Consider the following 72,089-nt stretch of genomic DNA (forward strand, 5'->3'; position numbering starts at 1 on the left):
ATATTGTAGCAGAATGATGGCATTTCTTTACACAGTTTCCTTAATAAAATAATGATTTAGTGAAATATTTTCAAGCTATATTTTTAATATTATGTAATTTAATATTATATTATGTATTACTAATTGTTTTATAAAAGCAATAAGGCACTGGAGACTGTACTCATCTTCTTTTACTGTAAAGGACAAATAAAAAAAAATAGCAAATGAGTGCTCAGGTATAAAGTAATACACTTTTGCATTTTTAAGTGTTGAATGAATGGGGCCTCCTAAAATTCCTATGTACACAAACACACACTCACACTTCCACATGCAAATAGGAGGATTATAATACAGTGTATGTGTGTTCTGCTTGACTATTTGAATATTGTATCCATCTTGTGGATTATTCTCTCTTCAGCAGAGAGACCAGTGCTTGAGTGGTGCAGTACTCACAGTATACCCTGCTGCTCTCAACAAGATTAGAGACCCTGCACTTTGACTCCCAATCCTGCTCTCTTCATGGTGTCTAACCACTCAGTGCCCCAATGCTTACAGTCATAGCATACAGGTAAAAATTAAGTCCCCACGACTTATTTATTTGTGGGGCAAGCTTTCTGCACATCTAACACGTGTAGGGAATTAATGGGTCGCAAATACTGTAGGTTGTGTATATGAGTCAATTAAAGTGAAGATAAAATGCAACAATTGTTATTGTTAAATAGTTTTTTTATAATGGATAAAAAAAATTAATTAAAAAAAACAACAGAGCCACCTGTAAACATTTGGCAAAAGACGACCACTGTGATTAGTATAAGGGATTTATACTGTAGAGAGGAACAACAGATCTGCATTCTATAGAAACCTAAGGTACATCAGGATAGCTGTTGGATGTACTGTTGTGGCATTTGCTTTAACTGAAAGTGGTGATTACTATGTTCTATTTGGAGATTGCATTGAATGACTGTAGTTACGTACAGTATTTACGGTTACAAAACTCAGAGGTAAAGCTACTAAACCCTGTTACAACCAACACATTCTTCATAGTCCCTCATAAAGAAACATTAACTTATTTTATTCTCTAAGAGCATGTCATTGTGCTTCAAGTTGACATAAGCTTTTCTTACATGCCACAAACAGACAAATCTATATCATCATCATGCCATATAGGGTCTTGCATTTATGAGTTCATCTGTTCCAGGTCCATAAAACTAAAGCAGCATGTAGGTTTTCTTTCACCTTTTTTCGGCTAAAATGACTATGAGCCTGAGGGAAGAGGAGAAAAACTCTGTAGCTCATACTCAAAAGAGACAACCTGTGTCTAATGCCAACAATGGGCAACATAACTATTAAGAAGCACCCTACTTAAGCCAAGTGCACACTATAAACACTGAAGCTCATTGCCCTTTGATGTTTTAAGACTATGACAGAAAAAAGCCCCAGACTGTAGCCAACTTGCAACGTCAACCCTTCAACAACGATCTTCTAGTGTGCGCACTTGTGAGACACGCTGCGACAAATTACAGATGCTACAACAAATTTCTCATTGGTTTTTGGAAATTTGGAAGAACAGTCGTCAGGTGTACCGACTAACGAGAGAGCAGCAATTAACAACAGCCAAAGAAATTGTGAGAAATTGAAAGCGCGTAAGAGAAGGAATTGGCAATGGGAAGTAAACCAAAAAGCAAAAAACAAAAAACTCATCAAACTGCTTCCCATGTCTCACTAAGCACTGTCTCATCTATCTTTTTTGGCTCTTTATTTATTTTTTCCCAATCTGTGCAAAAACGACCACAAGCCCTTCCTTCAAGTTATTTGTTGACTTATTGTGATACTATCACATCTGCGTCACAATGCGTAGTTTTTGTGATAATGAATTTCGGGATAATATCTACAATCAGGGAGAATGACCTTGTAATTGACACACCTAATCTGTGAACATAAGAGACTGTGAGTCATTAAATGTGTGCAGGGCGACAAGCTTCAGTAGTTTGCGCTTGGCATAAAGAGACTAAAAATGCTCATAATGTCTTCTCACCTATTTGCCAAATACAATTTCACATTTTCACATGAGTGGAGAGAATACAGTTATACTTCTTTACTACTTCCAGCAGGCCCATCACACCCCAGTGGACCCCTGGAAAAGCATTCCTCTCCTTTGGCACTTGATGCGACCATTCAACCAGTCTCAACACTGAGGTCTAGCTGTTTAACCCGGAAGCTAGAGGCTGGATTGATGGAACGGTGGATGGAAGCGATGGAGGAGCGTGGGGATGAGCTTTCGCGCCTGCTTGAGTTGGATGCTGCAGCGACTGCTTCTACTGGTGATGTTTTGAGGCAGGGTCCCGAGATGGAAGAGGCCTTACTGTAGCTCTTTTTGCTTGGCTGAGCAGGGGGTTTGTTACCTGTGTGGGACTGCGGTATATAAGACACTCAAATTCCTCTCACAAAAGTGCAACACACTACAACACTGCATGCTCTTTGACAGCTGTTGAAGCAGGGTTATCATGGCACCATCTAGTGGCGGTTTAAAGAACAGGTAGATTGCTTGTCTAAAATTCTGACCATGTCATATATAGCCAGGATTTCCTTTCCAGGTTATTTTTTTCTTAGAGTCAAAATAACCATCTTTAACTGATCAAAAATATATCAGAAAATCAAATGCAAAGCAATAAGTCTGAAAGCTCAATGAAACTAGGAGTGAATGACTAACCTGTGCAGTGGATGCATTGAGGGTGCTGCAGGACTTTGATTCACTCTTTTTTACACCATTAGAGGATGGGAGTGATAATTTCTTTTTCAGAGGCTATGGGAATGAAAACACATGCAACACTAGATGGGTTTGAGAGACCCCCAAAGGGCCCTTTTTAAAGCAAGTCAGTCCACATGGTGGTCATCCTGTGTTGGTAACACCCCTGGGCATTTCTAGTCATGCAAGTGTAGCTTCTGTGTACTTCACTGGAGGAAGAACTGTCCAAAACTGTTTGCCAAGCTTAAGTTTCAATGAAATATGTCAAATCACCAATAAAATCAATGGTTTCATAAATGTTGCTTCTTAAGCTCAAATCAGGCAAAAACAAAACAAAAAACAGCATGCTCATAACGCACATGTGTAATCAGGTGATGTTGGGATCTCTATCCAGGACTCGGACTCGAGTCCGACTCGAGTCACGATATTCATGACTCGTGACTCATCTCGGACTTGAACACTAATGATTCGGACTTGGACTCAAGCATTGAGTGCATTGTGACTTGGAGGAGAGGACTCATTACAACTATTAACTTGTTGTGCATTCTACCCAAGTTCACAAATAAAAGCTCATTCAGCAAGTTACTGTTTACAAACAAGCACTCTATTCCGCCACTTCTGGGTTCTTTTGGCAGCCGAGAAAAGAACTGCGTTCAATGGGCTTTCTTCACTGTATACCATAGATGTCCCTTTATAATAATTTTTATATTTAAAAGATTATTTTATGACAAAGACAATGACTCGTAACTCAGACTTGCACGTAGTTAATGGAGACTCGACTTGGACTCCACTCGGACACGATATTGGTGACTTGGACTTGAACTCGTACTTGAGCAGTAAGGACTTACATTTACATTTACATTTATGCATTTGGCAGATGCTTTTATCCAAAGCGACTTACAGTGCACTTATCACAGGGACAATCCCCCCGGAGCAACCTGGAGTTAAGTGTCTTGCTCAAGGACACAATGGTGGTGGCTGTGGGGATCAAACCAGCAATCTGAGTACCAGTTATGTGTTTTAGCCCACTACGCCACCACCACACACTTGAGAATCTACTTGGACTTGAGATCTAGTGACTTGACTACAACACTGGTGTCTGTTAACGCTCTGTCTGTTAAATTTTCATGCACACACATTAGCTGCTATCAAAAGCCTTCAAAACTTTGCATCTCTTAAAGATTTTAAAGTATATCATTAACAGCATATGAAGGACAAACAATCAAAGGCAAGGGGCTCAAAATACCAGGGTCCACAGAGAGACTTTTAAGTTTGTATATGTTTGAGACCTCTGTGGGACTGCTCTATGTTCAACACTTCTTACTGCAAGATATTGAAAGTCATGTTTTTTATGTGAAGGACAGCTGGTTCTGGACCTTCTTGTTTGGGGTGGAGGGTTTGCTGCAGTTGTGGTCTATGTCTTCCTCCAGATGAGGTGCTGGGATTACTGGGAGTTCTAGAGATCCTCTGTCCTGAGAGGGGATGAGAGAGAGGTTGTGCAGCCCCTCACTCACCTCCATGCACTCTTCATCCTCTGGAGCACTCCGGAACTGATGTATCATCTCCAAGACATTAGTGCGTGTGGCGGTGGTGGAGGTGTCTCCCTTTACAACACAGATGCAATGGTTTCTTTCATTTTACTTACTTTCTTTCTGCCTCTTTGACAGGTTACACATTTGGTCATTCATCAAACTGAAGTGAGCTAGTTAACTGTTTCCTAAATCCATAAATCACGGCCTCATTTTAATAAGGGGAGGGAGTACTTGAGTGCTCTTACAGCGATCCAAGTGTTATCTAGCAACTCGCTGGCTGTGATGCGGTGAGCTGGGTCAACTTTCAACAGAGATCACAATACATTTTTGGCTATAAGAGAGAACACAAAAAGTTACCACAATGACTTATCATCAGGCATCATGGAACTGTGTCGATATCAAAGACAGTTGTAACCTGCGTCACTAATGGTGTGCCACACAGGTCCAGTGAAAATTAGCTCAATCATCTTAATCATCTCAGAAAGTCTCTTATCAGAGCTGGATATGAAAGGAGGCTCTCCACACAACCTGCAAAAGAGTAACAGTGACACTACTTACCAAATTACAAACAACAGAACGACTATACAGTGGCCAAAAAAGTATTTGGACACTGAAACAACACCTAAAAATGTATGAATGTCTTTGCATACACAGAATAACAAAATATTAAATCAAGTGGCATTTATTTTAAAGAAATAAAAATACATTTAAAAAAAAATTATGTTTAAATAACAAAACAATATATATAATGTTATAATATATAAAATAAAGACAAAAAGAATTTGGACACTTTCTGGTGGTCAAAAGTTAGAATTACACCAACACACGTGCTTACTTAGCAGGTACTCTTTTCTGCATGAACTTGAGGGGAAGCTGGCTTTATTCATCCAATAAAAATAACCTTGACACCAATTGGTTAAGTCATTGCAAAACTGGCTAAGAAGTAAAATTAGTTCAGAGAAAAGATCTACAGTAGCTTAATTTGTTTGCAGATGCCATTCGGTTTGATATTTCCTGTCTAATGCAATGACATTCATATGTGTCATATGCAAAGTGTGAGCCAGTGGAATCACAACAGAATGGCTATGAGTGTCTGATTGCATGCAAGTCTGTGTGTGTGCATGAGAATCTTACAGCATGTACATGATGATGCCGATGCTCCACACATCACACTGTTTACTATACTGGTGACCATTAATCACATCAGGTGCTGAAAGGGCAAGTCCACGTTTCAATAATGAAAGATGTTTGAAGCTTGTGTAATGTCTGATATCTAACAGCTTTCAGCCTCTACTCCTTCTCAAATGTTATCAGCTTCACATCACTTAAATTAGGTAATCTCTTCTCTACTTCTCTTTTTAATCAACCCCCCACCAGTAATTTATAAAATCACAAGTAAAAGTAACACACTTTGAATGTATGCGATTGTGAGTATGTGCATGTGGATTATCCATGTTGATGGGCATCCCGCAGGTGGCCTGCAGCATGTTCTCAATGCCCACACCACCCTTCAGCACAGAGAGTCCGAAATCTGTGACCTGAGGCAAGAGAGGACAGGCTGTCATAACGACACAATTTGAGACAGTCAAAAATCAAACCTACACACACACTCAAAATCTTTCCTTGCACTTCCTTGTTCCAAATCCGAATGACTTTCTTTCTTCTGTGGAACACCAAAGGAACTCAAATCATATGGGTTTGGAAACACATGAGGCTGAGTAAATGAAGGCTAATTTTTATTTTTATATTTGTCTAATTATCAAATATGTGGTGATAAGATGTTTACTGATTGTATTGTGACTCAATAGTTGCAATAAAATGGATTGTATGTTCATATCTGATGTCTACATTAATGTATGCTTTGTCTTATTTGATTAACTTTTTGTCAGTTGAGGTGGTGGTGTGGATGCAGGAAAGTTGTTTACTAGTCACTTGACACATTGGATCACTCTGGTTCAATTAACGAGCTTGTGAAAACAACTAATGAAAGAATTATGCTTGTTATGTGTTCCAAGTACTCATGATTAGCAGTTTAAAAGAACTCTATGCAGTTGTATAATGAAGTCACACACTGAAGAAGGCAGTATAGCCGAAAAGTTTGTGTTCTCCTGTGTTAAAATATGTGAATAAATGAATATAAGAATTTGAGAAAAGGAGTGCCGATCATCTTATTTTTATTTTTTATTTATTTTTTTTTTTTATTTTATTTTTTTTTTTTGAGTAAATGAAGACAGAATTTATTTTTTTGAGTGAAATATGACTTTAAAATAGGCCATGATGTTTTGCTCTAGAGACAGTCATGCACTGAAACATTCATCCTTTTGACGTCACAAATTTTCCGAAATAGAAAATGAGCCATTTTTCCAGCTTTGTTTCAATAAATGCACTTTTTGGACTGAGGACGAAGTTTGGGGCTCTGAAACGTACAGTAATTTTTATTTAGGACAAATGAACTACAGTATGTTAAAAGATCAAGAAAAAATATATTCTTCATGTCATGATCTCTTTTATAAATGTTCATTCATCAGTAGAGCTGGCAGTACCCACAAAATCACACAAAGACTAGCCTATGTGCTGTTGTGCCAATGGAATAATATATATAAGCAGTGTATATACTGTAGGTATATTTTCATTGGTGCGTCAGGGGCAGGCAGGATTAATATCCAGGAGAGATGACCACCTTCTGCTAGATGAAAGCTTTTTAATACAGTGCCAGGACAGCGCTGTCTTTGGGACCTCGCTCTACTCCGATTTATACCCCAGCTCTGCCCTGATTCAACCCTCCACTCCAGGTAGCGGCTTCAGTTGGCTCCCATCAACGCTCTTTTCTGCTGCACGCTGTAGCCTAGTTGGTCATTTGTCTCCTAAAAGCCACTTGTGATTCATTTTCTTTGAGAATGTGATATGAAAGAAGTCAGGCAGGAGGTCTGGTGTAATGAGACAGTATTTAAAAAGCAGTTAAAAGATTCAGGCAAAGAGGACGGTGGGAGAACTAAACAACAGAGGAGAATGTCCAAAGGTCCTGCCGTGTTTGAATGACGCACCACATGCATCCGCTGAAGTTTTTACCATCTCTCTTACCTTGATATTGACCAAATAATTATCGTTGCCTTGGTGACAACTCTTCACAAGAATGTTTTCCAGTTTGATATCATGAACAATGTCTGAAAGAGAGAGGAAAAGAGATGGCGAGCAGGGGAAAGATGGATTAGTATTACTAAAAGAAATGAGAAAATGATGAAAGTTCATTGCATTGGAAAGGTAGCGTTGTTCAAATATGCTTTCATGACCAGTGTAAACTTCTATCAACCTTATTTTTCAACGCAGAAGTAAGCAAGCGGCTGCATTTCCAGGAAGCGTGACAAAGTTACGCTGTCATTAACCACAATGATAATTAGACTGGAATTTAGTAATATGGGTTTATAAACTATCACATAACCACAGGATGTACAGCAGAATAATATACTAATATGATACATTTCTAACGTCAGCATTTATTGTAAAAGAATAAGTAGATCATTCACTTGTTGCTGTGTGTTGCATTAAAGAGACAGTAATAAAATCTGCTTCTAACTTTACAGAGAGCGTGACGATGCAGTGTTTTTTGTCTCCATGTAAACCTCCATTTATATGTATCTGGATAACCTCCGATGTTGCCTTTATTTATTTATTTACAGAGGCAATGTTTCAGTTTCACCTGCCATGAAGAATGCTGATCTGCATGTCTATTTACTATACACCATAAAGAAAGTGAGAATGTTTTCTGACAAGAAAGCAGAGAATAATGTGTTTATCATTTTGCCAAGATGAAACAATACGCAGTTTGTGTGCAATGAAAGTTGAAGATGCAATAAAAATGCAGCTGTATTTCTGCTCTCTATTTCCCTCTTTCTCATGGTTGTGTAAAGTTTGTGGTAGCCATGACAGACGGAGCTGAGGACTGTCCATTTCAGCACCTGATATTTCATTCATTCCCTCGTTTTAGCAGTCTTCCGCCTATGCAACAGTGTGTGATAAAAATGTGATAAATGGAAACTATATGCGCAACAAACCAAGATATTTATGAAAATAATAATTTATGATAATAATATGATGACATACAGTATATTGCTAGCCTGCAATATAAAGCAGCATAATGTATCACTTTTATTTTTTTTAATCGCTAAAATAGCTGGAAGTGGCTTATAGCAGAAGACGTCCACACGTGGATAATGGCAAAGCCCTGGTAACGTTGAAAAAATAAGTTGGATATGGGTTAATGGGAGACCACAACAAATATTATTTGTGGGTCCACATTTTCACCAAAAACAAAAGAAAAAATCAACTATTAACTTTCCAAAAGAGGAAATAATGAAAGGGAAGTGGATTACAGCAGTAAGAAAGAGAAAGATGCCCAATTTACTCTAACCCCCAATTTACTGTATTTGAAACCCCACTGCAGCTGCCTGCTTTTTTTATTATTATTATTAATGCCAGGGTAATACAGTATTACACAAAGAATAATGTTATAAATTTACACACACAAAAAAAAAAGTTTGCAACATTTTCACTGCTAAATAAGGCAAAAACACATCATTACAGTCTGTGTCCTTTAAAAGTGTCCTTTAATTTTTTTGCACTGCATAGTTTACAGCAACTTATAACACTTAAGGCGCACAAGGCCAATATTTTCTTACCGTTTCCAATCTATGTATCAGTCATGGATCTTCATTATTGCTTCACACATTTACTGCATGTTCTTAATAATGAAATTATAACCAGTGTGTGTGGCTAATACGCTGCAATCTCATAAAACACTCACTAGTTCTGTATACACATTGCAAGTGGTATCATTAGCTCTTCTAGATGTGAGACACACAGCCACACAGGGACTGTGTGTTTTTCAACACACCTATTAATCAGTATTCCTCGCCTGATCGTTGTTAATGACTCATTAGCCCCATGTAATGGTGTCTCATTGCCAAGGAACGTCCTAAATTACCTAAATTATTCAACTGCAGATTTCACAAGAAGGCAAGAGAAACAGAAAAAACACAGAGCATCTTTGAATAAACCCCTCAGACTCAATTAAAATGGGCGGATATATTTTATGACAGTTGTTCATTACTATCTCATTATTAAAATAAGGCCAATCCTCCTTAATGAAAGAGGAACCTAATTTGGATGCAATTATCATAGTGATTATTGGATATCGATGGGAACAAAGCAATCCAGGCCATTGCATATGACTTAACTAAGATTATTATAAAATTTTTCTAAAGGTAATACTACTGAAAATATTCAATAGTAATAACCAAATTATACAGTATGTCTGCAGGGAAAGGAACCATGAACAAGTTTTAATGTATAACTTGCCAGGAAAATCTCCCAAACAAGCTAATCTCTTTAACTGATTTTTTGCTTAAATCAAGTGTTAAACACTACTCATGAGAAATATTCACTGATAAATATAAGGGGAAGTGTGGTGGGTTTTGTTCACCTTTTTTGTGCAGATATACAATAGCTTCAGATAAGCTTCTGATGATGTGTCTGGTCTCCTCCTCAGTAAAGTGCTTGTTCTTCTGCAGGAGATTCTTCAGATCACCTCCTTCACAAAGCTCAGTCACAAGGTACATCCTCTGAGTAATAACACAAATACACATAAACATGTTCATAATGAAAATTATTAAAGGAAGTGAGTCACTATCAGCTGCCATTGTCTTGATTAGACAAACCAGCATATTCATTAAAAAAAAGAAAGAAAGAATATCATACAGGTTTGGAATAACATTAAAGTGAGTAAAGTATAACATAATGTTTTGGGGGAACCATTCATTTTATTTCTCACATCAAATGACTCACACACTGGCCACTGTTGTCAAACACAGTGCAGCAGCATACACTTAAAAAAAATAAAATAATTACATACTACACAACTGATATGATTCAGTTCACAATAGCACACCAATACCTGAGTATGCCAGGTATACTGCGAGAATACAAGCAATGTTTCATGTTTTTACTCTAACCTTTGGTATCTCAAAGACTTCCTCCAGATGTATAATATGTTCATGTTTCACTTGTTTCATTATGCTCACTTCTCTTTCCAGATGTTTCACACCAAAAGTGCCTGCATGCATGGACACAAAGCACTGAATAAGGGCACTTAACCCATCCTTTGCAACTATGACAATGACTTTCCATCCTTCTCCTCAGTCAACAGGTGAAACATAATGACCAAACACTTACCTTCTCTTTGTTCACCTTCTTAATTGCCCATTTCCTCTGCGTCTCAATGTGAGTGGCTTCACAGACAACGCCAAAGTTGCCTTGACCTAATTTCCTCCCAAAGGAATAGATTTTCTGGGGATCCACATAGAAAGAGTAACATTAGGTGAAGTATTACACACACCTCCTTTTCCTACAGTGACAATAAACAATGCTCCAGCTCTGACTAATGGGGACAGAATGAGTGTGGGTTTGTTTTTCAGCTTCTCCATACTCCATTAAGTTGAGACCTGAATCCTTAAAGTGGAACTTAATTTTCAAGTTTGCCAGTCTCCGGAGTTTGGGAGAATATAGTATTTCTAATCAAGTTACAAATGATTAAGTTGCTGCCGCAGTTCATTCAATCTCAGGTCTAATTAACTTGATCATTATCTCTGCGCATGCAAGGCTGAGCACTGCCTGCTGCAGATTTGGCAAAGACAGCAGTCAGAAACCTCCAGAGAGGGCGAGGGCAATCAACAGCATAAAGAGGTGTAACTTCCCTCCAGGCCTGGTGGGGGCGCGACTAAATTGGAGGGAAGTCAGACATTGGAGAGCAAGGCCCTGAGTCATGACTAGTGTAAACAGAGCCCTTCTACCAACTGCACAGTAGCCTACAAGGTTAACAAAGCAATGCATAATGCAGCGTTCCCATAGACATTCTATGCACAGTACATTGGCTTTTCTTTTTAAAGGATGTCTATAGAGGAGATGCTTGAGTGTGCTGAATAAACTGCTTTCATGAGGAAACAGCTTATCACTTAATGAATTTGTTGTGTTTTGCACTGATTTATTCTGAACTACACCCTGTTCCTGAGATGCCTCTATATGTCAGTATAATGTAATGTGTATGGTGGAAGAGTGTGTTCTGGTACTAGGTGAAGAAATTTTATGTGTTTCACGCTGTTGCATCTGAGAGCAAATGAAAACAGTAAAGTAAACATTCATCTACCCTGGTGTAGTGTCCTTTAATGGCTCCATAACAAATTGGCGAGTAGTTGACCTACGTATGTGCTGCGAAGACGGCTGTTGCTCTGCCATTTCTGAGCATTTTCTTGTCATCACCGGGGGGAGCCGGCCATCCCGTTTAAGACATGGGAGCACATGTTCAAGAACTACCTCCTAGTGATCGACGTAGAGGGACAAGAATTGTCCAAGGCCAGGAAAAGAGCCCTTATTTTGCATTGCTTTGGGACAGAAGGCCAGAGGATATTCTACACGCTGCCGGGGACAGGGACTACAATAGAGGCGGCTATAGTGGCCCTGGATGGTATTTTATGCCCAAAGTCAACGTTGTGGTAGAGCATACACACAATCAGAAAACGAGTACAGCATGCAGACGAGCCCATAGCCCAGTACATTGTTGCTTTCAGAGAACTGTCTGCTACATGTGAGTTTGAGAAGTGCGATGACATGATACGTGACCAGTTAGTAGAACATGTTGTTAATCCTTGTATTCGAGAAAGACTGTTACTGAAAGAAAAGTTAACACTGGATGAAGCTATTACAATAACTGTTCAAGTAGAGTCTGTCAATGTCTGGAGAGCAAGTCAATGTCAAACAGTCACTTACCTGTGTAAGTGAAAAAAGGAAAAAAGGCTGCAGACACAGAGTGCCACGCCGGATCTCGGGATCTGCCTAGGGTCCCGCACCGCAACCCATTGCTCTTGCTGGAAGCACAGCATGCATTTGCTTTCACTGTGGTTCAGACAAGCACCTGGCAAATGCACCAGAATGTCAGGTGACTAAAGCTACATGCAGGAATTTGAATAAAAAGGGGCACTTTGCACATGTCTGTCAATCTGCCCAGGCGCACACAGTATGGGAAATAGACATTCCTGAATACACATCGCTTTTGATTCACAAACCTGACTCACCTTCAAAGATGAAGGGCACTGTGGACATTACAGCGGGGAATGCACAAAAGACTATGACACTTATAGTGGATACCGGTTCATTGGCTTCAGTGCTACCTAAATGTACTGTATGTATGATAAACTTTTCAATGAGGAGCCTTTACAACTGCCTGCTGCGCACCTTGTGTCATACTTGCGCACTCCAATTAAAGTGCTGGGTTGCATGCCAGCTGTTGTTCAGAGAGACAATACCACTTGCAGAGTGAACTTTTATATTGTTGGAGGCAACCCGTTGCTGGGCATGGATTTAATATCTGCTCTTAAACTTCATATCGAAGGAAATACAGTGTTACCTGCTTCGAGTGCCTGCGTATCATCCTTCGCTTCCACCCGGCTCTGCATCAGTAGGGAAACCTCCTCCAGTGGACTCTGTCAAAGGGTTCATGCACGAGGTAAAGGTGTCCGAGACCACCACACTTGTCCATCAAAAGTTGTTTAACCTTCTCGGTGAGATCCGCGGTGTCAGAGGAACTAAACCGGTTGCTGTCCGCTGGTGTCATTGAACGTGTTGACGCCTCTCCCTGGGTCTCACCAATAGTAGAATTGCAAAAGAAAATGGGTGGCATATGTATATGTGTGGACCTTAGTGAGCCTAATAAGGCCAAAGCTGTTGACAGTTATCCTCTCCCGCACATGGAGGAATTGCTCGCCATGCTAGTGGGATCTACAGTCTTTTCAACAATCGACCTAGAGAGTGCTTACCACCAATTACCACTGCACCTAGATAGCTGCGACTTAAACGGTTTCATAACCCATGAGGGGTTATTCAGATTCTGCCAGGTTCCATATGGCCTAGCGTCGGCGCCATTGGCGTTCCAAAAGAGGATACCGCTGATTCTTTAGGGCATGCCAAATGTACAAAATGATCTCGGCTACATCATCTGCTTGGGGCACACACTGGCAGAGCATGATACAACCCTTGACAAGGTGCTGAAGTGACTTGACACAGGTGGCTTGCATGTCAATGTGAAAAAGTGCCAATCCAGACAACCCAGTTTGTGCTTCTTGGGTCTTCTAGTTACAGCGCAAGGCACTGAACCCAATTAAGAGCATGTACAAGCCATCATGCAAGCTCCTCCACCAAAAGATGCAGCCAGTCTTCTGTCTTTTCTTGGGATGTTGTCATGGTATAATAAATTCATATCCAATTATGCAACGGTGGTGGAGCCACTCCGCGCTCACCTTTGTCAGGACTGTGAATTTAAGTGGACAGAGGATGCAGATAAATACTTTGTTGCAGTGAATCAAATGTTGGTGGACAGCCCTGCGTTAGCCCTTTACATCCCTGCCCTGCCATGCATCATTTCTACCGACACATCCGATCACGGCAGCTGCGTGGTCTTCACGCAGATTCATCCAAACAATGTGTAATGCACAGTCGTATTTGCATCAAGAACATTAATTTGTTTTGAGAGGATATATGTGACAGTTGAAAAAGAGGCTCTCACTTGTGTGTGGGCAGTCGAAAAATTGAGAACCTACCTGTGGAGACGCATATTTACATTGTGTACAGACCATCAGGCCCTCACCACATTGCTGTGCACTAAAGGAACAGATAGAGTCGGCATGCATATTGTGCGGTGGTCACTGCGTCTACTGTGCTTCAATTAAGATGTAGTGTACCGAGCTGGCTCGCAAAATCAAACTGCAGATTGCCTCTCCTGTTTGCCATTACCTACTGCTGCTGCCCTCGAATCAGACTCGGAGCCCGAGCTGGTTGCACTGCTTTCCACAGCACAGGTGGCCGTTTCCCCTGATGAGTTTAAGTGTGCCTCTGCATCTTGCCCTGAAATGTCTTCATTACACAAACAGATTCAATGCTGTTGGCCTGTTTCACCAAAATCAGTGAGTCCATACTTGCTACCTTACTTTAAAATGTGCAACTAACTAAGTGTACAAGACAACTTGGTTTTTCGTAGGTCTTGTCTGGTGGTGCCCGTAGCTCTGTGCAAAACAGTAGTCAGGTTGGCACACAAAAATCACCAGGGCATAGTCAGGACTAAACAAAGGTTGCGTGAATTGTACTGGAATGGATGCTTTAGTCCAGTCCTACATCTCAGCCTGCACTCTGTGCCTGAACTCTGATTGTACAGCGAAGATGGCGAACATGCCATTACAGCCCATACCCCTGTCGCTTGCTCTTTGGACTAAAGTAGCCCTAGATATAGTGGGTCCTTTCGAAACAGCTAAATGAGACTGTAGGTATGCAATCACCCTTACTGACTACTATTCGAAGTGGCCTGAAGTAGTTTTCATGCCCTCAGTCAAAACCAATACCATAAAAGAATTTCTCAGTAGCGTATTCAGTCGCTATGGAAACCCAGAATGTCTCGTCACTGACCATGGGCCGCAACTAACTGCCTGTGCACTCGCTGCATTCTTGAAAGAACCGGACATCACTCACGTCAAAGCCTCAGTGTATCACCCTGATTAAAATGGGTGCTCAAAGGGTGTGTGCAAACTGGCATCCTACAATCTACAACGTGGAAGGAAATGGTGAGGGAGTTTCTTCAAACATAATGTGTGACCCCACACACCATAATGGGGGTTTTGTCGTATGATGCATGGCTGAAAAATGAGAACAAAACTAACAATCTTCCCAGCACCTGCCAGCTCAACGCGTGATGCTGACGAGCAAAAGCGCGTTTCTAAACGACAGTCGAAGATGAAAGAATATTTCGATGCAAAAAGGGGAACATCTTCATTTCTACATCCGTTAACTGCAGGGCGTTCCAATTTCTCCCATTCATTTTAATAGAAGTGGCCCATCTAAACTAAATCTGTCTCAGTACCAGTGTTTATCTCAGCAAACTAAATACTGACAAAACACTATTTTACTGTGTTTTATAGTTGTTATGGTCAACATAAACAACAAAATGGCTACCTGCATGTTGGTTACACCTAAAGATTTTGATTTGGAGGACAAAAAGTGTTTTAAAATATGAATAATATTTTTAAATAATTGTTTCACTGTTTATTTTTTTAAGAAATAACAATAAAATATTATTCTACACTAGTCATGCCAACATTTCTATTTTCAGGAATTTCAGATTTTAATGAGACTTAAACTCAGCAATTGAAACATTTTCATCATAGAAGAGGTGTATTCAAGTAATTAAGTTTGTGTGAATTGCATTTTTTATGTGTTTTTAATTTAATAGATCAGGACAAAAATGAGTGTCACTTCACTGACCCTTAGGACACATGGCCATAATATGCACCTGTTACCCTCTGTAATTGTATTTTATGATTAATTTTGTGAAAAGAATCCAGTTTATGATCATGAAAATGTTTTTTTTCTAGATCGCTCACCCACTGCAGACATGCATTTTTTCTACTCCAATCTAATACTTGACCATATCTGAAAGTGCATGAAACATTTGAAAACTTGTGGTGTAAGTTTCATGTGAACACTAGGAAGGACAAGTCAACCCATCGCAAACTCCGACATACCTGTTTGCCAGTATTTTCAGAAAACTGGCATCTTTTTCGCAGTGGAGAGAGAGCTTGCGCGCTCAAGGCTGCCAGATTGCAGGACTAAAGCGTCACCCTGGCAGAATATATCCAAACTGTTTAAGTGTCCAGATCTGATTGGGGGATTTCACCTATAGAAATTTGGCAACCTCACACATCGAAATCTAATTCTGACCGGCTAATCGCCCTAATTTAAAGTTTGTTATTTATCAAATTTATTAAAGTTAAATAATAAATATGATTAAAAATTGCATGATTAGTTCTAAGTAATATGTGACACGATTGATCTAAAGGGGATGGTAAGGGGGGATGGTGGTTTTACAAGGGGGATGCTTTTTGGTATTTCTTGCAACAAGGGGGATGGCACATCCCCCCTCAACTCGAGCATTGTCTGTTGGTACTCCTGGGAATTAACCTTCCATCGAATGACTTCAGTTGCCTATAAAAGAGATGTCGATGTGAAACGGTAATTTTAAAATATGATTTTGACGCTAAATTTATAGTTGTGCTTGAGAAAAGTTGAAATGATACATCAGAAGATACAAATTATATATTTTGGTTAAAACACTGACATTAACTGCATGAAATGCAGATCTTCTTAGCATTAATGTAGTGCTAACATGCTTTATGGCTTATATTTCTGTAAAAGGAATAAAAGAGAATGGAAGCACACCAAAGAGATCCAACTTACCAACGTGTGAACAACTGAAATTCTCTGTAAACAAGTCCTGATGTATGTGTGAAAAACAGGGATTACCTTGGTGAGTTAATTTGATTAATTCATTACTTATTACAATTAAAGGCCATAATAAGTGCGTAATTTTAGAAGAATTGATGTTTATTGATCTATCACTGGAACATTACTGTGTATAGACAATGATGAAAAAAGAAGATGAAATGGTAAGAAGACAGTAATATTTTGCTAGTAATACTAACCACAAGGTCGGCCATGTGCGATGGCAATGTGTTAATGTTCGCGTGTGTTCTAGCTGATAAAATAAATGAAAGAGCGTTTAATGATAAGATGTAATTTATTCAGTGAACAACAAAGAAATTGAAGCAATGCGATGTACAAAAGAACAATGTATTCTTGATTGTTATTGAAATTGAATTGATATACTGTAAATGTTGAGTTCTGATGATTCCCTTTTGGCCTTGTGTGTACAAGGTCAGGTTTTTTTGTTGTTATTGTTGTTGTTGTGTGTGTTTGTTTGTGGCCATTGAGTCATTCCAATCTGTATAAAGATGTTCAGCTGCATTAAAATGTTCCTGGATTGTGGATTGTCCCAGCTCTTGTTGCTTTGAGTGGGGTTTGTCTGGCGAGCTACCCGAAGAATTCATTGCATTCTCTGTATTGGATGAGACAGAGACTCACACTGATTTTTGTCCTGCAACTAGTAGGATCAAACTGAAAGACATTCTCAACTCTTTGCTCTTGAACTGAAGTGGTTTCAATTCAAGTGAAACTGAATTGCAAACACTCATAATATTATATGAGGACCAAATTTGGAGTGATCTCGTGCTTTTGAAAAGAAGAGGAATCAGAATCAGAATGAGCTTTATTGCCACACATGCTTACACATACAAGGAATTTGTCTTGGTGACAGGAGCTTCCAGTACACAACAATACAAAACAGCAACAAGACTTTTAAAAAATAATAAAATATTGAATAAAAAATAAATATTGAAAATAAAATAATGTATATATAGAATAGACAACAGACAATACACACACACACACACACACACACACACACACATACATATATTTATGTAGGATATATATAGAGGTTGGATGTGTTGGATAATATAAAAAGACTAAGCTGTGTATTGCACATTAATTATTGCTCAATGGGGCAGTTTTAACTGTTCATGAGAAGGACAGCCTGAGGGAAAAAAACTGTTCCTGTGCCTGACGGTTCTGGTGCTCAGAGCTCTGAAGCGTCGGCCACAGGCAACAGTTCAAAAAGGTAGTGGGCTGGGTGAGTGGGGTCCAGAGTGATTTTTCCAGCCTTTTTCCTCACTCTGGAAGTGTATAGTTCTTGAAGGGAGGGCAGGGGGCAACCAGTAATCTTCTCAGCAGTCCGAACTGTCCTTTGTAGTCTTCTGAAATCCGATTTCATAGCTGAACCAAACCAGACAGATATTGAAGTGCAGAGGACAGACTCGATGACTGCTGAGTAGAACTGTATCAGCAGCACCTGTGGCAGGTTGAACTTCCTCAACTGGCGAAGGAAGTACAACCTCTGCTGGGTCTCCCACTTCAGGTCCTGTGAGATGGTAGTGCCCAGGAACAGTTGTTGGTCCACCACAGGGTTGGGGGTAGGAGTCCTGTAATTTGTAAGTTGTTTTATGCCACTCCACACTGATTTAGGGTCGTTAGCTGAAAACTTGTTTTTCAGCTTCTCAGAATATCTTCTTTTAGCCACTCTGATTTCCCTATTCAGTGTGTTCCTGGCCTGATTGTACAAGATTTTATCCCCACCTCTGTAAGCATCCTCTTTGGCCTGACGAAGCTGCCTGAGCTCTGCTGTAAACCATGGTTTGTCGTTGTTAAATGTTAAATAAGTCCTAGTACGGATGCACATATTCTCACAGAAACTGATATATGATGTAACAGTATCTGTGAGCTCGTCCAGATTGGCGTCTGCAGCCTCAAAAACACTCCAATCAGTGCAGTCAAAGCAGGCTTGTAGTTCCAGCTCTGCTTCATTGGTCCATCTCTTTACAGTCCTTAATACTGGCTTAGCATATTTTAGTTTCTGTCTGTAGTTTGGAAGAAGATGAACCAGACAGTGATCAGATTGTCCCAAAGCTGCTCTAGGGACAGAGCTTTGAGGTTTGCTTTGTTAAAATCCCCAAGAATAATAATAACTGAGTCCGGGTATTGTTGTTCCGTGTTTGTGATCTGATCAGTCAGCTGTTGCAGCACGGCATTCAAACACGCATTTGGCGCGATGTAAACACTCACTAGAATAAACGAGGAAAACTCCCACGGCGAGTAGAAAGGCTTCCAAATTAGGACAGCACATCTTCTTTAATGTTGTTACATCTGTACACCAACTTTCACTGATGTAAAAGCATGTTCCACCGCCTCTCGTTTTCCCCGTTAACTCCGCGATGCGATCCGCTCTGAACAGCTGAAAGCCCGGCAGATGTAATGCGCTGTCCGGAATGGCTTCACTCAGCCAGGTTTCTGTGAAGCACAAGGCAGCAGAGGTTGAAAAGTCCTTGTTTGTGCGGGTGAGGAGATGTAGTTCGTCTGTTTTGTTAGGAAGAGAGCAGAGATTCGCTAAGTGAATACTCGGCAGCGCTGTTCGAAATCCACGCCGACGTAGCCTGACCAGCGCGCCTGCTCGTCTCCCTCGCCTGCATCTCTTGAACAACACAGCCACGCATCCAACTAAAATGTCCAGCAAAACGTCTGAATATTCAAAAACTGGGAAAAGATTGTCTGGTATATGCTGTCGAATGTTCAGCAGATCGTCTCTAGTAAAACTGACTGGAAAAAGATTACTAAACACAGGACAAACAAACAAAAAGGAGCGCTCCACACCGAGGCAGCCATCCGCGGCACCATCATGATGCGTCTCAAAACATCTTTTGAGTATTTGAACATGTGACGTAACATTGTGAAATTGAAATACTTTGGTGTTACTTCAGTGAGGTTTCACTGAACTCATTAACATTTAGTTTGTTTTCAGAGTGAGTTTATTTGTATGTATTTTGTTTGTTTTGTTTTGAGTTTGCAAGACCCAACTGAATGTTCATCCTATGCAAAGAGTTTATGGGGTTAAGAAAATGTTTTTTGTGTGTAATTGCAGGGAATGAAATTTCTTAAATAAGATCAAACCATGACAGTTATCCTCTAAAAAGATAGTCAAAAGATTTGGTAACTAATATTTACTTTTGAAAAAAACAGAAAGAGTCAACAACTTGCCTTACTAAGAGCTAAAAGATCTAAATAACCTGTTAAGAAACAAAAACAGTGAAACTGAATATAGAAAATCTCTCTCTCTATATACACTATATTGCCAAAAGTATTCGCTCATCTGCCTTTAGACGCATATGAACTTAAGTGACATCCCATTCTTAATCCATAGGGTTTAATATGACGTCGGCCCACCCTTTGCAGCTATAACAGCTTCAACTCTTCTGGGAAGGCTTTCTACAAGGTTTAGGAGTGTGTTTATGGGAATTTTTGACCATTCTTCCAGAAGCGCATTTGTGAGGTCAGACACTGATGTTGGACGAGAAGGCCTGGCTCGCAGCCTTCGCTCTAATTCATCCCAAAGGTGCTCTATTGGGTTGAGGTCAGGACTCTGTGCAGGCCAGTCAAGATCTTCCACACCAAACTCGCTCATCCATGTCTTTATGGACCTTGCTTTGTGCACTGGTGCGCAGTCATGTTGGAACAGGAAGGGGCCATCCCTAAACTGTTCCCACAAAGTTGGGAGCATGGAATTGTCCAAAATCTCTTGGTATGCTGAAGTATTCAGAGTTCCTTTCACTGGAACTAAGGGGCCAAGCCCAGCTCCTGAAAAACAACCCCACACCATAATCCCCCCTCCACCAAACTTCACAGTTGGCACAATGCAGTCAGACAAGTACCGTTCTCCTGGCAACCGCCAAACCCAGACTCGTCCATCAGATTGCCAGATGGACAAGCGTGATTCGTCACTCCAGAGAACGCGTCTCCACTGCTCTAGAGTCCAGTGGCGGCGTGCTTTACACCACTGCATCCGACGCTTTGCATTGCACTTGGTGATGTATGGCTTGGATGCAGCTGCTCGGCCATGGAAACCCATTCCATGAAGCTCTCTACGCACTGTTCTTGAGCTAATCTGAAGGCCACATGAACTTTGGAGGTCTGTAGCGATTGACTCTGCAGAAAGTTGGCGACCTCTGCGCACTATGCGCCTCAGCATCCGCTGACCCCGCTCTGTCATTTTACGTGTCCTTTTACTGGCTGAGTTGCTGTCATTCCCAATCGCTTCCACTTTGTTATAATACCACTGACAGTTGACCTTGGAATATTTAGTAGCGAGGAAATTTCACGACTGGACTTGTTGCACAGGTGGCATCCTATCACAGTGTCACGCTGGAATTCACTGAGCTCCTGAGAGCGGCCCATTCTTTCACAAATGTTTGTAGAAGCAGTCTGCATGCCTAGGTGCTTCATTTTATACACCTGTGGCCATGGAAGTGATTGGAACACCTGAATTCAATTATTTGGATGGGTGAGCGAATACTTTTGGCAATATATTGTATATATATATATATATATATATATGGCATATTTCTTTTTATTTCATTTTTGATAGCGGTTGATATCCAGATTGCATGGTGGCTGATGCCAATATATCACAATTTAATAAAGTAAATAACAAACATAAAATTGCTAAAAATGAATACAATTTTATTTAGCACTATATTTACTCAATTTCACACTAAACTTTAACTTTGTAAAAAATAATCTAAAAATAATATTGTATTTTAAATGGTAGATAGCAGTTTCTTCTGATTTCTGTTTAGTCATCAAATTTAATAATTTATTTGCACATGAAGAAATTGTTAATATATTAGGAAGAAGGAAATAACAGTACACACAGTAGTCCAGCAACCATGGATGGCATGTCCACATTAGCAATCGCATTTTCTCAAAACATACCGAATCAAACCAATTGTACATACGGTTTATAGTGAATAAGACATTTACTTATAGCACACATAAAGCACTTTTCTTTGAAGTTGCACTCAGGTGCTCTGATGCAATCTCCTGACAGTTTAAACAGCATGGATTACCTACTTGGATTGTCATGGACTGCATCCGAAACCAGGAAAATGCTGCCTTTGGAGGCTGTATACGGAGGCAGGATGAAAATAAGGTGCTTTTCAAACTGTTCAGAGACCAGTTTCCAAAAGAGTTCCATTCATTCAAAAAAGCTGTCAGTTAAGCCATTAACTGATTAAGCTGCAAGTCAGCTGCCTATGTTTTCAGATGCAGTCTTGGAGTGACCGTCATGATTTGTGAATAAGAGGAACTTTTGATCCTGATCCTGAAGTTTAGATTCTGTCTAATAGAATATTAGATGAGCGTTCAACGGGAATAAAATGCTGGATTTTCGTGAGGTTCATGAATTATATCTGTTTAAATGAGATATCTACATATTTGCAGATGGTATATAACAGAAGTTTTATTGATATTTGCCTTTTATCATTATAAAAGTTACAGGGAACTGTTGAGGAGAGACTGTTAGAATACGTGCTTCAGAGGAAGATTTATGAGTTGGAACGCTGGATATTAGTTTTATTGATATTTGCATTTTTATCATTAGACAAGACAATTAAAAGTTACAGGGAACTGTTGAGGAGAGAGAGGGAGAATGAATCAGGTGAGCATTTTAACATAATGAGCTCAAACGTGTCTGCCACAGCTCTGATATGCGTTTAAATGAGACTGTGTTGCGCACCGGTCTATTATTGTAGTAACATGATGGCACGTAACAATAAAACGATCCGTGACTGGTCGTTTACATGTCTCAGTCGCTTCACATGCAAGCAGCCAATTTTCCGCACCCTCAAGAAACAAAACGGCCAAAGGGGAAAATGTATCGGCAGATGCCGATAATTAAAAAATTCTGTATATCGGTCGACCACAAAGTTTTGATAATATACCTGTTTTTTCTTCAACCAAAGTCTCTGTTTGAGTTTGTTCACTGTTGTTGCTGGCTTCCTTCTCCAAAATTTAATCTGATCTTCTGAGAGCACTGGTCCATAAGATACAAGTTTTATTAAACCAGTAGTTCCTACGCCATAGTAAGTAAGTGGTGTAAGTGCTACATCTAGCAGATGAAAAGCTCTGGTATTCATCTCACCGCACTGATTTCGCAAAAGTTGACATCTTCACATTGGGGGACATTTGTAACAACAGCTGAACCGGGGGTAGCACAAGACAATCAAATGCGTCCTGACAGAAACTGCAAACCACCAAACTGGTTGAAGGATTAACAGACTTAAAGGGTTAGTTCACCCAAAAATGGAAATTCGCTCATCATTTACTCACCCTCATGACATCCCAGATGTGAATGACTTTCTTTCTTCTGCTGAACACAAAGGAAGATTTTTAGAATAACTCAGCTCTGTAGCTCCATACAAAGTAAATGGGTGCCAAAAATGTTAAGCTCCAAAATCCTCATCAGGGCAACACAAAAGTACTCCAGATGACTCTTGTGGTTAAATCCATATCTTCTGAAGTGATATGATAGGTGTGAGTGAAAAATGTGAGTCCTTTTTCCTTCACTTTCTCTTTCTTCTGTTTTAGTTGATTCACATTCTTCGTGCATATCACCCTCTACTGGGCAGGGAGGAGAATTTATGATAAAAAATGACTTGATTGATCTGTTATCTAATGAAATATTGATCTGTTTCTCACCCACACCTATCATTTTGTGTCTGAACACAGGGATTTAACCACTGGAGTCACATGGCTTACTTTTATGCTCCTTTTATGTGGAGTTTGGAGCTTCAAAATTTTAACACACATTCACTTGAATTGTGAGGGCCTACATAGTTTAGATATTCTACTAAAAATCTTCATTTGTGTTCTGCAGAAAAAAGAAAGTCATACACATCTGGGATGCCATGAGGGTGAGTAAACCATGAGAGAATTTTAATTTTTGGGTGAACTATCTCTTTAATTTGAGTAACATTTGACATGAGCATGCTCAAGTTCCGCTGTTACCTTGTTCATATGTTTACTTCAAGGGGTTTATGTGCTTAACGCATCTACATATTCCAAGTTATGTTTTATGTATAAGAATGTTATGGTAAGCCATTCAACAATGAAGTCTTTTCATTACTAGATGTAGTTCTATATTAATGCTCAGTGTAAATGAGCGTTCTTTCTGTACTGTCAGTTACCTTGTAGATGGTCTGTATTGCTTATTGCTTTACTTAACAGAGAGGTATTTGTCTACGTCCTGGGGGTATGTTGGTGTTCTGCACTGATTTATTCTGAACTACACACTATTCTTGAGCTGCCACTAGATGTCAGTATAACGTAATGTGTATGGTGGAAGAGTGCGTTCCGGTAAGTTGTGAAGAAGTGTTGTGGGATTCATGCTGCTGCGTCTGAGAGACAGTAATCATTCATCTACCCTGTGTAGCGTCCTTTAATTATTCCATAATAAAATTGACCATCAGTCCGCTAATTATCATCATGTTTTACACTAAACAATGCTTTTTAAGTGAACTATCTGTGGAGTTTACTACGATAAATTTGCTGTTTTATAAGAGAACACACAGACAATTTTGCGTCAGGAAGGTTTCAGTTTACGGCTCTACCCATTCATTTGTATGGTATCCCCAAACGGTGACTTACTGTCGTAACACGCTGTAGACCGTTACACTCTTACCTATGGTAAAAATGCAGAGGTTGATAATTCAGTATCCACCTTTTTCATTTTTTTTTTTTTTTTTTTTTTTTATTACAGAACAAGAACACTTACAACAAAATATACATACAATGATCACAATGAACTCTGATACAATTATAGTAGCAACAAAAAGTAAAATTATAAAGAAAGAATAAACAATAACAAATAATAATAATTAATCAAATAAAACCAGGGGATAACTTAAAATGAATTAACAAGAGAAAAGGTTTCAAGTATTCTATACATTCGTTTTGCCTTTTTATTTCTTATATCTTTTAGAGTCTCAATATAATGCATCAGTTCAGTTTTAAATGGTATGATGTTAGGTTTATTGTTTGCCCATTTTTGTTTGTGTATATGGTATTTTCCATATATAATTAACAGATTTATCACCAAATTTTGTTCCAAACTCTTATTCTTAAATAATAAAAATATATCTTTACCAGTTAGTCGAATCTTTAATTTTGTGTGTTTAAGTATTAAATATTCAATATCAATCCAAAAAAGTTGGGTAAACACACATTCAAAGAATAAGTGTTTTATGGATTCTTCCTCTAAGTCACAAAAAACACATGTAGTCTTCGTGTCCCTAAAAAATCTTGAGACTACTTGTCTCACTGGGTAAATTAAGTGAATAATTTTATACGTGACTTCTTTAACTTTATTGGTGAGACAGTATTTACTAGGTAACTTCCAGACCTTTTTCCATTCAATCTGATTATACAATGAATTCCAATATGGTTTGCTTTTAGGTAACGATGTATTTCTGCATATTGTTTTTATAAATAAGTTGTTAAATTTTTTATCTAAAATCTCCACACCATTAATACTTATCTGAGTATTATATACAGAAATACACTCAGAGGATATATTACCCGATAAGAGTTGAATAAGGCCACCAGGAATGGCATCAAAAACTATTGCAAACTCTTTAGCAGTCACCGGAATCTTATAGTAATTAAGGAATTCACAATAATTAAAAAGTTGTCCATTACTCTTAAATAACTGTCTCACCAGTACAATACCGTTATCATACCAGTTTCTAAAAAATAAAGATTTGTTTTTAAACACAATATTCTTGTTATTCCATATTACACATTTGTGTGGAGAGAAGTTATGTTTATAAATGAGCATCCATAACAAAAAAGCCTGTCTATGAAAACAAGATAACTTTATCGGAACCTTATTTACATCAAAATTACATCTCAAAAAAAATTCCAAACCTCCCAACTTTCCAAAAATCAGGTCAGGTATAATGTTCCATATTTTGTCTTTAAAGCATAAATAATTCTTTATCCATTTATTCTTAAATACGCAATTAGCAGTATTAAAATCAAGTACATTCAGACCACCTTCTTCAATTGGACTGCACAGAATTGTCTTTTTTAAATAGTGCGGTCTGTTCTTCCAGATGAAATTAAAAAAAACAGTATCTACTTCTTTTATAACTGATTGTGGAACGTCTAATGCAAGAGCTGTATAAACTAAGCGCGATAACCCTTCAGTTTTAGATAATAATATTCTACCTTTCAATGATAGATCTCTCATTAACCATGAATTTAATTTTTGTTTAATTTTCCCAATAATTGGTGTAAAATTCAAATTATTTCTCTCCTTCTGATCTTTACAGATCTTGATACCTAAATAATCTACCACCTCCTTCACTGGTATACCATGTATGTTATCAACGTTACAAGTTCTCAAAGGAAACAAAACACTTTTTTTGATGTTTAAAAATAAACCAGATACAGATGAGAAAGTATGAAGACAATCAATAGCTTTTTTTATTTCAATTTCATTTTGCAAAAAAAGGGTAGTATCGTCCGCTAATTGGGAGCATTTTATTTCTTTCTTCAAAAGTGTAATACCGCAAAATTTATCTCTTTTAATATGTATGGCCATAGTTTGTGTTACAAGTAAAAAAAGAAAGGGTGAGATTGGGCAGCCCTGTCGTATGCCTCTATTGATTTTAAACCTTGATGTTGTTCCATATGTCAACTTAATTGAACTGTTACAGTCATTATATAATGTTCGAATAGCTCGTTTAAAGAATTCTCCAAAACCAAAAAAATTTAAGGTCTCCAACATGAAATTATGATCAATAGTATCAAATGCTTTAAAAAAATCAACAAACAAAATAAAACTATTATCTGTAATAAAATCGTTGTAATCAATTAAATCCAAAATGAGCCTTATATTATTACAAATGTGTCGACCTTTCATAAATCCCGACTGACAATCATCAATAATGGGATCAATACAATCCTTTAGTCTTTCAGCAAATATACTTGTGAAAATTTTTGCATCATTATTAATCAATGTAATCGGGCGCCAATTTTCTAAAAGTAATAAATTTTTATTGGGCTTTGGTAATAAAGTTATCAAACCTTGTCTCAGTGAACTTGGTAAATAACTGTATTGTATAGCCTCTCTAAATACAGCTAACAAAAAAGGTGACAACTCGTTTTGGAAATATTTATAAAATTCGCTAATTAAACCATCATTCCCGGGTGACTTATTGTCTTTAAGTTTGTTAATACAATGAAGTACTTCATTTAGAGATATCTCTTGGTCACACATTTTCATAGAAGACTCACTTATCCTTTTAGCATCCTCTTTAATAGAATCCAAGAATGACTGTGCATTACTCAATTTGTCGTCATAAGAATACAATTTCTCATAAAATTTTGCCACATATCTTGATATTTCCATAACATTTTCTGTTAACTGTCCATTAATATTCAGTTTGACCATAGATGTGAGTTCTACATTTCTTTTTTCCATGTTAAAAAAATATTTTGTACTTTTTTCTCCTTCCTCTAACCATTTCTTCCTTGATCTAATAAAGGCACCCTTTGCTTTATATTCATATATTTTATCTAAATCTAATTGTAATTGTAATAATTTATTTTTCCCTTCTTGATCTAAATTGCAATTTCCAGAGAGATTTATTATTTCACATATAATTTTTTCTTCATTTTTTTTCCTCTGTTTTGCCATTTCTTTTCCTCTCCTTATGGCTAAAGCTCTTATTTTATATTTCATTAATTCCCAATTTAAACCGAAAGTATTTGTTGAATGTGCCTCATTCCAACAATCTATAATAATATTTTTAACATCCTCTCTGAACTGCTCATTTCAATATGTTTTGGTTCATTTTCCAGTACGTAATTATTTTTACGTCACTGGATTTTGTTGTATCTAGTGAGAGAAAAATGCCTTTGTGATCTGTAAGAACAGACGGCTCTATAGAGACCTCTTTAACAAAATTCACTAAATGCCTTGAAATTAACCAATAATCTATACGTGACTGCTGAGTAAGGTTCCTTTTACACCATGTAAATTGAATTTTATCTGGATACTTATGTCTCCATATATCAATTAAGTCAAAAGTAGAACATAAATTATTCAATTCTGGAAGAACAGACCTGACATTTGGACGAGGAGGAAAACAATCCTTTTCAGAATCCCATATTGTATTAAAATCTCCTCCAATTATTATTTTTGCATTGCTAAACTTTTCTATTATTTTTTGAATCTGATCTTCGAAATGTAAAAAAAAAGCTTTATTTTGCGTGGTAAAGTTTGTTGCATAGACATTTCCCAAAATAAAAATTTCAGCATTCTTTTCTATTACCAATATCACCCATCGACCTGAGTCATGCAATTTAGTTTGAATTATTTTCCCTTTAAATGTACCTTTTAAAACTGCAACACCGGCTGATCGATTATTCCCATATGACATCCATAAATCATCCCCCCATTGACTCTTCCAAAAATTATAATCTGACAAAGAAGCATGTGTTTCTTGAATATAATAAAAGTCACATTTAAATTTCTTGCAAAATAAAAATACTGCTTTCCTTTTCAGCAAATCACGGATTCCCCTGACATTTATAGAACAAACTGACAAAGATACCAATGTGCTGTATTAAAAATACCTTACCAAAAGTGAAACAAAATATGTTCCCATCACCTCAATAATGTAACTACAACCCATATTGACCTTAATAATACTTAACTTAAGATCTTTAAGAACTCTGATGTACAGCATATGAACATTTTGGATATATTTCAATAATATCTGTATGAGCATTTCTGTCCTCAACGTAGTCCATTCCACGTAATGACTGTACTTGTGAAAGACACATAGTCCACTAAAGTTGTGACCACATGCATTTCTTTTTCAAGATACTGTATTTGCACACAATCGTATTCAGTATTTAGGCATATATCTCTTTTCCATCAACGAAGGCTCGTACGCCGACGAAGTAAGCCTTCTTTCCTACCTGCCGAGCAGCCTCCACTTTTGGCCACAGTTGTTTACGTACGGCTTTGTCCATAGTTGTTAAATCCTCTCCAAATCGTATCTCCTTTGTCTTCAGATAGGAACTCGTTTTCGCAGCTTTCCAAAGCATATCACGTGAGGATCTGGACACAAACTGGATGATGACGGTTCTCGCTTTCACAGCATTTCCTTCAAGTTTTCTTCCAAGCCGGTGTACGATATCTACATCTTGTTGAAGTTTGCTGGTAAGTTCTGGAAGAACTGCACAACAAATATCTACCACTCGTGCCTTTATGTCTTCGCCTGCCTGTTCCACTAGTCCATACATTCTCAGATTCCATCTTCTTTTGTAACGTTCTACCTCGTTAAGCCTGGCTTCAATCTCCGATATTTTCTTACCATGTGCACCGCTGACCTCATGATTTATCTTCATCTCCTTCTTAACATTTTTCATGTCTTCTTTGACGTCTTTTACTTCATTGAAGAGGAATTCTGTCGTTTTCTTCAGAGCTTCAATGCTCACCGTATTTGCCCTTAAGAGTTCCTCTAATCCGTTGACTCTCTCATTTATGCATCGCACGATGTTTTCTTGAATTTCAGACAAGGAAGGTTCATGTTTACCTTTCTTCGGATCAGGAGTGCTGGGGGTCGAATCCGGTAATGTAGCAAATGAAGTGTTATGCACCGAATATGAGTGCAATGCTTGAATGTCAGTACCGCAAATGTGTACTTCATCATCTTTGCTTTTCATCTTTGTTAGCGACTTTGTTAGGCTTTTTTCTTTGGTTTTACTTTCTCTCTCTTTCCGTTTTTCCGCCATGGAAGCTTATTGGGTTACACATCGGCGAGTTGCAAAGTTGAAGAAAAATTTACAGTACCTGATTAACTTTATAATTAGTTATAAGACCTTACATCTGGATGTCCGTGACTGGCCAATTTATTAAACAAAAAGAACAATTTAAAGTGAAGGAACAAACTTTTATCCTCAGCTTCTCAAAACAACCTCCTCACCGGTCGCCATCTTGCGCGCCCTCTGTATCCACCTTTTTCATGAACGTGGAAGTGTTCCACGGTTTTCAATTTCCGGTCTCCAGTGTTTTCGCTCGCATCGGCGTATATTCTTAGTAGGTAATGTGATGTTTAAAGTATTACAATTGTAAACATTTTCAAAACCATGTGGCTTTAAAGTGCCGATACTTAGAGTCAAGATGACTGTTTTTTTTTTTTGTTTTTTTTTTGACAGTGCCTCACCTGAGTATGTAGATGTCATGAAGCAATGGTCCGAGGTTTGTTTTGTTGATATCATTAACTACTTTGAGTTGTTATGACAGCCAACAACTGCACAAGTTGAGCCTGAAATTAATTTTTACTCCAAATAACACTTGAGTCATTTTTACATTTTGTCTCGAGGCCAGAAACACAAAACAGGCAATTAGAATCATCATGGTTTCGCCCAGTGGTTTGTTCAGGAAAACTGTGGATCGTTATCGTTATTGAAAGCTAAGACAAAAACTAAATAAAAACACTTTTATTAACTGAAATAAAAATGAAAACTGAAACTATACTAAAATAATTATTCATAACTCCAAAACTAACTAATATACTGTCAAATAAAAATGATCTTCAATTAATTTGAGTTTTTATACACAGGGTGAATATGGGCAAAGTGGGACAATTTTGGACAATTTTATTTTCTTGGCACTTTTAAAGGTATAGTCCACCCAAAAATAAACATTCTCACATAATTTACTCACCCTCATGCCATCCAAGGTGTGTATGACTGTCTTTCTTCAGCAGAACACAAATGAAGATTTTTAGAAGAATATTTCAGCTCTGTAGGTCCATAAAATGCAAGTGAATGGGTGCCAACTTTTTGAAGCTCCAAAAAGTACTTATAGCCATCATAAAAATAATCCATACGCTTCCAGTGGTCTAATTAATGTCTTCTGAAGCGAAACTCAAGGTGTGTGTAAGAAATAGATCAATATTTAAAACTTTGTTTTACTAAAAATATTCTCTTACGACCAGCTTGTGGTTTGCATGTTGACAAGGGTGAAGTTCAAACTGCCTCTCGCGTGACGTAAGCCTCTTCTGCACAGATATTCATATGTAGATCCCTTGTTAGCAGCTGTTTCTAAGCTGAGTAAGGAGCTTGGTCTGAGGCATCTCCTCTATTCACTCACATTAAAACCAATTCAAACAGCTCTCCTTGTTCACCGTTCCAAGATGGCGCCGCAGTTCATGTATTCAAACCAGCCGAATGAGGCATTTATGTATGATTCTCTATGCTCCTCTGTTGTAAACAATACTGCGCTTTTTTTTTTCAGTTCCCGTGTGAACTTGCCAATGCGCTTGACCTTGACCCTCGTGAATTTTTAGTAAAAAAAAGTTTTAAATATTGATCCATTTCTTACACACACCTAGCGGTTTGCTTCAGAAGGCATTATAATTAATTTATAATAATTAATTAATTATAATTTTCTTTATTCATCACACATTATACACATATACAGTGAAATTCTTCTTTTTCACATATCCCAGCTAGGCTGGGGTCAGAGTGCAGGGTCAGCCATGATACAGCACCCCTGGAGCAGATAGGGTCAAGGGCCTTGCTCAAGGGCCCAACAGTGGCATCTTGGTGGTGCTGGGGCTTGAACCCCTGACCTTCTGATCAGTAACCCAGAGCCTTAACCGCTGAGCTACCACTGCCATTAATTAATCCATTGGAGTCAAACGAATTACTTTTATGATAGCAATATGTGCTTTTTGGAGCTTCAAAAATCTGCCACCCGTTCACTTGCATTTGATGAACCTACAGAGCTGAAATATTCCTCTAAAAATCTTCATGACATTATACATTTATAGAAAGCTTAGGATGTCTCCTACCCTAGTCAAAAGCAGAAATTAAGAAATACTCAATACTGGGCAGAAGAACCTTTGAAGATGCTCTTTGACCAAATCCCAGATTTGTTTTTTTAGGCAGTATTGGTAAAGTGGGACAGAGGAAAAATGACTGTATAGAGAATATCAACAAATTATTTGAAAAAAACTTTTTTATATTTTCTTATTTCATTTCATAAGTCGTCATATGTAACCAAAATAACCATTTTATTTTACTATTTTAACCATTTTTTCCACCGGTGGTCAAGAAATGAGCTCTCCCACACATCCTGATGTAAAATCATCAATTTAAAACCCAACTAAGTTAATTGTTTACTTTTCAAAGATTAGTTTAATAATGATTTAATGAAAAACATATGGATACAATGGGATTCAAGCTTAACTGTCCCACTTTACCCATCTTTACCCTATATTATAAAATTTGAAACATTTACAATCTACCTTAACTTAATATAAACTGCCAATAGATAGAGGTGACACAAGACTGCTCTTAGAAATGTAATGACATTAGACATTTTAAATGATACCAGTAAACGCTTTGGCAGCCATAAAATACTAAAACTGAAATAAAAACTAACTAAACTGAAAAAAAAAAATAAGAAAATGAAAAATAAACGAAACCTAACAAAGTGTGAAAACTAATGAAAACTAAACTGAATGGAAATGACAAATTGAACATAAAATAAAAATAAAAACTAAATTAAAAATCCAAAACTATAAAAACCCTGATGTAAACTGCCCACTGTACAAAGGTGCCTGAAACTGTTCCTGGAAGACAGCAGATGCCCTAACCCCACCCCCCAGGGCCGGCCAGTGTCTTAGGCGAGATAGGAGGGTGCCTAGGGTGCAAAATGAAAAAGGGGCGCCACACGAGAGGATTTTTATTTTTTTGTCAGAAGTGCACCCTCTCATGATGACTGTGCTGCCCTCTACCCCTGCGTTGAGCAGAATGTTCCATTAACATCATTTCAGTACTGATAAATGGTTAAATAGGGTGATCATATGTCCTTTTTCCAGGACATGTCCTCTTCTCGGACCTTAAAAAGCATCCATCCGGGATTTCAAAATTTGCTAAAAATGTCCGGGATTAGGCTTTGTCTTCATATTGATGTGCTCTCTATAGTTAGGACTATCACACATTCAGTGTATTTGATACTGCACGTCAGTTTTCAAGTGTTTACGTGTCCTTATCATGTGATTCTGGCTGGGAGAGGCTGGCAGAGTGCACACTCTTTCAAAGTACTTTTTTTGGGATCGCTTGCTCCACTCTGTTTCTGCTGAAGCTGTTAAAGGGTTTGCCCAAAAAATAATAGGTTTTGCTCAGAAAGAACAAAAATTAGAGGGAGCTTTGGTTGGGAGTGTTTGTGTGCCAATAACATAGTTAGTGCAGGGATGTACACTACATGCACTGCATCTAGATTAGACAGGGTTATACCTGTATGCTGGATTCATCTTCTATTCGAGTGTGGGGCACCTTCTCTGCACTGCTTGCCCGAGTCCACTGGGAAGCCATTATCTTCTCTGCTCCAGACATACTTGTATGTGCTATCTGAGAGTGAGATCAATCAATTTTTGGTCATTTGCACACATATAGAGCAACAACATAATCTCAAACATGGAAACATACTGTAGATTCAGACACATTCTCTATTTATATATTAAAACAATGAATTGTCAAGTTTCAAATAAAATATCTCATTAAATATTCAGGCAGGAGTAAGAGTCGTCATGGTTACTTGTGTAACCTCCGTTCCCTGATGGAGGGAACGAGACGTTGTGTCAATGTAGTGACACTAGGGGTCACTCTTGGGAGCCCGAGACACCTCTGGTCTTTGATAAAAGGCCAATGAAAATTGGCGAGTGGTATTTGCATGCCACTCCCCCGGACAAACGGGTATAAAAGGAGCTGGTATGCAACCACTCATTCAGGTTTTATGCTGAGGAGCCGATATAAGGTCCGGCCATTTCAGTGGGTAGTTCAGCATTGTGGCAGGAGAAACACAACGTCTCGTTCCCTCCATCAGGGAACGGAGGTTACACAAGTAACCATGACGTTCCCTATCTGTCACTCACTCGACGTTGTGTCGATGTAGTGACATTAGGGGTCCCTATACGAAATGCCACAATTGGCTGAAATGTGTTACGTGAACTGGCGGTGTGTGGTGGGCAGACTACTGTGTGCCTCATAGCCAGCACAACAGGTCGACATGTAACCTCCCCCAACATAGCTATGAGTGTCAAATGGCCCTGTGAGGACAAGTCGACTACCCAAGAGATAGAGACAGGCTTAACCCAGTCGTGGCCTCTTTTCCCCTTCTCTTTTTTCCACTCCCTAAAAAAGAATGAGGATTATCTGACTGGGCCACCAGGTCTAGTCAGGGGTGTCCCTCCCAAGGGGAAGACGCCACGGAGACCACACCTTGCCCAAAGAGAGGGGGGGATATTTAAGTGGAAAAATATGTCACATGGTCTTTCCAACCATGTGGAGAGTCTTCAAGGTAGATCCTATCCAACGGGGGAGGAGTTTTTACAAACATGGAGACTGGGGCAGAGGGGCTCTGCCCAAGGAAGACGCAGTTTGCCAACAGGGAAATGAATTAGTGGAAGATATATATCACATGGGGTTAGCCTTACAGGGAACCGCCACATGCGGAGCACCTACCCCAGAACAGGACTCTTAGTTAGCACGTGTAATGGGCCGGCAGCGAGTCTCTCCGAAAACTCAACTGCCACAGGGCTCGGAGGAAGTCAACCAGGGAACAAAGCTTGTGAACACTACTGGGAATTAATGGCACAGGTCTTCAGCTCAAAAGGAGGTGGAAGGTGCTATGTGCAAGCGATACACCAAGCTGGCTATCACGGGCTTATCCGCTTGTATTGTGTGCCACTACCTGGGACGAAACCAGTTCCACCTGGAGGTTGTAGAACCTTGCACAGGTGTTGGGTGTTGCCCAGCCTGCTGCTCTGCAAATGTCTGTTAGAGAGGCACCCCTGGCCAGGGCCCAGGAAGCTGCTACACCCCTGGTAGAATGGGCTCGTACATGCTGGGGTGGCATGTCTTGGGCGTAATATGCCATAGTTATGGCATCAATGAGCCAGTAGGCGATCCTCTGCTTGGAGACAGCACTTCCTTTCCGCTGTGCACCAAAGCAGACAAAGAGCTGCTCAGAGAACCTAAAGCTCTGCGTGCAATCCAAATAGATGCGTAAAGCGCGCACCAGACACAGCAATGACAGGGCTGGGTCTGCCTCCTCCTGGGGCAGCACTTGTAGGTTCACCACTTGCAGTTTCACCACCTGGTCCCTAAAAGGGGTGGTGGGAACCTTGGGCACATAGCCCGGTCGGGGTCTCAGGATCACGTGAGAGTATCCCGGACCGAACTCCAGGCACGTTTCGCTGACAGAGAAGGCTTGCAGGTCTCCTACCCTCTTGATGGAAGTGAGCGCAGTCAGGAGGGCAGTCTTCAAGGAGAGTGCCTTAAGCTTGGCTGACTGCAAAGGCTCAAAGGGGGCTCTCTGTAGACCGTGAAGAACTACAGAGAGGTCCCATGAGGGAACGAGGCGTAGTCTGGAGGGATTCAGCCGCCTGGTGCCTCTTAGGAACCTGATGATCAGGTCGTGCTTCCCTAAGGACTTACCGTCGACTGCATCGTGGTGTGCTGCTATGGCGGCAATGTACACCTTCAAGGTAGAAGGGGACAGCCTCCCTTCCAACCTCTCCTGCAGGAAGGAAAGCACTGATCCGACTGTGCATCTCTGGGGGTCTTCCCATCGGGAAGAACACCACTTAGCGAACAGACGCCATTTAAAGGCATACAGGCGCCTCGTAGAGGGGGACCTAGCCTGAGTGATCGTGTCCGCCTAGGTCTTCCACGTCCCATCCAGGGGCCAGACATGGAGATTCCAGAGGTCTGGTCGCGGGTGCCAGAGGGTGTCTGAGAACCATGTCTGGGTGGGCCAGTAGGGTGCTACCAGGACGACCTGCTCCTCGTCCTCCCTGACCTTGCACAGGGTCTGTGCAAGTAGGCTCACTGGGGGAAACGCTTACTTGCATAGGCCAGGGGGCCAGCTGTGTGCCAGCGTGTCTATGCCGAGGGGAGCCTCGGTGAGGGCGTACCAGAGCGGGCAGTGGGAGGATTCTTGGGAGGCGAACAGGTCCACTTGTGCCCATCCGAATCGACTCCAAATCAGCTGGACCACCTGAGGGTGGAGTCTCCACTCTCCCCTGAGAGTAACCTGCTGTGACAGCGCATCCGCTGTAGTGTTGAGGTTGCCCGGGATGTGAGTGGCTCACAGCAACTTGAAGTGCTGCTGACTCCAGAGGAGGAGACGGCGGGCGAGTTGTGACATACAACGAGAGCGCAGACCGCCTTGGCGGTTGACATATGCTGACATTGTCTGTCCGAACTAACACGTGCTTGCCCTGGATCAACGGCCGAAACCTCCGCAGGGCAAGCAGAATTGCCAACAACTCGAGGGAGTTGATGTGCCAATGCAGCCGCGGGCCTGTCCACAGGCTGGCAGCTGCGTGCCCATTGCAAACAGCACCCCAGCCCATTTTGGAGGCATCTGTCGTGACCACGACGCACCTGGAGACCAGTTCTAGAGGAACACCTGCCCATAGAAACGAGAGGTTGGTCCAAGGGCTGAAAAGACGGTGACGGACTGGCGTGATGACCATGCGATGTGTCCCATGGCGCCATGCCCATCTCGGGACTCGAGTCTGGAGCCAGTGCTGAAGCGGTCACATATGCATCAACCCGAGCGAGGTGGCTACCGCTGAGGATGCCATATGCCCCAGGAGCCTCTGAAAAAGTTTCAGTGGAACCGTTCTCTTCTGTCTGAAAGCCTTCAGACAGTTCAGCACAGACTGTGTGTGCTCGTTCATGAGGCGCGCCGTCATCGAGACTGAGTCCAACTACAAGCCGAGAAAAGAGATGCTCTGAACCGGGCAGAGCTTGCTCTTTTCCCAGTTGACCCGAAGCCCCAGTCGGCTGAGGTGCGTGAGCACCAAGTCCCTGTGCGCACACAACACATCCCGAGAGTGAGTTAGGATTAGCCAGCCATCGAGATAATTCCCTTAGCGGGGCAAGGGCTGCCTCTGCGACCTTCGTGAAGACGCGAGGGGACAAGGACAGGCCGAAGGGGAGGACCTTGTACTGGTAGGCCCGGCCCTCGAGAGCAAACCGCAGGAAGGGTCTGTATCGAAGTAAGACCGAGACGTGGAAGTATGCGTCCTTCAGGTCTACCGCCGGGAACCAATCTTGATGCTGGATGCTTGCTAAAATGCATTTTTGCGTCAGCATCTTGAACGAGAGTCTGTGCAAGGCCCGGTTCAGTACTCACAGGTCCAAGATTGGCCGCAACCCACCGCCTTTCTTCGGTACGATGAAGTAGGGGCTGTAAAACCCCTTCTTCATCACAGCCAGAGGGACAGTCTCTATCGCACCATTCCGTAGAAGGGTAGCGATCTCCGCACGCTAGGTGGTGGCATTCTCGTCCTTCACCGAGGTGAAGCGGACGCTGCTGAACCTGGGCGGGCACCTGGCGAACTGAATCGCATAGCCGAGTCGGACGGTCCGGGTCAGCCATCGCGATGGGTTGAAAAGCGTGAGCCATGCGTCCAAACTCTGGGCGAGGGGAACCAAGGGGACAATCACATTGGACATACCGGCGGGTGGGGCCTCGCGGCGGGGCGGAGCCTGAGGCGCCACATCGAGGGGGCTCGAACCCCGTGGCCGTGCTGAGTCCAGAAACATCGAAGCACTTACCTGGCTCCTGGCACCCACCATAAGATTGGTCGAGGAGGGGGGAGGAGGAATATCGTCCCCGCAATCCATCGGAACCAACCCAGTGTGGGCATATTCGTGCCACAGCTTGGCGCACTGGGGGGGAGGGGGTCCGCCGCTGAAGCGCCAAACCTGTCAAAATGGTACGGCAGACGGTGGTCGTGACGACGGCCGTGCGCACCTGACATGTGACCTAGGGAACAAGAAAACGACTCTTTTGTTGAAGTTTTGGGTACCGCAGCCTCTTGGGCATGCAGCGAAAAATGAAACAAAAGATTCTCCTCCCGGCCCTCGACCGGGGGATGGAGTGGTCTGTCCACCAGCTCCATAGAAGCGGGTCTCCTCGTCCCTGGGTCGCCCGTCTCAGGGGCGCTTCAAAGTCTTCCTTGGGTTCTTGGCGGCTGGCCGTGAGACGGGTGGCGTCTGCTTCCTGCGATGGGCTGCACGCCAGGGCCGGGCCACGGGGGCGGGCTGCGGTGCAGAGATTGATGCATAATTCTGTATCTTAGCATCAGTGAATGTGAGCGAAGCGGAGTGGTGTGACACTCCGCTCAATAATCCGCTCCATGTACATGCGCTCTGCTCAACCGCTCAAGGCCCAAGACAACACTCCGTTCAAGTATCACTCATGCTCACCGGTAAAACAAAGTTCACTCAAATCCCGCTCCGACATGAAATTTATACTTGTTTCTGTTTGTAACAGATTGCTTGAATAAATGCATCAATGACAGAAGTAGAGAATATTAATAACGTGATATTTGTAGATGACAATCTGTTGCAGTCTGTGCCTTTTATTAATTTAATTTATTTATTAATGTAATAGATGTCTAGCCCATTGGTAAACAAAGAATATTTGACATTCGTTTTTTTATTAGTATTTCCGTCAACACAACTGAGCAACAGACCATTCAAAACAGGATAAAGACCAAACACATGATGAAATGCATTAGAACTTTTAGAATAAAACACAGCTGGATTATTTACCATTTACTGACATTTTATAGGACGATGATAACATGAAATACACTTTCTAAAATTAAATTAGACCAAACTGGGAAATGCAGGCTTTTGAAATGCCTAAATCTTTACAGCACTTTGGAATTTACTTTTAGAAATATTAGCTTGGACAAAGTATTAGGCTTCAGGCTCATGTGGTGTGCCCGAGACAGTAATCCAGCTGCAGAGAACACACACTCAGCACTGGAAGAGCCACTGGGGATGCTGAAGATTTTGCGGGCAAGCCTGGCGAGTCGAGGGAGGGATCCAGCGTTGGTTTTCCAAAATCCTAGGACGTCATCCTGCGGGCCCTTTCTCATTGCGCCCAGATACTCCTCCATCTCACCTCTGGCATTGTTGACTACACTCAAGCTGCTCTCGTATGAGCCAAATATGTGGGCCTTCTTTGGACTCGGAGCGCTGCTTGGCTCAGCCACGGTGCTCACACCTGTTCCAAGGGCACTGCATTCCACCTCCTCCAACAACAGTTCACGAATCTCTGTGAGTTAATTGCGCACTGTATCATCCCTAATGATCCATTCAGTTTTAAAACATGGATCTAACACAGCCGCCAACACAAGATGTTTGTCAGAATAGAATCTGTTAAAATGAGTAGAGACATTAGCTGACAGTGTCTCCGCAAATGCACGAATGGAGAGAGAGCAGGTCTCACGCACATTGGACAAAAGCTGTTTAATTGCCATAACAGCGGGAAGAATAATGCCCAGGTTTCCAAGCTCTTTTTGCAAATCATTGGTAAGTTCTGCCAGTGGCGATAGCACTTCAGTCAGGGTTTGGAAACCCGCTTCAGCATGCCAACCCCCCCCCCCCCCCAACAAAAGATATTGACACTCTGCCATTCATGTGAGAATTTTGTCAACATCAGCATGGCTGTTTATTGCATCCTTTATGGCGAGTTGCAGTAAATGGATGGGGCATCGCATATAGAGGTTAGCTTCGGTGATATAAGCGCTCATGTTCTCCATATCTGTGCAACATGATCCGACTGGAATAGCGAAAATGAACCTTCCTCTGTGTCATCTTCATTACTGCCCTCTTCCTCACCCTCCTCCTCTGAAGCTCCCTCCTCAAACCCCGGGAGGTCGAAGGCCTTTACTATATTGCTGGCATTGTCGGTCACCACCCTCACAACCTGTCTTTGAATATTCCACTGTTGCAAGACAATATTTCTGGAAAATATTCTCTGCTCTGTGGTGCCCTTTAAGATGTTTGAAGCCCAGCAGCACTGTGTGACCATTAAACACTTCATCAAGGAGTGGCCAGAAAGACGTGTCCTCTTCTGTTTGTCCAAATGTCTATAGCAAGTGCAAAGACATCTCCTAATTGCAACAGCTCTCTAAGTCTGCCTTCCATCTCGCTGAGGGCATTTGGCATCAGAGTATCACGTACTGTGTTGTAACAAGGTGTGGTATAGCCTGGCTGGGCAACGCTGACAAAATGATGCATACCCTCTAGTTCACCTGTTGTAAGAGGTTCATGATCCATGTACACCATCTTAAAAATGCATCATCTAATTCTTTCTACCATGCATTTGACACAGAGAACTGGGGGTTCCGGAGAGGAAAGAAATTCTTTATCTCCTTTTGATAGGATGCATTTTTTACTGTAAAGGTCAAATTTGCGTACATTAGTGTAGGCGTACCATTTACTGGACACGATCTAAATTCTAATCACTCGGGTCAGTTTTTTAAACAATTTTAAAATATTTTTTATTTGTTAAAATTAGAACAATGAGCAAATAGGATGTTTAAATATGAACTATAGAGCAGAGTTTCTCAAACTGGGGTCCGTTTTAAATAGTCAGGGAGTCCGTAGAAAATCCATGAATTGTAAACATTGCGAATGTTGTAATCAAATAAGCAACAAAAAAATAACTATTATAAAGCTATTGACTAGTATAAAAATATGACATAATATAAGTTTAGAAAAATATCTTCAAAGTTGTATACTGCAAATTTAAGTATGGGGAAATCCATTCTCATTTAGTCTCAGCCAGCTCAGTTACACCCAGCGCAGTGCATGAACCAATTTAATTACTTTTCACATGCGTTATTTACAGGAGTTTCTGCAGATGACAAGATGATACAGAGGCAATATCTATTGAACATTTAAACATGCACAGAACTGTTGCTTCATCCAGTAAAAAGAAGTGGTTTAACATCATGTATTTCAAGTTATATCGACCACAATGATTCTGAAAATTAACAAGCCTGACCATCACAAGATTAGCAAATTCTCAGTTTTATGTAATTATTTTGATTGATCTTGCTTGATAAAGTATGCCACTGATATTATAAAATATAACAATTGACGATCCCCCTTCACGCCAGATTCGATAATATTATTAAAGCAGTGACATTTATTTTAACCATGCATGCCATCTGTCTGATAGTGACCAATATTAGTTATTTTCATTGTATTTATGCAGCATTTATAATTGTCGCTTCAGTTTAGTTTGAAAATAAATAGTGTCTTGTTTGTTGCCTAATGGAAGAGAGAACTCTGATGATGGAAGAATAGGCAACTTATGAAAACTTTTTTTATATCCTTCTATAATTTTAATTGCAGAAAAGTTGCTGTTAACAATGACATGATCATTTGACATATGGTCAAAAATATGGTACTTTGCCCATGTGAAATCTCATGCTTTGACTATGGGGGGGAATAATAATAATTTATATTTGGTTCAAAAAAGTTTGAGAACCCCTTTCATAGAGGTTATGCACTGATATCACTTTGCAGACGGTAGGCTGTTCTATGGTCAGACTGAGTGGCAAAAAGTGAGTGGCTTTCAAAAGGCTATTAATATTAAAGTTGAGTGTTGGCTATTGCTTACAGCTGCACGGACATGACAGCATAAAACAAGTTACCTTACTTCCTATTAATGTATTATCTTATAGTAGTGTAGCCTGCTACTAGCTCACCTTTTGCTGCACTACCAAGTTTGCGTAGCACATCCTCGTGCTTTCTAGCAATATGCCGCTTAACATGATGGAATGTTATGAAGGAATCTTTGCTTACTTTCACAGTCTCTCCACACTCCTTTTCGATTGCTTCTCCTTCCTCGTTCTTAACTTAGATTTTTACTTTGCATTTATGTACAAGGTTTGCAACTTCAATAAAACAGTGTTTGAACTCCATAAACTTAGGCCTGTTGCTTATTACGCACTTTTCCAAACCAGCATATCACGAAGTGCGTTCTGGGTTGAGTGAGTGGTTCTGAGTGCCAGAGCAAAATGTTCAAAAAGGCACTCTCCGCTCAGGTGAAATTATCACCACTCTGCTTCACTCATATGCTCTGCTCAGCATTGCACTCCAGGGGATTTGTGGAGGCAAACTGAGGTAAACATCGGAGCATACTAAACCGTATGCTTCTTTCTTCTACCCCCTGCCACGGGGGAGGGCCTGCTGCCGCCTGAGCAAAAGACTTTCGCTGCCAGGAAGAAGGTTGTTTTCCCTGATGATGAGGAACCCTTTCCCGAGAGGACACGTTAACCCTTCTCAGTCCTGCCATGAAGTTTGTCCTCTCACCGGCCCCCCCCGGGTAAAGGCGGGATGGCGCTTTACCTGTTGCTGCATCGGCATGGGAACTCTGCGATGCACAAATATTCTGAAAGCCTCTTGTTCCCTTCTTTTCACTTTGAACCACTGTTGCATCACTGCCACAGCCGGTCTGAACAGGCCCTTGGGGTTCACTGGCTGATCAAGAAAATGTCCTTTTATATTTTTTGGCCATTGTGGACAAATTCAGCCACAGACTTCTCTGGCCCACCACCTCCAAACCCAGAGTTGTTCCTGTGGACTGAGCCAGGCAGTGTGAAGAAAGCAAAATAAGGTCCGTTACTGTGCAAATTTCTGTCCAGAGCTTGGTGACGTCTTTTCCCTGCAACAAAGCTATAGACATATCCTCCTCTAACTCCGCGATGTAGGCCAAGAGCAGTGTGATCGCGTTGGTAGAACACCCCGTCTGAGCTGCAGATTTGTAAGTCTTCTCAAAAATTAGCGTCACATCTTTGAGGCAGCTTAGGGGCGATCATGGATAAACTGAACACTGATCGAGGATCAAGATGGCCCGCCAAAGACACCTCCATTGGCGGCATGTGAGACCAGCCCCTCTCCTCCATGCCTGCCAGGTCAAGTGAGGAGAAGCCATACACTGGGACTCTAGGTGAAAGTGGTCTCTCCAAATACTTCATCAGATCCTCCATGCAGTCCTGGAAAGGTGGGAATGTCTGATGAGCTACTGGGGTGGTGGGGAGGAGGAATTTCCATTCTAGTCTTGAGTGTTTTGCGGTGGGGAGAGCCGCTGGCAAGTCGACACCCAATCTACTCGCTGCCACATTATGCAGAATTGCATACCGAAGAGTTCAGTACAACTCTTGTTTTACTTGGTTTGATGTCCTACAAGTGGTAGCTCATTGGACAGTTAAATCTAGCCAAAAGTTTCCAACACTAGATGCACTGAAAAAGGGCTCGTAGCGGATGCCGCTAGTGAAGAGATATATGATACCATTTTGTGATAGTGCAGTGGATTATTTAGGGAAGGAGCAGTGCTTTACAGTTGCACTAGCCAATAGCCTTTAAGGCGTGGATGACCACACAAGAGGCGTATCCCATAGTGAGATGTAAAACAAGTCGACCGAAAGAGAACTGTGATACTTAGATTAGCTGAATAACAACAGCTGAGTGGGCCAACCCCAAGATTGAGCCATAAAAGACAAAACAGTCACATTTAAAAAGCCCTAAGTTTAGAGGGCTGAACAATATACTAACAACTCTCTCTGTATTCTTAACTATGAACATGGGTCAACATTACACATCAGTTTAGCTTGTGCTGTCGAATCAGAAGGTGCCATTATGCTGAATGGAATGAAAGGATATGTGCTTACCAAGTTGCTGATTTCTAAATTGAGAACAAATATTACAGGGATAGTTCACCCAAAAATGAAAATTCTTTCATGATTTACTCAACCTCATGCCATCCCAGATGTTTATGACTTTCTTTCTTCTGCAGAACACAAATAGATATTTAGAAGAATATTTCAGCTCTGTAGGTCCTCACAATGCAAGTGAACGGGTGCCAAAATTGTGAAACTCCAAAATCCACATAAAGGGAGCATAAAAGTAATCCATATGACTCCAGTAGTTAAATCCATGTGTTCAGACACGATATGATAGGTGTGGGTGAGAAACAGATCAGTATTTAAGTAATTTTTTGTCATAAATTCTCCTCCCTGCCCATTAGGTGGTGATATGCACGAAGGATGTGAATCAGCAAAAACAGAAGGAGGAGAATAAGAAAGTGAAAGTAAAGTGGAAATTGACTGAGCAGGGAGGAGAATTTATAGTAAAAAAAGGACTTAAAAATGTATCTGTTTCGCACTCCCACCTATCAAATAGCTTCAGAATATATGGATTTAACCACCAAGTCGTCTGAAGTAATTTTATTATGTCCTTATGTGGATTTTAGAACTTTAAGATTTTGGAACCCATTCATTTACATTGTTTGGACCTACAGAGCTGAGATGTACTTCTAAAAATCTTCAATTGTGTTCAGCAGAAGAAAGAAAGTCATACACATCTGGGATGGCATGAGGGTGAGTAAATGATGAGAGAATTTTTATTTTTGGGTGAACTAACCCTTTCACTTCTCACCCTGTACTTTAGAATATCTTTTTTAATATTTTTTTATGTCTCTTTTGTTTTTTATTGGAAAGTGGAGTGGTGAAATTAAAGGTGGGGTGTCCGATTGGGAAAAACACAAGGTGGGCTCGCTCATACAGTTAATGCCACTATGCAATGTGTCAGAGAACATGCACTACCCAACAGGCCACGTCTCCAAGCTGAAGTTTCAGAATTCAGAATATATGCTAGCAAGGACAGAACCAAAACATCTTCATAAAAGCACAGATTTCAATTATATATTAAAAGAAAGTAAATCTTACAATTTTAAGAAGAAAAGCAAGCACAATTACCCTAGCAAACATACAAACAAGCAAGAGGATAAGACACATAGAGCTATTTTTAGCTGCTTCAAGGAATAGACCACCAGCTAAGATCCAATCCACATGCCCCCAACATTTCTGAAAGCACTCAGAAAAGTAATTATGGCAGACAGAATGACAGTAATTGATGCATTTCCAGTTCTTGGCTATAATATTACGAGCCCCAATAATGCTTGTTTAGTGATTGTGTGAGATCTATAATCAATATATTGATAAATGTTTTCTTATTATTTTGCTGTCATTCCATGCATTGACCTTTTGAAGACATTCTCTGTGTGTGTTTGCCTGAGATAAGTGAAGTGTGGAAACTTGTGTTTCTGCAAGAACTGCTGATGTGTGGGGGGTCTGGGTAGCTCAGCAAGTAAAGACGCTGACTACCACACCTGGAGTCATAAGTTTGAATCTAGGGCGTGCTGAGTGACTCCAGTCAGGCTTCCTAAGCAACCAATTGGCCCGGTTGCTAGGGTGGGTAGAGTCACGTTGGGTTAACATCCTCGTGGTCGCTATAATGTGGTTCTCGCTCTCAGTGGGACACGTGGTGAGTTGTGCTTGGATGCTGCAGAGAATAGCGTGAGCCTCCACTGGCACCAGATCTCCGCGGTAACACGCTCAACAAGCCACATGATAAGATGCACGGATTGACGTCTCAGACACAGAGGCAACTGAGAGGCTAGTCACTACGCCACCATGAGGACTTAGAGCGCATTGGGAATTGGGCATTCCAAATTGGGGAGAAAAGGGGAGAAAAAAAGAAAGAAAAAAAGAAGTGCTGATGTGTGACTAATCGCGACCTTTGTGTGTGTGTGTGTGTGTGTGTGTGTGTGTGTGTGTGTGTGTATACGTGCAAACAGACATCTCATGACTTCTGTGGTCACACCCCTGTGACCCATTAAGAGGGTATAAATGTACAAATACAGCTGTTGTTTTGCAGATCTGTCTTCATTTATATATCATCCGGTGCTTGCTTGAGCTCTAATAAAGCCACTCTTTGGAGCCCTTCATCCTCTGTGTCCTGTGTCTCTTTCTGGCTTAAAAGAGAAACATCTCTCTGCTCCAACAATTGTTTATGGACCAAAATGTGCATTGTTTCTCCTGACTGTGGGATATGCAGAGTCTCTGGCTTGAGCCCAAATTAAATGTGACATGAACACATAATATACAGTAGGGCCTGGACAGAGTTCTCTCCTCTACTTTTCTCTCCATTACTCTACCTTACATGCTATTTCCCGCCCCCTTTTGTTAAATTCTCCTTTGTACTTGCCCATATAAACATTTACCATAGTTCTTTCATAGTATCCAGAGTTTAACTGTAGTATTACTAAGATTATTGTAATCACAAGTAAAAACATGCTTCTCATTACAATGTCTAAAATGTATGGAATTTGTTTAGAAAAATAGTATCCTAAACACATGTAGAACAACTACAAAAACAGTTGCCTGCAGGGGAACACTATGTGTGTTAGGAATTTAATTAAACTGTCCACATTCTACATCATTAATGTAGGATATTTTGGTTTTATAAATGTACATGGTATAGATTAAAGTGCCCACGTACCTCCATCATTATGTAAGGAAATTTATAATGGAATTAGCTGCCTTCAACAACCATTATAAGAAAGATAAATTACAAATAATTAGATTATATGTCTGAATAAAATTCTCCACCATTAAAATTGTAATACAACATCTCATTGTATCTGCTCACAATTTCTATTGTAAGGAATTTGCTTTAATAAGGGAATTATGATTAATTCACTTATTGGAGTAATATTATTCTCATGGCTTATTGAAAATAATATCACAAATATTTTAGGTATAGCTTTGGGGCCGGATATTTGAAAAAATCAAGTGACGAGATTTATTTATCAAAATATACCAGTCAATTAGTCTTTGAATACAAACAATACTTCATTGCTAATCTAAACATAAAACTAATCTAACACATACAAACATGAAACAGGTTGGTGAGTAAAGTGAGTAGCTTGACTGGAAATGATCTATACAGAAAATGAACTATAGAGAAAATGAACTTTATGGAGTCTGTAGACAATGCCTTGAGAACCACTGAAACTTAATTCAGACTAACTCAATTTGCAACCGGGTAAATCAAATTATATTAAAGAGACACCAGCACTTTCAGCGAAGTCTGGAGATGTATTCGTGTTTCCTTGCATTGCTTGGTTCTTTGGCTCTTTGTAGAAAGTTTGAGTTGTTTCGTCGATGTTTTGGACCTCTGTTAAGATCGTGGATGTCTGTTGTCTGTTGCATCGATGGATGATGAGGTGGGATTTGAAGCGAGGCTTTCCACTTGGAAGACTTGTGGCTCCCATAATGTGTGTGGGTCGAAGTACAGAGATGAGCTTTCTCAGAACTTATGCTCCGAGCTTTCTGGGACTTCTACATTGCACGGAACTTCAGGGGCACCAGGGCGAGGCTGCAAGCCATGAGGGCCAGAGTGCAGAGGATGAGGAGCTGCAGAGGAAGTGGAAGCAAGAGAGCCAAAGAAGAGAACAGGAAAGAAGGGTGGTTCCTCCTTGGTACGCAAGTTTTGCATTGAGATTGGCCACACCCCAAAGGTGTCCTGAACCAATCAGATGTGCCTTTTCGGAGGCACATGGTAATTTCTGTCCCTCTTTCTGATTGGTGATTTATGAGCATTTGTCTGTGAAGACTCCCATTTCCCACTCAGAATAGGGCAATGTTTAATCATTAACTTTTATATCTTGAAAATGGTGCGAGACACATGACATTTGTTAACATCAACATTCTCTACTTAACAAGCAAGCACTTACATACTAAATATTACATACTTTCATGAATATCCAACATGTAAGTTACAAAACATGAAAATACCTGATTACAAATCATAATGGTTAATTCATTGGTTTTACAACATGGATAATACAAGATTAAGGATTATAATCATTGATTTGTCAGTTATGATTGATTACATATCACAACACATATTTTAAAAGGTACATCAGGCTCTAATCATTAGTTTGTCAGTTATTAAAGTGATCACAGGTCATAACATCATTTTCAGAATTATCTAGCAAGGCTAGGTTAACTCAGCGAAGTACTGTGACTTTGTGTGAAATGTTCCAGGATTAAGATGAGATGTCTTAGTATTAGAATCATGCAAACATGAGGGTCTCACAAGGAAGCCTGCTTTAGCTCTGTGTCTTGGTGATGAGTTTAAGCATGTGACACAGAAAATGTCTCATTTTTAAGTGTTTGTGTGTTACTAAATGAATGAAACAAAATGACTTCTTTTTTAGCTGCTGTTTGCAGAATAATGATCAGATGTCTCGGGATCTCCTGATCAGTTTAGTTTAAATGTAGCGAATTGGTTTATGTCGAAGGACACAAGGAGAGTGTCTTAGCTTTTCCTGGGGTTTCCAGGGAGTGTGTTCTACTCTCTTTTATTGCCCATCAACTCTGCCCTTAAAGTGGTGGGGGTCGCCTCTAGTAGAGCAGTCTTCTAGTCATGCGAAAAACCATTAACATGAGTGTTTTCAAGCATGTGCTATCTAGACAAGTCTCTTTTGTTCGTTTTATTGACCAGATGTGGTTCATCTCAGACTTAGAGGCACCATCTTTAGCAGTCTCTTAGTTTTATGGCATTGAGGAATTCCAGGGTTAAAAGGTTGGGTTTCCTTGATTCAAGTCATTGAATCGATTAGAGTCAGTTCCGTTAGGTGAATTCCTTCCACCTTGTTTCTGTCGTGATTCAGAACCAAGGGTGAAGGAGTACCCATTTAAAACCAGAAGGATTGAGCTTCGTTTGATACTCTTCACTCAGGAAGTACTGAAGGCTAAGTCATAAACATGAAGGATTGTGTTCTTTTGGAAATTGATCCACCTGGTTCAATTTTGTAGCATAACACGTTAAGTTCCAGCAGTTCAGTTGGGACTGGGTTTTGTCCACACTATCATGGCATATCACGGATAAATGTCTTATTCGCACAAGGCTTTCTTAATGCTGGTGGCTCGTGAACGAAAAGCATAAGGAGTTAATCCTGATATAATGCCATTTACTTTCTTGATGGCTAATTGGATTAGCTTTAGCATTTTACCTATTGAAGAGGAATCTGAGTGTTTCCTATCATAATGTGTGTGTGTGTGTGTGTAAGTTACCATAACTAGTGTTGAGTGGTTTTTTGTGAACTTGTATGAACTTAGTGTAGGGTAGCTAGGGATTTCAAGTACCTTAAAGTAATGTTGGGTGCTTTATCTATGAGGAAAACAGCTGGATATTTTCCTACAGTGGTTGGGTGTGTTAAAGGTGTGTTGTAAGAACAGTTCGAATTGTCAGACTGTTTTAGCTGTATATGAGACTGTTTTAAACGGTGTCAGACTGTTTCAACCTGTATGTGAGGCTGTTTTAAACTGTGTCAGACTGTTTCAAGCTCCCCCCTTTTCTGGTCTTGGAGCTCTTGTCTGTTGACTTGGTATCGGTGGATCAATTTGAAAATTGCCACTTTGTGTCTTGGCTAATCTGGATCCTCTAGGTGACTGTCAGTGCTGATGAAGCCACAGTTCATAGAAGTCTTTCACACAGTTCTTGATGTCTGTATATGACTCGTCATGAGCTGCTGTATGACTGAGTTTCTTTCATGTAGTGAATTAGGATGTGATTGAGGTTAAGGCTAATGAGTTTTCTGTCCATAAGCCGGTGCCGTGTCGGTCACTGTTGTGCCTGGCACCTGTATTCCTGTCATTGGTCACAACAGGAGGAGTATGAAATGTCTTTATGGTCAGCCTTGGGTGGATTCTGAGGCAATTCTTTGTTCAACATAAGCCTTATGTACTAAGTCACACAGTTCTTGAGCTGTCATCGTGCGAGGACAGGCTGTGACTCCTAGATGATAGCTCACTGTGGGATGCAGGTTTCAGAGGAAGATGGTTTTGAAGTTTATTTCTTCTTCCATCTCAGGTTTGTTCCGGGACTTGACGTAGGCTTGCCGTAGTTGATGGTAGTAGGCTTGTATGTTCTCTTTCTGTCCCTGTTTGGTGTTCAGGGCTGTAAACAGTTCTTGCTCAGACTCTGGGTCTGAAAATTATTTAATCAGGGCCTCTCTCAGAAGTTGGCAGTCAGACTTTGTTTGGTTTGACTGTCTGTCAAGAAAGCTTTGTACCTCATGGCTGGATGTTTTCCATAGTAGGCATAAAGTGTCTCTGTTAGTCATCTGAGGTCTCATATTCAGGTGGAAGTCTACGTCTCACAGGTAAGCATGGATCTTGTGACTCTCAGCAGGATTTGGTGTGAACTTGTCAATGTTCCTTGCCAGCTTGTCGAGGTCTTTAAAATCCATCTTTGGTGAGGTCAAGTTGTTGGGTCAGGGTTTCAACTTCAGCTCTAGACATTTCTAGATGGCCTTCCAAGGCATTGTTTCGAGAGTTCATGTCTTTTCCAGTTGAGCTTTGGTGTGCTGGAGTTTCTTTTCCAGGTCCTCTTGGGCAGCTTTAGCCTGCTGCTCTCTGTGCTTGGTAGCTGTCAGGCCTTCCTGGGGCCATTCAATTTCTCTCGTTGATGCTTATTCCAATTGTTCAGACACCTTGCATCGATCTTGGGCTTCAGCTTCTTGCTGGTCTATGCGGCATATGGCATGCGTTAGCACCTGTTGGGTCTTTGTAGACTGCAGCTTTAGGTCATTTACTTCCTGTGTCAGATGGGTGGTGCTCTTATTGCTCGGTTTCATCTGGCCTATGAGGTTGTGGGCCAGGTAGTTAGTGAATTTTTCTCCTTCAAGTCTTTCCAGTGGGCCGTGGGGTCAGTCTTAAGTGACATGTTGGCACACTGTAGTGGAAGACTAGGGAGAGAGCTGACACAGATCTGCACAGGGTTAAGGGCCTAGGTGTAGTGTTACAGCTAGGCATTGGCTTCATTGTGTGGGGACACAAATGAAGGGTAGTAACGGCTAAGTGTTGTTTCAGTGAATGTGAGCAACTAGTGAACTGTGATTATTATTATTTTCAATCTGGCAGGATTGACACCATACACCTGTTTATGCGGTACAGTTGAACTGCTTACCACAGATGCCTCAAAGGCATGCTCAGGGGGGCGGTGATGTTTACCTGGCGCTTCTCTCTGCAATTTATTTCCGAACGTGGCTGCGTTTGGATGCCAGAATTTAGATTGCGTTGATAAACACAAAGAGAGTAGTTGCGTGAGGTTAGACTAGGGAGAACACACAAAATTTGGTTAATGATGTAAACTTTCAAGATGACTCTTACTGATGACAAATATTTTAAACAGAATTATCTGTGGTTCAACAGGCTTTGTCTCTAGACTGTTAACGGTAAGGAGAGAAAAATCAGAGGGAGACAGAGAATTGAAAATAAAATGGAAAGGATAATAAACGAAAGACTAAAATGAACAAAATCCACCAATAAATGTTCTGTTGCTATGCTTAATAGCAATATCAGGGATTCTGGTTGAGGTTTGGTGCTCCTTGCTCGCGATTGTGCAACAGAAATTTTTTTATTGGAGGGATTTTGTCAATTTAAAATTCCACAGTGGGGAAGCTGCTAGTCTTATATTGTGGGCCTGGAGGTTGAGTTGATTCGGCTCCTGTAGGGGTCCTCCATAGTAGACAGATCACCTCGATGCCAAACACAAAAGGGAAAAATGTATATAAAATAAAACAGCCAATAAATAATTAAAAATAAGCTGGAAACTGATGGATGGTAGATAATAAATAAGAAAGAAAGGCAGCCATAAGTTGTCTGTAAACTTACACTCAGGGGTGGGTTTACGATTTCTGAGGCCCCAAGCAACTGATCAACCCGGGGCCCCATTTAGAAAATTTTTGCTTCAAAAATAACATAAAATTGATTTTAAATCATAATTTAAATTCATCCTATCAGCCGTTGTAGCCAAGTACATTCAAAATGTTTACTGAAACATAAAAATCTTGTTAAAGTTAATTAATGCATGTTTTCCCGTTTTCCACAATACAGTGAAAAAATAAACAATATTTACCTACATATATTTTTACAAAACACTCTTTTTTTTAATGAACAGGGTGTGTACTTACTACTGTACATAATACAGTTTTTATTTATTATTATTATAAGCCAGCAATTATTTATTGTTGTCCAGTTTGTCATTATAATTTGGTACAGTATTGTTATTATTACTTTGAGGATTTGCTGTACACAATAGTAATATATTCCTGTCTTATTGAATTTACTTTCACCAGGAGCTTATATTCTGACAATGCAGTGTATTGTTCACCATGTTGCAAAAGGCTGTATTTTATGTAAGCATTGTTGGCAACATTTGTTACAGTATTGTAACAGTAGACATACAAGGCACAGCAGCCTCTCAGCACACTAGAGCAGAAGGAAGAAAAAACATTGCTGAAAGCGTTGAAACTTTGCTTGGTGCAGAACAATCTGAAATAATGTTAAATATTGTAACAGTCACCTCTCTGCAACCTGAACTTGTTCAGAACGTTAAATCTTTGTGACACCTGCGAGAAAAACAATCTAGACCCAGTGCAACGAATGAAACAGAAAGTTTTTGAGTGAAACATCGTTCAGTGAAACAGCGTTTTTGAGACCTGAAGTTCTTTTTAACTTTTGACACTGTGTCTAAAAACGTGCTGGTCCTGTGAGACACTGAAGAAATAGTAAGACACAGTGCAGTAGGCATGGACGTACGCCAGCACGTGTTTACATAGGAAAACAATGGAAAAACAGAGCAGACACAGGCAAAAAACACGTTCGGTATGAACGGCAACTATCTCATCCATTTGCACGTATCTGTGAGTGAGAGCGCGTGGGCGAAACAATTTCGGAAAGCCTGTATATTTTTTTCATAAATTACAAACCCGAACTAAAAGTCCTACTTGAAAAACTGACCCAATCTGGTGGACCTCTAACATGAACAGCTCTGAGAGCTCTGACAACAGTGTATTTGCGCGTGATAACAGAACAACATGTGACATGCCACCCCTCAAGCGGTTTTTGCGGAGCTTTCCTACTGGGGCGGGGGCCCCCGATGTCCAGGGCCCCACGCAATTGCATGGTTTGCATGGTGGTTAAAACCGCTACTGCTTACACTGCTTCAGATGTATTATTATCTAAAGTGGTTCAGCTTTGATAAGAAATGGATAAAAGTGGTAATAAATGAAAAGATCAATTTTAATTGGCTCTCCAAACTCAGCTTAAATTAAACTCAACTCAGTTGCTCATTGAGAGACAGTAATTTGTGTTATGAGATAATGGAGAGGGAGAAAAATTGAATGAAATGAATAAGAGAGAGAGAGAGACAAAAGTGTGTTTAAAGTTTGAGAAGTTACAGGGTTAAATCGCTTAAAGTTTGTTCAAACACATGCTGTATTTAACTGTAGCAGGCTACAGGATGCTAACCGCTAGCTTTTATGCTATGGATTAATAGTATAGGCTTTCAAAGAAAGACCGCTAATTTATTAGCTTAGCTATGCTGTGCTATGTTAATAGCTTAGCTATGCTGTGCTATCTTGACAATATGGCGTCAGCAGGTTGTGCATGCGTGGTGAGTTGCCCCGGAAGAGTCTCCTAGGACTTCCCGTGAACTTTCGTCGTCATAGCAACCAACACTAGTGATTAATGATCTTTCTTTAGCACTAATGAAAACACAGTTTCGTTGATTAACATGAACGTCAGCGTGTTCCACAATCCACAAATCACAGCCGTCACATTCAGTTCATTGTAACTCAATGTGGCGCTTGTGATTTCAATGCATTCAAGGCGAATCTTAAAGCACAAATAAAACAGCATGCTTATACATTTGCAGCATGGTATTTATCACTGTAATTCTTTTAAAGAGCAATTCTAAAGCAATGCAAATTACAGACAACTCACATAATTGTTTTACGGAGTGGTACTTATACTTTCAACTCGTTCGGAGCAAGATTAATCTATATTTATGCAGCAGGTTCACTGCGGTTGTTTAAATAATAACATAATTTGATCAAAGCGGATTTTCTTAGGGTCTATCCACTGACGGTACACTGATTTACTGCAAATCTCTAGTGTGAGCAAACATTACACATTACACTCCCGTTCAAAATTACACTCGGACAATGATGCACATTGTAACACGAGTTATTTTCATATTTGCTCAGTGAGCAGGCAAAAAAGTGCAAACATCTACTTCAATGATTAAACCACAGACAGTTAAGATATACTAGTTGAATGTCATCAATCTAGCTATAAAATAAGGCCATTTCGAAAGAAATTGAGGAACATCATTTCTTTTCCTTACTGCACTGCGAGGAGATTTCTTCATCCTGGCAGGGGGAAATTTCAAACTCCTACGTGGAGTTTTATTTTAACTGGAACTTTATTCCATAAAGTCTGTCTGGGTTTGTTTTATCAGTGAGTTGAATTCTATTTCTGTGCTCTTTTCATGAGCGCTGAAGGCGGTGTTAAGCCTAACTCATAACAGGGGTAAATACAAGCTCTTACTTTCTCGTTGTCATGACAACAATCCGGCGCATAATATATATGTCACAGACGCAAACTTTAGACTAGTTTCTCTGTTCTGTTTCTGGACTCAAAGAAAGAATGATTGTGTGCATAAAACAACAAATAACTCATTTCGATTTTTGCATGCATTCCAACACCATTAATATAGGGGAACACTCTGTGTGTTAGGAATTTAATTAAACTGCCCGCATTCTCCACCCTTAAGTTAGGAAATTCGGTTGATGTAGATGTACACGGCATGGATTAAAGCGCCCGTATACCTCCATTATTATGTAAGGAAATTTATAATTAAATTATTTGTATACGACAATTATTATAAGAAAGTTAAATGACAAATAATTCGGTTATTTGTCTAAATAAAATTCTCCACCATTAAAATCGTAATGCAACGTAATACAATGGGTGATGAGGCGGGCTTTGAAGTGAGGCCTTCCGCATGGAAGACTCGCGGCTTCCGTCACGTGTGTGGGTCATAGTGCAGAGAAGAGTTTTCTTGCTCCGTGCTTCTTCACTTCCTCTGCAGCTACTCATTCCTCCGCACTCTTGCCATCGTGGCTTGCAGCCTCGCACCTGCACCCCTCAAGTTCCGTGCAATGTAGAAGTCCCAGAAAGCTCGGAGCATAAGTTCCCAGAAAGCTCTTCTCTGCACTACGACCCACAAACGTGACGGGAGTCATGAGTCTTCCATGCGGAAGGCCTCGCTTCAAAGCCGCCTCATCATCCATCAATGCAACAGACAACAGACATCCACGATCTTAACAGAGGTCCAAAACATTGAAGGAACAACTCAAACTTTCTACAAAGAGCCAAAGAACCAAGCAACGCAAGGAAACACAAGTACATCTCCAGACTTTGCTGAAAGTGCTGGTGTCTCTTTAATATAATTCGAGTTAACTGATTGCAAATAAAGTTAGACTGAATTAAGTAGCTATGGTTCTCGAGGCATTGTGTACAGACTACATAAAGTTCATTTTCTCTGTATAGATAATTTCCAGTCAAGCTACTCTGTTCACTTTACTCACCAACCTGTTTCATGTTTGTATGTGTTAGATTAGTTTTATGTTTAGATTAGCAATAAAGTCTTGTTTGTATTCAAAGATAATTTGACTGTGGTATATTTTGATAAATAATCTTGTCACTTGATTTTTAAAAGATCCGGCCTTCAAGCTATACCTAAAATATTTGTGATATTATTTTCAATAAGCCATGAGAATAATATTACTCCAATAAGTGAATTAATCATAATTCCCTTATTAAAGCTAATTCTTTACAATAGAAATTGTGAGCGGATACAACGAAATGTTGTATTACGATTTTAATAGTGGAGAATTTTATTCAAACAAATAACCTAATTATTTGTCATTTATCTTTCTTATAATGGTTGTCAAAATTGACTAATTCCATTATAAATGTCCTTACATAATGATAGAGGTACGCGGGCACTTTAATCAATACCATGTACATTTACATCAACCGAAATTCCTACATGCCATAAAAGTGACTTACTGTATATTCCCCTAATATACAATATTTAATTATTAATAGGGCTGGGGGGAAAAAATAGATTCTGTTATAAATTGCAATTCTTGAGCCAAACAATTTTAAAATCGTCTCCCTGATAATTTTTTTTTTTTTTTTTTTTTTAAATGTTTATCTTAATGCTACAATGATTAATAGATAAATATAGGAAGATATATTTGTGCAGAGTTCCACACTAACAGGTTTTCTCTCTAAGAAGTTTTGTCTCTTTAATTCTTTATGTTTAGTCCTTTAATGCACCGCTGCTACAGCCATCAAAGTGCCTTTTGTTCACTGTCAGATGTGAAAATCCTCTGCTATGATCAATGTTCCTGTTATTATGCATAATCCAAAAGTTTATTTGAGAGGTGTTGTGGAGGGTATTTGCCAGAAGTCTTTCTGCAGATTCTGTCTTACATTGCTTTAATAAATAGTTTAGCTGTAGAAAGGCTTATCAAACTATTTGATGCCGTAAACTACACGTCGCGCACCCCGCAATATTTATAATCTAACAGCCAGGGTATTGATGCACAGTGAAAGAAATGCCGGCAATGCGCGTGTCTGATTTGCTTTTTTTTTTTTTTTTTTTAGAAGTTAATTTGCGCTTTGGTGCCAACCGTGCAGCACGATCGTGTCTCACGGAGCACCAGTCATCTGGAAGCAGTTTGTAAGAATAGTGTTGTCTATGATAATGCTGAAGAGGAGACTCAGCCTATCTCAGGATGCATATGCAAATAACATGCAAAAACATTTGGACTACAGGTCAACTGTCATGTGTGTCATAATTCAGTACAGCCTCAGAAATGGTTCTTGAACAAATTTACTCTTTAGCCTCCATTTGTATGTTGCAAAATTATCATTATGATAATAGTAATAGTGCCTATCATGGTAATATATGTTATATTTTATATTCTAAAATAACAAGAATAGTTTGAGAAGTTAAAATTTGTATTGTTTATATTAATTTGTTGAATACAAATGGACATAATGCAACCTTATACATGGGTCCCTTTGCACTTGTCGCCTAGATCAGACTACACATTGACTGGTTGATTGATAGTTTTAAATTGGTAGTTTTGTACATACCTACCTTTTACCTGCAAATTATATATTACAGAGTGAAACAATTGTCATTTCAGACATAACTGTTCTTCAATAGAGATGTGAAACTTTGCCTTCAAAAAAGCACCAATTCTCCTACTTACACCTGGACACAGTTTTTCTTGGTTGATGGCAGATAGGATGTTCCAAGCTTCTTGGAGAATTCGCAGCAGTTCTTTTATCTATTTAGGCTGTCTCAATTGCTTATGTCTCTTTATGTAATCTCAGACTGACACGATGTTCAGTGGGGGGCTTTGTGGGGGCCATGACTTCTGTTGCAGGGCTCCCTGTTCTTCTATTCTAATCTATTATTTGCAAAAGTAATGTTTGTGAGTCTAACATTTATATTTCCTATTGACACACTAAAGCTGAAGATATAAATAACCATCTGTGGCAGCGGGGGCGAGGTCGAGTGTCCACCCGGAGAGAAAGAAAGCGGTAAGGGTGCATACACTTGAGCCAGATTATGTTTAACACCTGTTTCTAGTTGCAGTGAGCTTGGAGAGAGTGGTACAAAAGGACCACGCCACCGACAAGAAGGGGAGAGAGAGCCAGAGATCAAGAGTCCCACTGAGTAGTTGATGTGTTAATGTGAAGCTAAAGAGTTAATATGAAGCTAATGAGTTATTGTGAAGCTATTGAGTTATTGTGAAGCTGTAAGCTCAGAAGAGTTGATAATTAAAAAGCCTTACCTGAGACTGAAGAAACACGGTTCCCTGTGTCCTCCTTCCCTCCCTGTGTGAAGTTTTGCTACACCATCTTAAGACAAATGCTTTTGTGAAGCATCTTATGTGCCTGAGACTTTTGCACAGTACTGTATATTATGAAGTTTTTATATCAAAACATCACAATACTTAAAGAATCGCAATATCACAATACATATTGAATCAACTAGAAAATATAATGTTGTTGTAATACTGAATCGGTCTGTGGCAATTCCCAGGCCTAATTATCAATATTTTAAATATTATATTTTAAATTCATCATGTCTGCCAAAACACCATAATTTCTAAAGTTAGTGTTACTATAGAGTAACTGCAAGGTACATTTCTATAAGGGTATCATGTGTGGATTGAAATGCCTTGTAATTTCCATTGTGCATGGCATGATGTTTTTCTGTCTACCTTGTCACTGCTGTGTATTCTGGTTTAAACTAGCTTCTGCACAGAGCCTTTGGGGTTCCCTTTTCATACAGTTGTATAACAGATGCACAGTTGAAAAATAACAAAGGAATTAATTTCTGTGTTACAACCCCATTTCCTTATGAAAACAGAACTCTTGCATACTGAGGGTACTGATAATTATCCATCAGCTGTGTTGTTTGTTTATTGGGATAAATGGTCACAACTTGAGTACAGCGGGGGTTAAATGTGGTCAGCTGATTGGTCAGTTTAAACGTATCAGTACTGGTTCTGGTCAATGGTCAAGGAAAGGATAAAAGAGGATTGTAACTTGTGCTCTGGATTTCTTTTCTCTTGCTTTCCTTTGACCCCGTTTACACCTGGTATTATGATGCGTTTTAGTGATCTGATCATATGTGGTCAGCGCTAAATACAGGTCTAAACGGGGTCTAAAACGTTTTGTGATCGGTTCACAGAATGCGAATGTGGTCAAAACCACATGTGACCGGATCACACGGACACTTATGAGAAGCACGAACATCTGCAGCTCAGGTTAATACAGGCAATCCACTAAAATAAATGACAATTCTGCTCTAAATGTTGCATTTGTGCTTAGATTAAATTTCAGCTGCATCTGGGAGAATTAGCGTGCCACGTTTTTCACGCTTTCTTTGTTTCTTTGAGGGTTTTTTCTTTTCTGACTTTGTTGCGCTTCAATGTCATGCCGTAGCACACTGACACAGTGATTAATACGTGTCGTCATGAAACAAAGTCCCTCCCCTCGAAATTCGACACAAGTGGTCACAGGAGATGCATTTAAGTGACCAGGTATAAAAAGCGATGTGTCTCACCTGGCCACATGTGATCAGATCACCTGAGACGCATCGTAAGGCCAGGTGTAAACTGGTCTTTTTGACCTCCTGGCTCTTTTCTTTGGCTCTGATCTTGGGCAAGTGGGTTACAGGCCATCAGGCCAATCTCCCAGCTATCAATGGTAACTCTCTTTCTGTACCCTTTCTTTCACTATATATCTTTTGGTCTCATTCACTCAGGTAGTATGCATACTGGGTTCCTCTACATATTTCATATTTCCAATTTTTAACTATTACATCTAAATTGTAATCATCTGATGTAACACTTAAAGACATTCACTTTTATTAAACATTTTCTCTTCAATCCCTGTATAGTTAAATTTCACTGTGCACACTATATTAAAATTTTACATTTAAGTGTTACATATTGCATTACAATAAGGTCATAATAAGATTTTAAACAATGCTCTCCCACATATTTAGCTATTCTGTGCTTATTTCCGTTGTTAGTATAAGTAGCAGAAGGTGGTAAGCTAATAGACAAGAAATGCAGTTTTATACCATCATCCTGTTTACATTTCTTTAGTCACCTTGGTATCTGTAGTGAAAAACCCATCTTACACTGGTAATTCTGTGTCAAATTCAAATGGGTCGCATGACTTGCGCTGTGTTTACCACTGGGCAGCATGGTGTGAGTGCAGAGCAGGTTCATCAAATTGTCATTTTTAGGTGAGCTATTTCTTTAATGCTATGCTAGAAGGATTCCATAATTCTACCATTATAAACTACCCAAAAACAAACTGAAATCAAATCTTGCATAATACAGTGATGCCCTGCTCTCCTCTTACTGAAGATATTACTCTTTTCATCTGTGGCTTAATTATTCATTGACAGCTGCCTTTGATGAAAAATGATAAACATCAAAGTCTTAATGAAGCTTGTAATTACATTACCAAGTGATAGAGTGCCTTTGCTTGTCTAGACTGCTTACACTATTGGAGTCATTTAACCTCATAATCATAATTTACCTGAGTGCTTCACCTCACCTTACAACATAATGCTTTCCTGTTTAACATGAAGTGAACTGTAGGTCCGTAATGGACTTCCACTTGATGTGGTCTAACAATTTATGTAAATATAAAGAAGCATATAAACTTCATATAAATAGTTTTTCTTGAAAATGCAGTCCAAGACCTCATAATCATCACCTGTCTGGAGGAGTTCTAAAGTTGTTCCCCTCTCTAAGTATCTGACTAGTATCTAAACTAAGATTTTAATTTCAGATATATAAACTAGTCATGTTTGAAGTCACGTTTGAATGCAGACAAATTCTTCTAAGAGGAAGTAAAATATTATGTTGTTGAGTACTGGACTTTCTAACCAGCCGAACACAGGTGGTCAAGATGGGTAACATCACTTCATCCATAAAAATACTGTAATTAACACCAGCACTCCACAGAGCTTTTGTCTCGGCCCTAATTATACTCGCTATTCAACCATTCACTCCATTAGTCCAGCAGCATCATCAAATTTCCTGACGCCAACACCATTATTGGGTTAATCAGTGATGATAATGATGAATGCACATACATGGATTACTCTTTGCAGGAGAAAAATGGTGTTACTGTACATATAACAGCAATCTAGACTTGAGTGCCAGTTAAATAAATAAACTTATTGTGAACTTAAGAAAACAAATGACAACTCACACCTCAAGCTACATTAATGACTCACCTGTTGCAATCATTAACATTGATTGTTTGGACTGCAAATATTTGAAGACCTCACCTCAACAACTGGAAGCCCGGTTGACGTGCACGCACGGATAGTAGCGCACAATTTGGCTTCAAAGACCCCACGCAAATCCTTGTCCCACATGTAAAGCGTATTTAGCGCTCATAAAGTGAAATGAATGTAATAAGGCTGCTTCATCGCCTGACAGAAATGCGTATGGATGTGACTGACATGAGAGTATTGAAAAAAAGGCACATCTTAAAAAAAATTCTATATCGATATTTACGCGTTGTATTGATAACATTGGATCGTTGGTCATAGGATCGATGCATCGATCCAGATTGATGAATCGTTACACCCCTACTGGATACACGTAAAGATTGAAGAGAGCTGGGATGAAGAAAACCAGCATATACAGTATGTGGATATACTGTACAGTGACTGACAACCTGTCAACAAGTGACAGGAATTAGAATTGATGGAAGCTGAAAGAAAATGGTGTCCGTTCTCGGGTGATGAGATAGTCAGACTGAGCAGCCTAAACTAATAACATGCAGCTGAACTGTATAAAGTGTTACTTGCTGAAAAACAAACTCTAGAGTAACAGATGCAGTCCTGCAGAATCATTGATGAGGTGTCAACTCTTCACTTCTATACCTACCTTTCCAGCTGCATGGAATTCAGCATTACAGAGCTGAGGACTGTCAAGCACAAGAAAAATGAGTAGAGGTGGATGGACAGGAAGCAGATTGATTTGGTGACATTTCTGGAGACCTCACCAGACTGGTGCCAGAGTGTGTGGATCGCTGACACCAAAGTACAGGGTACAGTGTTTGCTTTATACAGAAAATTGCTAGTTGATCTTACTTTATCAGTATGTGACAGCAGGGCACACTCAGGAGAAACCTCCATCATATAAGCCTAGCTGCCTCCTAAGGATGAAAAATCAGTGAGAGCCTCAGCAACTAAAACTGACTGAGAAAGACCTGTCTCCCCTTACAAAGCAGTCTTAAGCAGCGTCTACCACTGGGCACTCAGATTACGCTTGGCATTGTGAAAACAACAGTAGGCAGAGAAGTGCAAAAACCACAGAGACTTGAGGGAAATACTTTAGGCTATGTGATAGTATGAATTACTGTTTAATCTCCAGAATGTAGGATGGGGAGTAAATTACTTTATAATAATATTAGGGCTGCACCTAACGATCCTTTTTTTATCGATTAATCTAACAATTCTTTTTCAGATTAGTCGATTAATCTAACAACTAATTTGTAGATTATTGTAAAGATTTTTTATAATTATTACTTGATTAATATAACAATTAATTAACCCAAAATTTATATAAAAACTTGTCTCATTAATATTTCAATATTTTATTAAATCATCTTTTCTTAAACACAAACAAATGTACAAGAAACAAAGTGTGCACTGCAGGGCATTATTCTACAACAAAAATAGCCCTGTCTTAACTGGTTATCTCCATTTTACAGTCCAACATAAAATCTTTCCAAAATAAAAGAACTTGTTCAATTCAAGTAAAAGGAAAGTGCAATCTACATTTAGCAATCCAACAACAAAATAAATGAAACAAATGTAAAATTCAAGTCACTTTCAGGAGGAAAGAGGATTTTGGTTTTAAAAATTTCCAACATTCTTTTGAATGTCCATGTACTAAAATAAAATATTTGATGTCATAAGTGTACATCATAATGCAACTAAAGCTGAATCCCCGACATTTTCGCAAATTTAGAAATCCCGGCCGGACACTTTTTTAAGGTCCAAAAAAGAGGACATGTCCGGGAAAAAGAGGACGTATGGTCACCCTACTTTAGCAGCGGTGCAGAAATTACTTTTAACATGGGGGCGATGAGGAAACATTTAGAAAATCAATTTTAAGTGACTACTACTAACAGAAACACATGTTGTAATACTAATATGTCATGCTTGGATGGGTTCAAAAAGTAAACAGTTCTTACGGTGCTGCCTTGCTGCCATCTTGACAAAAGCGTTCTGGGATGCTTTCGCTTCAAGTGTTCGTTCATGGCGGTTGTACTACTGTGATAAACCATTTCCAATTTGCATAGCTTACACTGCACCACATTGTTGGGTCTCTGGCTAAAATACTCCCACGCTTTAGATGACCGTAGGCAAGTTTTTTTTAGCTGCAGCTTGTTCTTCGGGGGAATCCATGCTTAAACCGGGTGCTGCCATTTTAATTACTCCATTGCGACGCGCCGACGCATGTTATGCAATTCGACGTATTTCTGTAATCGATGATGTCGATTACGTCGATGAATCGTCCCAGCCCTAAATAATATTATTCTATATATGATTGAATTAAAGGAAGAGGCAGTGCAGTAAGAGGAGAAAAGAGTTGTAAGACAACATATAAATGTGTTTGACACAAAGTTAGAAATAAATGGGGGCTTGGGGCAAAAATGCCCCTGGCCTGAAATTTAAAATGTAGGGGCAAAAATATACCCTTGTAATGTTTTCTAATATTTAATTCTAAGGCTAATCCATAGGCTATTATCACAAAATATGATTTGATGCTTATTTAAGTTTATAGGTAACAGTCTTTCTGAATTAATTTAGAAATTATTTAAGTATTTTATATTAAAAGACAACACTGTGGTTTTCCTTAAATTCCCAAATAAAGGTACAAAATGCATCTAGGGGGTAAATATTGCCCTATAATAATAAAGTTAATTTCTGACCCTGGTCTGACCAGTTCTGTTTATAATGCCAACCAAAAAGTTATCAAGTATAAAAGAAAAACAACAAAAGACACATGCTTCTATTCTATATAGTATAATTTTGTCAAATGTTTTGATATAATCCTACTGACACATTTTGTTTCTGTTAATCTGCTCCTTTGTTTTATCTGAAACAGAATTATAGACTTAAGCCTATTTTGTAGGGCAACATGAAACCTGCCACAGCAATGGCAGCCAAAACTCAGTAGCTTAAAAACAATAATTATTTAAATCTCGTGCAAGTAGCAATTAACTCCCTGTGACCTGTTCCATCTAAATATAATTATCCTGCATAATAATAGATGTTTTATTGCTCGCTTATGTTTCAAAACACCCACTATGATTAGGGATGAAGTGGCTAGGGAACTATTCTGTGTGTGCTAAAATCAACAGAATTCAGTTTGAGCACATTATGGAGCTGTTATGCATTATTATTATTATTAATTTTCATATTTCTTACCTCGTATAAGCAGCCAAGTAAAATTCATCGGAACATGTTGGGCGTATTGCAAATGGCAAATACCATTACAGTCACACGACCAAAACTTTCAACCTAATGGTTCTACTTATATCATAAGTCCAGGCACACTACAGCGGCAGTTGTATTTTATTTTTCAGTGGGAAATAGCTGAGTTAAGTTTTTTTTTTTTTTTTTTTTTTGAGGTAAATTACAGTGCCGCTCCAGACCGCATTGCCATGACAACAGCTTGCGCTTCCTTCTGAATGAAAGTTAACGAGACATTAACAGAACGCGCTTTTAATAAAAGCGCACTTACCTTTCTGTGTAGTTGTTGTGTGTTTCCTCTGTTATAGCTCTTACCGCTCATCGAAATACCAAAGGTAAGAGAATTTCAGATGTGACACTAGCGGGTTGTCCACAACTTTCCTCCATTGAGAGTGAGGGAGGGAGGTGTGGGGGTGAAGTACGGTGTGGTGTGAGGGACAGCACGCGAACGAGACACCTGCAGACTGCAGTTTATGTGATGAGTTGACTCAACTCAACTGAAGTCCACTACACCACATTGCAGCGAAATGGCGTCTGTTCTTATTCTAAGTTTAAAACGGACATACCAAGAAAGTTACAATTCTTTTTACATATTGTGTTTTTGTAGAGAGAGGTTTGAAGAGGATTATTTTCATCTTACTTGAGCTAAATCTGACTAAATTAGTTCCTTGCAACAACCTTTAATTTGCTCTTGGTGAAATTTGATATTTTAAAATGATGTAAGAATATTATTCTCAATAAAGCCCTGTTGCTGAACCCAAATCAAACAAAAAAGTTCAAGTGACCAGTGAATTTGTGGTGTTCGTTTTTGGTTTATTTGTAACAGTGCCGTTTGGATTTAATAAAGTAGGTGTTTGTCTCCATCTAGTGGATCTTGTGATGCTGTAAAGTTTATGACTTTTTGTCTCCTTTCACAGCGGCACCAGTGGTCGCTCTTATTTTGTATTATGTGACATAAACAAGTGAACAAGTTGTTCAAGAGAATATATAAACACATGGCGTTGATTTTGACTGGACAGAAAATGAGATAGGGCCTACATAAACTCTGCATTCAATAGCTCACCAAAAAACACAATCTCTCCCTTAGGAGACTCCAAACGGAGCATGAAAACTGTTATGTCTAAGTTACCATTGGACTTAGCTGCCATAAGTTTTACTTGCTTGCAAAGCACCAGGTATGGATTTTAAACCAAGAGTAAAAAAATAAATAAAAATGTTGTCAGTTGCTACATTTTTTTGTCTCAAGCAATGAAAGCAAGAGCTCCACTAATTTTAAAACAGAAATTAAATTTGATTGATATTGAACACTTTGAGACTATAAGCTATTCTCAGTTATGTTTAATAAACATATCAGGTTATTAAAGACTGTCAAACAAAATAATTCATTAACAGTTAATAAAAGTTTATAGTAAAAGTTAAAAAACCAAAAAGAGGAACATTTTATTAGTAGGATACTGAACATCATGTTGCCTAGTTTATAAAAATATATATATACACATTCAACTTCAGCTATACAGTTGCAAGGATAATTTCACTTTGGTTGGTCCCCCTTGATGGTGTTTTGGCGCTGGTCCAGGGGGCATCAGAAGTTTTGTTGTTGTTGTTGTTGTTGTTGTTGTTGTTTTCAATCTTGCACATTTCACAGTCCTGGAGTGTATTTAGGTAAACATATTTTATATAAACATATCTGCAAACCTTTTCTTGGAACTGTACATAAGGAAAGTCTGCAGTTCATTTGTTTCTTCTCTTTGCTCTCACAAATGTAATTTTAAACAAAATGAGAGCATGAGAATGCAATGGAAAGAATGCAGCCATTTTATTTGAGGCCCACTGCAGTGCTTTTTTGTTAGAAAAGTAATTTACCTGCAATTTACACCTCATCACAGCATCTAGATAGATGAAATTCATTCAGTCTTTGTTGTGCATTCCATGAAGCAAACTCAGCCTCATGCCATTAAAACTTTTCAGAGAGGGCGGCAAATAATGTGTACTACTTTTTGAAGAGAAAAGCTAAATCTTCAAGAGTCTGAAAACATTCTCCATCCTTCTCAACAATATTCAAATTATCACATGTAAGCCTACATATAAAAATACAGTAAGCCTGATGAAGTTGTTGGGTTGTTAATTTCTCTTGAACTTGCAATGGATTTTACAGCTTGTGCATCACTATCAAATCCTTTACCTTATCTTATAACACTCTATACGATGTTAGCAGGGTTGGGGAGTAACGAAATATACGTAATGTGATTATGTATTTAAAATACAAAATATAAGTAATTGTATTCCACTACAGTTACAATTTAAATCATTGGTATTTAGAATACAGTTACATTCAAAAAGTATTTTGATTACTGAAGAGATTACTTTGCATTTTATTGTCATTTGTTTCATTTACTATTTAGTCCTTTCAGATGGGAAACATTTATACATATAAATGATGTGATCCAAAGCGCATCTGAACAGCGGTGAAACACTTTCTTATGAAGTGTTACATTCATACAAGCAGACAAAGAAGTACGTTTGGAGAAGAAGAAACTGAAATAAACCTTGTGTGAATTGTCAGCTTTACGCTAAGCTAAAATGCTATTTCTAGCCATTTTACATGCACATGTTACCAGACACGATCATATTTTTTTATCAAGAAAATTCACGTTGGATCATAATTTCTTTTTTTCTAATAAGACCTTTGATATTAGGGCATAAATCATATTCTTGATAATAATTTTTGTATTGTTTTCCTGTAAAAATATCTAAAAATCCTTAAAACAAGATCAATTTGATTTATCTTGTTTTAGAAACAACACTGCATAAGATATTTAGGTTTTTCAGAGAATGTATTTTTAACATGTATATTTTGTCTTACTGTACTGGCAGAGTTTTTATTGTCAAAACAAGTGAAAAAATCTACCAGTACTGAAGAAGTAATCCAAAGTATTTAGAATACGTTACTGACCTTGAGTAATCTAATGGAACACGTTACAAATTACATTTTACAGCATGTATTCTGTAATCTGTAGTGGAATACATTTCAAAAGTAACCCTCCCAACCCTGGATGTTAGGTAAAGGGGATCTCTCATAGAGGTACCTGTTTGAGTTTTCACTATATATATCCAAGCATAATTGTTTTATGAACACACAAAACATTCCAAGAATATTAAGTTTAACAAGGACATATTTCCGTAACGGATTCAAAAGCAATTAACTATATTGATGTTCTGCACTCAAACAGACTTTCTTCTCTTGCCAAAGACATTATTAATGAGCTTGGCCATAGACTTGGAGCCACTGTATCTCCTCCGATCACTTCTATGCTTCAGCTGTTCCATCACATGGCGAATAAGCTTGGTAAAGAGGTTGCCGATCTCCAGGTAGTTCTCAGCCGCTGACACTTCCTGAAAGAGGCATCGGTTTTCCTGGGCCAGGGAGCGGCCCTCCTCCACACTCACTTGACGGCTGTGGCATAGGTCTTGCTTGTTACCCACAAGGCAGATTGGCACCTCCCTATTTATACCAAATCAGATCAGATTATTTATTTTCAAGGGAAAATTGGAAAATCATGATGAGAACATGGCCACATAAAATATTGTATTAAATGAATTGCATTAGGACTGGATGCAAAATATTTGCTAGCAAAATCTCTGTAATTGCCACCATTTCAGACTAATAATTATACAACAATACTGTGGCTTTAAACAATGATATCCATATTGAATCTGAATATGTTCAGACACTGAGGTAATTTGTCACAGTCTGATTTCTAATTGGAGCAATGGCTATGATCAGTATCCGCATACACATGGAAAGTTTTTCTCAAATGATACCAGAGTGAGTGGAACTGTTATGCATGAGGAGGTGCCAAAAGGTGATCACTTATGTGAGCTCTAACATAAAGGATCGCTTCAATTTCGAAACTGAGGTTTGGAAAATGTACATAGGGCTTGCACTGGGAGACCAAGCTAAAACTCTACCAAAATGGGTAAAACAGCTTGTTGCCATTTTTGTGAAGTGTCAAAGCTTTTAATTCAATTTTTGAGGAACGTGTTGGATTCTGACCACCCATGAGTGATCTCATTGCTTTCTATTGTTTCAAAACACTTTCAAATGACAAATAACCAGTGAAAGCCTAAAGTATTCAGACCTTTTTTTTTTAGTAAATGGCTTGGACTAAAATGGAAACCATTGGGCTCATGGCGCAATTTTCAAAACCATTGGAACTGTAATCAACATAGACAGCCCTTTAATGAACTATGTACTCTTTGTACTATTTCCATGTTCTAATCACCTACACAATTTGATGTTAGCCAGTCTGTCCTTTGCAGATGTGCACCAATCCAAACAGGAAGCCTCCACTCCCCTGTTCTGCAAATGGTCCTCATTAATTCATTAAAACTCCATCCTCCTATCCCAACCAGCATCAGGCAAGAGGTCAAAAGGTTACAGGAGAGAATCTGACTCACCCTTTACTGGTCTCTCGACGACACTCTTTGATTTGCGCCAGGATGTTTTTGGCATTTAGGAAGGATGCACGGTCGCTGATAGTGTACACCACCACAAAGCCATCAGCCCAGTCCACCGGTTCCTCCAGGATACATCTGCTTTCTCCACTCTGCCAGGGAAAGGGGGGGGGGCATACAGGGGTCCAGTCAAAAACAACATAAACAAAAACAACATAAAGTCCTGTTTGACCAAATGGAAAACCAGACGTCAGGAAAGAGACCTGGTTCTGAAATAATTACAATTACCCATCCAGGCAAAGTGTACAATTGGAGAGCAAAAGGGAAAACATTTTGATAATCTCTGGCATTGTCTAAGGCTCAATAAGCCTGGATCTTACATTTTTTTTTACCAGAGGGCTTTGTTTTTAACACAGTGACTGACTGCCAATGCTGATTGTGTACAAGAACACTTAGTTACAGGGCAGAAAGCTGCCCATCTCATGAATTGTTTTTTTGGAAATCAAAGTATAACAACAACTGCTGAAGTAAAAGGTCCCAGATGCAGCAGCTGTAAGCAGTGAGGCTTAGTGTTCAAAGGCAGCGCACTGTATACTTTGCTTCGGGGAAAGGTCATAAATCCCATCCGAACACAACATGCATTTCCCATATGAAACAGGTATATCGGAGCATGCTGCCCCCTGGCAGTGTTTGTATGAATGCTTGCCATGAGCTCAGAGTAGCTGTTATGAAAGAATAAACACATACCTGCGAGCATGGATCAAAGACTTCCAAGTTCAACTGTCTTCCATCAATAGAGAGTCTTTTATTGTATAAGGAGCCTGCAACAAACAATGTTTGATAAAATCCTTGGCATAACAACAAATGTGCTTATAATAAAACCCCAACCCCTGAAATGAAGGGGGATTGTTAGACGTGTCTATAAAATTCAGTGGCATTAAAGCAAAGACTGAGGCCATATGAGTTGATACACGTGTAATTGTATCGGAGGTGCAGTGATTACTTAGAGCCTCAGAAATCCTTGATTCCATGACTAGTATGAAGAGGTTACATTTTAAGTAATTAGACGACAGAAAATCATACACCATCTCAGACTGTACATGGAGACAGGCCTTTTAAAGCATATTAACAGTTAGTTTTGGTTCTCAGATCTGACTGGCCAAGTGCCATTCCAAGAGTGATGATAGTTAGTATCTGCCTTTTTCCTGAATGTGGAAGTGTTCCACAATTCATAACAGAAGCCTGGTCTCCAGTGTTTTCACTCGCATCAGCACATGTTTTTAGTGGATGATGTGTCGTTTAGCGTATTAAATTTGTCAAATTACATTTTTGTCATTTCTGTCGCAATAACAGTGCTGCTATTGACAGTACCTCACCCGTCAATGTTTAAGTAGTGGGTAAATTACATAAAGCTATGGCTCGAGGTTAGTTAAGCTGATATCATATGCAGTACTGATATCATGTACTACTTCGAATTGTTATGACAGACAACAACTGCATAAGTTGAGGCTGAACACATTTTTACTCAAACTTTCAATTAAAATGTTTGTTGTTCTTGATCTGGATTGCTGATTTCTGCAGATTTTACATTGCTCCTTAAAGAGACCGTAAACAGTTCAGTGGCAATCGTATCATCATTGCACCACCCAGTGGTTGGACCCTTTAATATTTTTTATCACTCCACTTGTCTGTGTTCACAGCTTTTCAAATAGTAGTGGGGATTTTGATTAATTGTTCATTATGATTTCATTCACTGATTCGTTTAGTGACAATTTTTATAGATTACATCTTTATGGCAGCAGGTGGTGACAATCAAGCATATTTTGTGTGATGAGTGAGTCACTGAAGCATTGACTCAAGTGATACATTAAAAAGCACAGAGTCCTCCCAACCACGTCCTCTGTGTTAAGACTCGAGGGACCACATGAAGAAGCACGGCGGGGCCGTGAGGTAGGGTTTGGAAGAATCCGAGGAGGGTCTTGTGCCAGCGCAAGCCCCTTGATCCTCCCATGCAGCGTCCTCGCCAGTGCAGTACGCACGTGACAACCTCTGGCCATCTATGGTTGTGCACGGTGTTGTCGTATTCGGCAGGTCTGATGGTGGTAATGATGTCGTGTCCCTCGCAGCTTCGGACATGGGAGAAATGTCCATGGAGAATGTTGCAGCCCCTCCCCCCAGCAAGGGTGAGGAGCATGCGCAGGCCACTAACAGAGAGCTTCTTCGTGTCCTCGCATGGGCGGTTGAGGAGCTCGGTCTTGAGTGGTCCCCTCCAGAGGAGCGGGTAAAATTTTGCCTGGAAGAGTGGTTCCTGCAGGCCGGCCGCTGCCAGCAGATCGTGGCACGGAAAACTGCACCGTTCTTCCCGGAAGTCCACGAAGACCTGGCTCATGCCCTATTCATCTCGCGTCCAGGTCGGAGCTGCGGTCCTAACAAATGTGGATCACGTGGAGGAAAAGGGATATGCTAAGCTTACCCCATTGGAGTGGCGGTTGCAGCTCATCTCTGTCTGTCTACCGCTATGGGATGGAAACCCCGCCTGCCCACCCTTCCAAGCCATGCCGACTGACATCCACACTGGCTGGAATGGCTTATATGGCGGCGGGCCAGGCTGGCTTGGCGCTCCATAGCATGGCGGTGTTTCAAGTCTTCCAAGCCAAGCTCCTCAAAGATATAGATGAGCAAGCCCTGAATCCTGACGTGTTCAAGGAGGTCTGCACCGCCACAGATTTGCCGCTGCAAGCTACAAAGATTACCACACAGGCCATCGGGAAAGTGATGAGCAATCTGGTGATTTTGGACCGGCATGTCTGGTTAACGCTCACAGAGATACGTGACGCAGAAAAAGCCACCCTGCTCAACACCCCTGTCTTGCTTGACAGCCTCTTCGGAAATGCAGTGGAAGGCTTTTCTGAATGCTTCATTGTGGTGCAAAAACAGTCACAAGCGATGAAGCACTTTTTGCCTAAGAGAAGTGTTTCCTCTCATCTGCCCAGCTCACACTCTGCTTCGAGCCATTGTCCGGCAAAAAACCCCACTCCTGCTGCCTCAGCGTCACCAAAAGCCCAAACGGCACAAAAAAATGTAAGCACAAACGGAAGCCTTGCCCTCCTCAGCGCAAAGCCGAAAGGAAAAACCCCCACGGGCAGCAGACGCATTCCTGACTGGCTCAGTGCCATGAAGAGGAGTCTGGAGACTGCCTTTCTTCTCAGCCCAGATCCAAAGAAATCCTGGCTGTTCCACTTCCCGCCAAAGTTCGCAGTAACCGGGATGTTGTGCAAAATGTTGTTCCTGTGTGTTGTTTGCCAATTAAGAATGTGTTCAAAACAAAAGAAAAGCACTTGTTGCGACTGCACAAAATGCTCAAACATTCTCAAAGAGAGGGCTCAATTTCTCTTCATGTTTGTCACACCCCGCACACTATGCTCAACCGCTTCCCTATGGCGAGCGGCGCTCTATTTCCGATAAAGAGTGGATCGATGCACATCATTGCGTATGCTCTCTCTAAAGACTGCACTTCTGTTGGCTCTGGCCTGGTTTGGTGATATACAGGCACTGTCGGTTGACAGTTCATGTCTGAAATTCGGACCGGGGCTTTCAAAAGCCACCATCAAACCCAAAAAAGTCTATGTGCCTAAGGTGCTTTCCACACCCTTTAGGGCTCAGGTAGTCCACCTACAAGCTTTCTCTTCCCCGCCGCTTAATTCAGATGAGGAGCAGTTACCTCATTTATTATGCCTCATGCGGGCATTTCACACGTATGTGGAGCGCACCGGCCAGTTTAGACTGTCAGATCAGCACTTCGTTTGTTATGGAGGACACACAAAAGGCATGTCCATCTCCAAGCAAAGGCTCTCTCACTGGATCGTTGATGCGATCACCCTCGCTTATGAATCACAGGGCATTCAACCAGAGGCTTGGCATCCTCATGGGCATGGACAAACAGTGTACCCTTACAGGATATATGCATTGCAGTAGGATGGTCTTCGCAGAACACGTTCGCAAGGTTTTATAACCTAGACGTGGCATCCATCGCTTAGCGTGTCATCTCTGTCTAGAGAACTTGCTATTCCAACACTATTCGGGTGAGCCCGAGCTCCTTATTACGGGCGGGCTACCTGTTATAACTTTATACAACCGCCTTTGTAGGCTGTTATCCAATTTACTCACACTAGAAGTCACAAGCACTTCTAATAAGAATAAACCTCCCTCCCTACCTCTGGTCATGAAGGGGTTAAATTTATACTGTGTATATTATATGACTCTATCCCCAGCATAAG

The 72,089-nt window shown here is 40.0% G+C and overlaps 1 protein-coding gene and 1 pseudogene across 2 annotated transcripts in view; both read right to left on the reverse strand.

The window, feature by feature from the left end:
* Positions 1-2,154: 2,154 nt before the first annotated feature.
* Positions 2,155-37,876, reverse strand: LOC127439778 (serine/threonine-protein kinase 33-like; annotated as a pseudogene).
* A 26,814-nt stretch (positions 37,877-64,690) lies between these two features.
* The window catches only part of LOC127414950 (ras-related and estrogen-regulated growth inhibitor-like protein), a 10,706-nt gene continuing 3,307 nt past the window's right edge, over positions 64,691-72,089 (reverse strand). For both annotated transcript variants that reach the window (XM_051653481.1, XM_051653400.1), the window contains 3 exons: positions 68,560-68,633; positions 67,816-67,964; positions 64,691-66,859 (listed from right to left, as the gene is read on the reverse strand). In XM_051653481.1, the coding sequence (XP_051509441.1) occupies positions 66,580-66,859; positions 67,816-67,964; positions 68,560-68,633 (503 nt within the window). In that variant the 3' untranslated portion in view covers positions 64,691-66,579. The remainder of the gene's footprint in view (positions 66,860-67,815; positions 67,965-68,559; positions 68,634-72,089) is intronic.

The sequence above is a fragment of the Myxocyprinus asiaticus genome, chromosome 1 (assembly GCF_019703515.2).
Source record: "Myxocyprinus asiaticus isolate MX2 ecotype Aquarium Trade chromosome 1, UBuf_Myxa_2, whole genome shotgun sequence".
Lineage (NCBI taxonomy): Eukaryota > Metazoa > Chordata > Actinopteri > Cypriniformes > Catostomidae > Myxocyprinus > Myxocyprinus asiaticus.